Here is a 71,800-nt window from a genome sequence, read left to right as displayed (position 1 = left end):
ACACGCAGCGAAGACAAGCCCCTTTTCTCTCTCAGTCACATATCAAATTAAAAACTGATGTGATTGTTGAAAACTGAGCAGAGAGACCCTGGAGCAGCACATTTTCTGGATCTGCACACAGTATCCATGGCGTTGTAGTGACTTCAATTATCAAAACGACATTGACTTTGAGATTATTCTGCGGATTCGTTGAGCAACATCATCCCCAGATCAGGCTCGGCCTACAGGAACCCCTGCCATCGTGTCGACACGGTGGAGGTGGATTTCGTTTTCCAAGTCGCTCAGGCTGCAACAAAGGGCTATCGTGCATTGTCGTCTCGGGATGTGTTTACACGTTTGAGTAGTTGGGGTAAATGTGAATACTTTAACCCTCATGTTAGCGATATTCCTCTTCTGCCGCCCCCCCATCCACCCACCCATATTAAATTTCTGGGTGACTTTCATGTATGCGTACGTCAACCCTGCTCCATTCACTCTTCACAGAAGCAGAGCAGCTCCTGTCATCTTCCATGTTAATGCTCTCTTTGTGGGGCCCCTACAGGCCCATAACTCCCAGCCTTAATCCGTCCCCTGCCGCTGCGAGATGAGTGTGAGGTGCTACAAGCAGCCTGGATTAGCAGAAAGGGTCGCTGTAACGGCGTCTAATCTACACCACGCCCTGTTGTTCTCCCACAGACTGTGCCCTTCTGTAGAGAACACAAAGCAAGAGAGAGAGACAGAGAGACAGAGATGGAGAGAGAGAGAGAGAGAGAAAGAGGGAGGGAGAGGGACAGAGAGAGAGAGAGAGAGAGAGAGAGAGAGAGAGAGAGAGAGAGAGAGAGAGAGAGAGGGAGAGGGGGAGGGAGGCATCATTGCCAATGCAAGTACACATCAGAGCATTATAAGCCCAGACAATGAACGGCTGATTTCAGGAGAGCATGTGGCTTGTCATGTCATTCCCAATAAGCAGTGTGTGTACTCTGTGTCCGTGCATGCGTGTGTGTGCATATGTGTGTCTGTCAGCACAACATGTGATGCTCTGCTATGTGGTCTAACACTGCTTACTGCCGTAGTCAAATTAGTTTACCTTTGAATCTATTTTACCAAGCAATCCTTCCTTATGGAAGGAACACATACCAAACAGACAGCTGGCAGACATTCAACACATACCAGACTGTTACACACCCACACACATACATATATAAACACACACACACACGCAAACACATTGCATGTAGACTCCACACTCAAACATTGTCAATCTGTAATAACAGCCACATTCAGCCCTCTCCTCGTGTTAACAGCATCAGATACGCCTTAACTAATGACTCCAGATTGTGAAAGCTATGGGTGTGAACTCCTGTTTACCAGCTCGTTCTCACACACACAAAGACAGAGTGGAGGTTAGCATTGTGTCCTTAATATTGGAACTGAATTCTGACCTTGAGTTGTCTACCTGCACTGTGCTGGGATGTCCTCTGATGACCTTGGGTTGAACCTCCACCCTTCATCTCCCTTTAAATTAGTCTCAGAGCTTATGGGTGTGTCTGTCGAGGGCATGGGAAAGAATCAATGAAATTCAAGACAGAAAGAGAGAGCGAGAGAGTGAGAGAGTAAGAGAGAGGGAGAGGGTCCACCACTCTTATCCTTAATCAGGAGCGGGAGAAAGAGAGACAGAGAAAGAGAGAGAGAGAGAGAACTACCAATCTAAACTTCATTCATCTCATCCCTTTGAACTAACTCACAATCTCCCTCAGGGGGAAGAGAGTACATGCAAATGACAAAGAGAGAGAGAGAGAGAGAGAGAGAGAGACATAAATAGAGACAGACACATGGGACAAGACACTTGTTTGGTTGATGTGGGATTGAAGGGCATATGTATGGTCATTCAAACAGTCCAACCAGAACTGAAGTGGATGCAGAACAGTTAAAATACAATATACATACATACAATACAATACAAAGTATTCTTCTGCGCTCCTTCCTCCTCAGTGTCTGTCTCCTTCACTGCGGCTGGCCCTTCATGACAGAGGTCCAGGCATTGAAAGGAGACCGGAGAGGCAGTTGAAAAGGGGCATGCAGGAGTAGAGTAGAAAGCAGAGCAAGAAAAATAGCTTTTCGACACCTCCTGGGCAGCTGGCTTCGCCTGTCAAGCCATCGCTGCGTGGGATGAGATTGTTTGTGAGCGTTACTACACCTGCGCTGAGGAAAAGAACACACACACACACACACACACACACACACACACACACACATAAACACACACAGTCACACACACCCACTCACACACAAACAAAAAAAAAAACACACCCACACGAACACACACATGCACACACACCCACACAAACACACACATGCACACACCCACACACATCTCACCTCTTCATTGTAATCTAGGCACAGATTATACTTAACAACCAACACACAAACTCTGACACTGCATTCCAGCCTAATGGATCAATTTAAAGTGTTGATTGTTACTCACAGGACTCAACAGTCCGTTGAAGTCTGCTCAGACATCTGTTGGCAGCTCTGTTATTGTTGACATTCTTTTCATTGGAGGACAAAACACAAAGAAACACTCAAAGGCCTATTACATGCAACATAATGCAATATGCGGCAAAAAGCACATCAACATAAGATGTAACGCAAAAATTTGAGTGCCACACAGTCAAACACACGAACACTGTTTGCAAGGACATATCATTTTGTTTCACGTTTGCAAAATTTGAGTGCAGGGATGAATGATTTGATCAGAATGCACACTATCGGGACAGAGGATGGATCACAAACCACACAGACATCTCCTCAGAGGCTGTTTCAGAAAAACCAACCACACTCGCAAGGAACTGTGACCATTCCATAAACTGCTGGCATGAAGGATGTCCCTGGTGTCCGTTAACATGTCAAGTATAGGCCATTCGATAAAATAATCCCTGTAATGTAAAAATACCACATTCGATACAGGGTAGTCTCATTCCAGGCATGGTATCACTATTACCTTGGGTTCTATCAAAGTATAGCAGACCTGCGCACCTTAGATACACTGCCTCTCAGTGGAGCCATGTGTATTGTGTTTGGCTCCTCATCCCATTACAGTGGACACTGTTGATGCTATTCTAAAGGGAATGGGATAGCAACACCCAGACGCATTGTGACCTGCCTCTATATAGGTTAGTCATAGTAGTTTACACACCTTTAGCTGAAAGTGGAAACCATTGTTTCGCCATTTGATGTCTTTTGATGGGACCCCTCCCTGCGATACAATGCATTGCTCCAGATCCATGATGTTTTAAAGGAAACCTTTTGGACGAATAAATGTTTGTAATGCTTTGGTTTAAATGGTATTCTGTGAAAAGAGATGTAGGATGTATGGATGATCTGAACCTCTTCTTTGAATAGAAATCCACTTAATCCAACACCATGAAATATACCTGACGTTGTTACCCCCTTTGTTATGGTGTTGCGTGATGTTCTGTTATCTAAGCCAACTATTCCTGAACTATAGTACACATTCCCTCAGGGATATGCAAAGGCAAGTGTGGAGGTGGAAGGGCCTTTTATGTTGTTATTGTGAAAACATTACAGGTACTGCAGGTGTTCCACCATGCATAGTTAAAATAAGTATGGTGGTTCTCTCTTGACTACAGAGTAGAGTTTAGATTCTCTGCCTGTGCCCGAGCCCGCGAAATCTATGCCATAAACAGAAAAATTATAGGCCTATATATATTAAGCAGAGTAGGCCTAAGTAACAAATGTGTACGAAGTTACACAAAGTAAAAAAAATAATTAAAAAAAACACCACATATGTTGCAGCTCACGGTTGAAATCGGCTCATAATTACAGTTAATGTGTCGGGCCGGGCCGGGCTCGGACAGAACGTGCACGGGCTCGGGTCGGGTCGGGCTTGATTTTCTGGGCCCGATCTAAGCTCTGCTACAGACCTATTGGCCATATTGGATAATTGGATGGACAAACCTTGAAGAAACTTTGGAAACAAATCAATGCATTATTGTTTAAGCCTGCATTGCCAATGCCTCACCCAGGTAGAATGGACAGTGCACTTCGATTGAGTTCTGTCAAGATTGCAGAAGGTTTGCCCACCCAAATGACCAATATGGCCGCTAAGGTGATTTAGTGAGACAGTGAAAGACAGGACATGGAGCTTCACTGTGGTTGACACTATCTCACAAGGAGGTTGACAACAATGTGCTTTTGAAGAGTCACTAATCCATAGATATACAGAACTGTAAAATATGTATATGTGGGACACTATCGAGATAGGTCCCTTTGTTCCATAGGTCCCATAGATAGCTTGTGAATACGTTGTCAGAAGAGGGGTCAATGTGGATTGGGTAATACTTAGATCCTTATTCTTAAATCTCATTGGCTATGTCGTTTTTCCCAGGTGTCAATGCCAAACTTCCATAGTCCTGAAACCACATTGAAATCAATACAAAAGAAATCTGAACAACATTATAACCTAATTTATATTCATCCACAGGTCCCCTTTGGCAGTTTGTAGGACAGTTTGGAGGACAACCTTGTCCTTAGAGTCAGAGTTCAGCTCTCCGTTCCTTTAGTCAAATCAGGAGTGAGCAAAGAAATAGCCCACGGCACTTGAGGCGATTATCTCAGGGTGTGTCTGCACTTTCCAATTCCCCTGCATTGTTTAAGTGACACAACCTAAACTCAGTGAGAGCTTTATGGTTATTCAATGAGATAATAACATGTATTGTATATCTGGACTTTTAATTCTGCGTACTTTCCGAAGTAAATTCTCATGCTTATATTTCAATGTACTATTCATTGAATAGTTTACATTTGGCTTTACATTGAGAGAACAATGCTTGATAAGATGTATCAGGAAGGTCTGAACAGCCCTGACTAACACACCTCCCAAGTATTGAAAGGAGATAAAGTCAGTCCATTACAAAGTCAGGCGTGAAACCATTCAAATTCAACTTCTTTACAGCTACAAGTCACCAATTACAGTAACACCTGGACTGATAAGCCATGATAAGTTTTCAAAAGTTTACCTTCTAAAGTCTTGACAGACAAAGACACAGAAATGCAAATAGTCTTATCAATGTGTGGATTTTTTTTCAGTTGACACAATGGCTCTAAGTGTAACCCTTGACGATGACTAACTGTACACTGTTATTATCGCTGAGCAGCACCCTATGCTTTGGCAGTGTGAAACAATTAGCCATCTATTTCCATTTTCTTCTCATACCACCCTTTGTATTTCTCCTGATGTTCCATGATTTTGCATCACTGCGAATAATACAAAACATTTGAATTAACCCTAATTCAAATGTTTTGTATTATTCGCAGAAGTTGCTGTGGAACCTGTATCCACAATACACATATTGGCACTCATTATGTGGGGAGTGTTTGTGAGCAAAGTGAAAAACAAACAAGCAGAATGAAATAAGTTGTTTCAGTATTTCTAGATCTTGGCATCAAGCATTTCTAGCATTGAGTGGCAGAAGAGAGACATATATTTTTAAGGGCACTGCAATTTATTAAAAGTCATTCACAATTGATTTAGAAAACATACTTATCATAGCTTGCTAATCATCCTGAATTTATATTTTGTATCACTTCACAATTCATAGTTTCTTCGGTCAAAGCCATTTTCAGGGACTGGGTGGGGACAACCGATAACGTTGCTCTCTGTGTTCGTTTTGAGTCGATATTTCTGGAAGTTAAATTCTGAAACTATGATTAATCTTTAACCTCAAAACTTAAACAACACACCGAATCTTTAAACTTGTAAATTCTAAATTAAAAGATATGCAGAATCGAGATTTTCCTCTACGGGAGTCACATGTTGTCCTCACTATGGTAACTTGAATTATTTTAAAAATGTTATATCATTGATCCTAATGGGGCAATTGAGTCCTCTTTGATAATCTGCTCATCCATTTGTAAGTCAAATAACTCTCAATATCAACAAATCATTTCCAGCTACCATCTTAGAATGAAGTGACAAAATAATCGCAAACCCCCTGGCTGGTTTGATATTGTTTTGAATGGTAATTGATTTATCTTTTCACTTATCTTGCTTGGCTTCTTGTGCTTTGCTAATCTTGTCTTTGATGAAACACACCGTTACCCCATAAATAAAAGGCCTTTACAACATGTTAATTGTTATCATTATTAGCAATCAACCTAGAAAAAAACGTCCCTGACAACAACAAGTTGAAGAATGTGGAGATAGGGAATGAAGACGGACAGGCCGGGACAATTAAAGGAACAAGATACACCAGGGAAACTCAGCTGCTGCCATGAGTCGAACAGGTTTGTGCGTGCGTGCCCCAGTATGCGTGCGTGCGTTTGTATTATATCGAGAGCTCACTACAGAGGCAAGGAGTGAGACAACGGAAAGTGTGCCTGTGCATGCTCGTATGAGCCACTGTATTGGAATGCTGGCCTGGGGCACTCAGCAGCTCTCAGCTTCAACTTCTGTAAACAAACTAATAGCAGGAGGCTGGGGACCACACAACCTCCTTCAGTTAAATACTAACTGCAGGCTGTGGTGCCAAGCTGCTGTCCTCCAGATGGGAAGGCCGAGCTATATGTAAGGATGCATAGGAGATCAAGAGAAGGAGATGTGAAGCCTAACACGGGGGTGGAGAGATGGGGGGGGGGGGGGGGGGGGGGGGCACACCAGCTCTGAGGGTTGTCTGGGCTCAGTACTCAGTCATAACAAAGCTCACCGTTTCAGGTCGGCCCTCTTTATTATTTTTCAATATACGTGTATTCACGGGTGTTCCCTGGTTTTTGTGTTAACCTTTATTTCACGCCAGGGACTAAGGCAATCCTACAGGCTATCAAACGAGCTATGAGCTGTCAGACTTTCTAAATCATCTCTTTGTTTTCCTCCCCGATAACAATCCAACTGTCATCTTATTGTGCGATAAACAGGTTGGATGACATGTTCAGCATCCAAGGAACCTCCCTGTGTGCTCACATTCACTAGCAGCATTGCACGCGATGGGCATTCTGTGGTAAGAGCATCGATAGTTCTCAGAGTCATAATGCTCGTGTCTGCCAGCCGGCGTGCATGCATGTGTGTATGTTTGTGTGTCTCTGTATTTGTTCACGGTGTGTGTGTGTATGTATGTGTGTGTGTGTGTGTGTGTGCTTCTGTGTGCGTTTGTTTGACAGGGGAAATCACAGTGTTGGTGTGTACATAAAATAAACTGTACATGACAGTGTTTTTGGGACAGTGCAGTGCCTATATGTGGTATGTGTGTGTGTGTGTGTGTGTGTGTGTTTTTGCGGATGTGACATGGGAAATCACAGCATTAGTGTGCAAGGATCTACTGAGCTGGTGTGTAGATCAACTAAACTGTATATGCCAGTGTCGTGTATTCGGGACAGTACAGTGTGTATTTGTGGTTTGCGTGTGTGTGTGGGAGGGGGAGATTGGAGTGTGTGCGTATGTGTTATGACGGATGTGCGTTTAGGAAATCGCTATTCTCTAATGACGTTCTGAAGCCAGTGCTTTTAAGATAAATGAGCTGAAGTTATTCTCTAATATTCTATTTCCTATTCCCTACAGGGGCAAGGGGCTGAATCAATTGTGCTTGTCAATGGTATTGATTTTGAATTATCCTATTTGTTTAGTCACCAGGACAATGCAAACAACATGGTAAGGGTTAAGGTTAGCCCCATGCAATCATGTTGCTCTCTCTTAGTTTAGCAAACCCTGAATGAAGAGAGCTGAGGAAAATAGAGAGTGGGAGAGGAGGAGAGGGGAAGGAAGGAGAGTAGCAGAGAAGAGACGTGGTGAGCAGAGAGGAGAGGAGATTGAAGAGAGAGGAGTTGTGGGGGTAAGAAAGGAATGGAAAGTAGTTCCCTTCTTCTCAGCTCTAAAGTAGTTTTTTTTTTCTAAAGTGTTTTTCCTAGAGAGTATCCATGTAATGAACTGAGCCCTTCAGGTAGGCATTTCTTTTTACAAACTACTGAATAACAACAACAATACAAATAAAACAACAACAATTTGCTAATTCAAAAGGCAACAACAACAGTGGTTATAGCGTTAACATTTGAACAACCGGTTCTGCTGTTTGAGCAATGCTAGGTGTTTCCCAGTGCACCATGTCATAGAGGATTAGCTCAGGATCTCAAAGAGAGATTCCCATTTGTTTGGACTTGTCTCATTACATTATGCAACGTACTTGTGTCTGTAGAACTAATTAACGGAAATATTGCTGCATGCATAGAATTGGCAGTTGATGTTAATTCACGCCTGTAAGAGGGTGATTTAACCCGGTTAAAGCCTATAGCCATGTTGATCCCAGATGTAGTCCTATACTGTACAGTCAATCTTCAGGTTAATCTGGATAATCACGCAATAACTGTGGTGTAGTGTCACCAAGAAAATAAACATTTTACAATGACGAATGGCATCCCATTATTTTGTTCTGAAAAATAACTTTGCTAAAATATATTGTCCGAGAGTTATAGAGCTGTTGAAAAAGGAGACAATCCGTAGGTATTCATTTGATGCGGAAGTCCCATGAATTGTGAATTTTACTGAACGCACTCACACACAAACACACCACACACACATACACAAGTTCAAAAACATACACACACACACAACCACACACACACAAACACAACCACACACACACACACATTCTAGGCTTGTCTGCCTTTTTTAATACTATACATATATGTTCTCTAAATGAATGGGATCGTAGTTAAAGATATAGATGTCTAGGCCTGAATAACAGGAAGGCATCCCACAAACCTACCGCCCTCAGCGTAGGTCCAACCCCACATGTAAAAAAGGCCAACCACTTTGTTCTCGTGCTCTATTGTATTTCAGCTTGTTGTTGCATCCGTCGTCATGTATGCTTCATTGCTGGGCTTCCACTGAAAAGAAGAAAGAAAGAAAAAACACACCAAGCCTAAAAGTGCTTTGAAGTGTCCCACACCGAGAGCATAAGACAGCGGGAGCCAGGAGGACCCAAAAGAAACCGGGAAATACGTGACGAGATAGGGAGAACGTCGTCAGAATAAATAAATAAAGATTTGTGTACCAAATAAGTTGTGAGTTATATTTTTTATCAGATTCGGATTCAGTGCACACATTTAACCATGGATCACACATTGGTAAGCCACAGAGGAAATCCACGAATTATTCTCCTTTGAAGTGTCAACATACATGTGATTCAGCAATCAATGACGGGCTATTATTTAATAATTCCCATTATTGGTCTTCGTTCCATGGTTTATCTTGGCAGGGACACTGGCAAGAGTTCCGGGCATGTCAGTCCTAAGTGTAGACCTTTTTGTGCATGACCGTTCACATGCAAAATATTCACACACACAAAAACATACACATATGCATGCACACACACACACACACACACACACACACACACACACACACACACACACACACACACACACACACACACACACACACACACTTTCTATAGAGGTTGCTCCAGGCCTTGAATCATGATCCCTGGCCAGTCTTGGGAGGATCAAAGTTCAGATTTTGATTGTCAGACACAGGCCCAGGGATGAGCAGATATATATAGAGGGTTGAGATTATCAGGATTTGTATTGAGACTACAAAACATTTAATAACACAGGGAAGAAAAGAATGATCGTGGGAGAATATTCGCATTTGGCTGCCGCTGGACACTTGGGGATGCTGCATCAAATCATCTTCTTCTATCAAGTTGGACCATCAAAGCCAAAGTTTCTCTCTCTCTCTCTCTTTCTCTCTCTCTCTCACTATATATATATATATTTATCCACTATATTTATATATATATCCCTCTCTCTCTCCCACTCTCTCTCCACTTGGCAAAGAGGAAGCAGGATGTCTTTCATCCAGTCCAGTTGAAGGATCAAAGCTCTGAAGGCTCCTTGGCTGAAACTGACCTCTATTTGCACTGCCTCGCACGTCGCGCTCCTCCAATATACACAATTCTATACTGCCCCCCAGTCCTCCAACCTCCCACATATCACCCCCCCCCCCCCCCCCCCCCCCCCCCCCCCCCCCCCCCCCCCCCCCCGCTGTGCCTTAACCACGAAAAAATTGCCTCCCCACTTAAAACACACATTCTCCTTCCTTCCCCCTGTGGGCTGCGCCACCCCATCCACTTAGGAGGGGAGCTCTCTCATCAGACCCCCCATCCCATTAGCGGAGCAATTTATAACATCCATGCAGGGGGGAGCACTTGGAAGTTTGGAAGTATGATGCTATTATGTCTGAAAATGTTGTAGCCACACATCACGGAGGGTACCCCCCCACACACGGATCAGGTTTGATCCTAGATATCACATGCGTTCCACCTCCTCACACTCAAACACGTGCGCACATGCACACACGTGAGCACATGCACACACACACATGGGTGTGCATAAACACGAATACACGCATATGCACACATACACACACAAACATGTACACAAACACACATGCATTAGCACACACAAACACACACAAACGACTCCCTCTCTTGCTCTTGTTTGTCGGCTAACTGGCTCACAATAGCTTCACGGTGCTCCTCACTTCAAAGAGACGTCTGTGTTTAGCTTCCCCTCAGTGTCTTCGGCCCCAGTGTTTTCACTACAAACACCCCCTCTTTACGAACACTTCCCACCCACACACGTGTGTACGCTGTAGACATATTTGTATACACATGTACGGTGTATAAACAGAAAAATATAAATACCTGTGCGCACACATTGACATAAAATAGGAAATTCTCTTAAATCATTGAGTAACATTGATTTCAGACAATGTTGGTATTTTTTACAACTAGACTGACATTTTTGTTTTGATAAATTAGGTAAATAAATAAAATGCTATTCATGGACAGAAAACTCTAGATTGTTTCTTTATGATTTATCAAGAACCAACACTTATAACTTATACAATATTAAGTAAAAATGTAAATACGGAAGTTTCAAGTAATGCAGTTGTAAATTGAGTGTTATTATAGCAGTTACCACTTTATTTTTATACAAAATGCAATGTATTTTTTCAACTATATTGAACAAAGCATGGAATGCTTAATTATATTCGATGGTAGCTATGTTAGTCCTCTATGCTATGGGAATCTTAATATCATACGTCACTTACATTACATTTCTTCTCATTAAAGCCGCTGTCTTCATGCACATTTAACTCAACAAAATCACGGTTCAGAAACCCAAGTGTATCGGGATCGATGTTCTCCGGCGCCCCCTTCTGGTTAGCAACAATAGTTTAGAAATAGTCTAAAATATTTACTGCGGATAAATAGTACCTAGTTTCTCTTAAACTCACTGGCCACCTATTATACTATATTTTCATTGGCATCGTAAATTATATATATATATTATATATATATATATATATATATATATATATATATATATATATATATATATATTTCTAATGAAAATCTTCTGCATTGATACACTTAATAAAAACTGTTTAACCCTAAAGCCTATGTAAGGTCTAACTTTAGTTAGGTCTCTCCGTGAGATGGATGGAATCTGTCAGAATTTCATCTGCATAATTATTCATAATTCATATATTTTTAGTTTTGGGAAAAAGTATAGCAGCATGGAAAGCAAGATATAATGCACTGGAAGAAGAACAATACCTTATTCATTCATACAATCATTTGTATATTTTCAAGAAGACATGTTCTTAACTGCTCTGCAAACATTTTTTTAGATATAGATCTGTATTTTTTATTCACTATTTTAGGTTGTATTTGTATTCATTATGTCTTTAATGTTTCATTGACAATATCATGCAAATTTGACATCACCAATTTGTTTTGCTTTTTAAATTTCATTAAGCAATATATATTTAATATATGTATATATATATATATATTCATAATGATAGCGTTTCTATTTGCAAGGGCTTTTTGAAAATGGCTGAAACACAATGTTGACTTACAAAAATAGAAACCTGCTCATCAGTAAGATTATGGTTACGCTGGCCTGATGGCAAGAACACAGCTGAGCTGACCATTTCATCTGAACACAGTGAGATCATGACTTTGCTCTGGTCTCTTCCTGATTGCGTTTGGCTCTGGCCCATCCAGTACACATACAGCCCCAATCTGTAATTAGCCCCACCTGTTTATAAACACAAACAGTTATCCGCACACGCCGGTCTGTCAGAAGCAATCATAGCAGGGCTGACAGATGAGCACCTACTACGGTCCTGGTGACTAGCTCAACAAGGCCTCAAGGACCCCTTCAGAAACACTGCATTCTGTAGCCCTTCACATTGAGTTGACTCGGGCGGCAAAAGACTTGTTCATTCACCTGATAAAAGAAAAACTGCTACGGGTCAATATACTTTTCTCTTTCTCCAATGTGCAAAGCCGCACTTTGAGCACTAACTCCTTGTACGCCACAATGTCTCATGATAATGTTGTAGGTCAAGAAAGGATACAACGTCCAAAAACAGTTGTTATTCAGATGTTTCACTGTTGTCATAATTACATTATCCACCTCTCCAGCTATAATGCATTTTCTTCTCTCTCCCGCTCTCCATCCCAGCCCATCTGGAGACATGGAGTTTGTTATTCAGCCGCTTTGAACAGAGTGTCAGCAGTCAAACTGAAAGACCCTCTGTTCACCGTGAGGCTCACTCTCTCTCTCTCTTCCATGGTGTCCATCGCGATGCTTTTCCAGACTAAGCCTGGTAGACCTGGATTTCCTTCGGGCCAAACTTTGAGCCTGGCGAACCAGACTCCTCTGGGAAGCATGCAGAGCATAATGGAGCACAACTCCAAAACAAAACAATCCATGATATTAGGGGGTTTAACTGAAATCTCCCTTACAGAAGTGCTACAGGCTTCTGATTAGCCGCACAGGAGTCATGGTTTTTAAATCTCTCTAAATTTCCTTTGCTACCCACCTTGTTTTGAATTGAGAATTATCAGTAAGAGTTTAGGCCGGGGATTTGTGCATTATTGTAAATTAGTTGGTGCTCATCATAATGATGGTGAATATGTACAAAAGATATGTGATGATCTGCATTCTGAATAGAGGCAATTATTATTCATTATGATCATATTTTGCACTAATATATTCTTTGCATTGTATAAAACCTGCTAGTATGTATACTTAATGAGTGTAAACCTCTGTGGGATTATTAATTACTTTTTTAAAATATATATAACTCTCTTTACACACTAATATAGGCTACCAACTGCCTCTATTATATCATTGACAAACAATGCAGTGCCAAACCCCATGCCATTTTAAAGAAAACACGAGCCATGTGATCTCACTGCAGTGATCTTTGACATTGATGGATTCGTGGCTGTTTGATGTCGCCTTTTGATTCCGAGCACTGCGTTTAAATACCTCCCACAGGAAGGAAGTGCTCACCCACCGCCGCCTGTTCCTTCTTCAGGAGCTGTATGGTCGGGGTTGGGGTTCATAGGGGGAGGGAGGGGCAGCGTGTAGTGGTGGGGGCGGGTCTGTGGGGGGGGGGGGGGGGGGGTTAGTGCAATATTTACAGTGACCTTTTCCTCTTGCTGGCTAGAGGCCCATGGGAAAAAATTGGAGAAGACAAACAATGAACAATAGGGTTTAGAGATGAGCCACGATGCCAGCGCAGCATGTGCCATGGAGGGATGTGGATTACAAAGGTATGGGAGGTCACAGAGAGAGAGGAGCTGACCGTTAACTGTCCCTTAGAAGTAAACCTGGGACACCTGCTCGAGAGCGCCCAGTGGCTGTTCAAAGACATGCGCGTTGCCACGCCAGGACATCTCGCTGCATGCTCGTATCCGGCACGTCTGACATAATGTACTGAAAGCATTGACCGCTGTGCTGTTATAGGTTGAGAAGGAGGCATCTAGAAAACACAAGAGGTTACGTGCGGTGGGAAACACAGCAACAAAATGAATAATTGCACTTCAGGGTACTCTGCCATACTGTATATGCAAATGCCTGAAACCCATGGGGGAAGCAAAAGATCTGAGCAGGACCACTTAGTATGCATAATGTGGTGTCTAGTGTTCATTTGAAAAGGCTTCTGCTCCCCTCTCGGGAGCAGATCTAAATCATCCAGGGTCATTGACCTGAATTGATGTTTATGCAGCCAAATAGCCCCTTTGCTGCATCAGTCAGGGAGCTGAGCAGTGACCAACTGCCCAGATCTTTGATTCATCAGATTAAGCCTCTCTAATTGGAAAATAATGCTTCCTCAGAGATTGGGTCTTGGCTTATCATTAAAATTATTTCTGCCCTGCACAATTTGTTGGGATAAATGTAATGGTATCAGTATTATAGAGTGTGCCTGGGTGGTCTGCCACAGTTCTAATGATGCTTTGCCTTTCCCAGAACAAGTGGAAATGCCTTGTTGATGCACCATGAAAATGGAGAGAAGCAAAGGAGAAAAAATCCCACTGGACCTCTGTGGTTTATATCCGAGGACTGAGGTTGTGACATTGTAACCTTACAAGAAGCATCGCAATGACTATCTCTGATTGCAATACTTGATAACGCACAAGTGATAACGAATGACACACAATTTTACTTTGAATATCAATAACTGAATGGAAATATTTTTGTTTTATAGCTCAACCTATATAACCAATGCTTCCAACCTCAATAAATAACACATTTATATCAAACAAAAAAAAAACTAAAACGAAATGAAAATATAAACAATAAATACAAATTTAAATACACATACTATAGTTACAGTTAATGGTGGCTAATAATCATTTGCAATATGTACCTTATACTGATATTGCTTGTACAGCCCACCTTACCTTTAGCTTGTAGTTGGCAAGCAACGCTAGTCCAGACTCATGGGTCGTGGCTAGATGCTGCGCACGAGTCAAGTCTCCATTCCGGAAGTTTATAACGGAAACAGGAACATCTATCTGTCAGCTGAAATTCACTGGTTGTGCACAAAGCTGTAAGTAGTTTTTTCACCTAAATTCAATTGTGTATTGCTCTGCAAAAGCCGTTTGTGTATGCCCTCAAACATATATTGTTTTGAGACCAATGCCATTAGAGTGCTTCTTCTAAAATGTAAGCTTACGATGTTACGTTGACTGCAGGCTAACGTCAAACTAGCCACGCTAGCCTGTCAAAATTGTCAACAAAGTGTCGTCTCTCTTCTTTTTGATTTCTCGTCAAGGCTTTCTTTAAATTTCAGCCTTATATCCATAGTTTTTACATACGTAACCACCGATATAGACCACTAATGAGCGCTGAAATGCTAGTGAAATGCTAAATCCAAACAGCAAGCTAGGTTAGCCAAACCACGGTAGCCTTCAATAGGTTATGTGTTAGCAGACATATCCCTTAGCATTCAGAGGCTTACGTTTGTGACCGTCACATTTATGTAATGTTTTTATTTAAGAAATAACCTATGCCAAAACCCGGACATTGTCGAACATGTTTATTGGTTTGTAAACGTTGTATAGACACATTGAAACGTACGCCCATACGATCAAAAAAAGTAAAGAGCTGTCGACATAGTAAGGTGGGTAACACTTCGTATTGAGGGTAACGTTACCTTAATTATCCATTGATTAACATTAGTTAATACAGTAATGAGAATTTACTTAATATAACCTAGGCTTAGTGTTCATTGCTACCCTAAGATGAGTACACATCTTTCTTATTAAATTGGGTTTATTCTTACATTTGAGTAAATTAGGACAAACAGGGATAAAACCAAGGGAAAAACCGAGGGAAGTCATTCAGCAAGCAGCCTTGTTACAGCTAGATGTTTATTAAATGTTATGTAATGACACATATCTTGTTATTATTGTGGATTCTAAGTTTATGCCGGTAGTCACAGAAATATATTTTCTTACTTAGCGTAACCATATAGGAATTGGGGCTAATGATGTCAAACATCAGACATCAGATTGTTCAACTCTAGTATTTTGAGATTAAAATAAAACAATTGTCTATTTAACGAAGGGGATATAATGGTTATTTTGTTAGATAGTGAGATTTTAATATAAATCCAAACATTATCCTACATTATTCTACAAAAAAAGATAGGCCTATCATATCAAATCACATTGTCACAAACAAATAATCTGAGCTATCTATCAGCTAGAAGTCAGATTTGTTTATATTTAGGAAACGGGAAGCACATATCGCTGTAGGGGGGTCTTTTAAAATGAAGCCCTGGTAAATAGATAGTAATTTACACAATGTAATTGGAGAAAGACATTAAAAATAAATGATGTCAAGTTCAACAACCAATCATTGTCAAGCACATTTTGAAATGCAAAAAGAAAAATACAGCTGTCTTCTAGCAGGGCATACAATATGCTACACAAAATATATCTGTAAGGGGTCAAGGGATCAGAAAGGTCCACTCGTTAAGTAACTAAAGTGTGTTGTGCTGTGTTTGCATATATTCATGAGTCGATATTGTTCTGGATTTGAATTAGACTTTAAACAAAAGTGATTTAGCACTTGGACATATAAGCTTTGTTTTGTTTTTTATGTTGAAATAGGTTAGTATGCCATTGCTTAAAAATATTCAACATAAATGATCTGTCCACATTTGTGTATTTTGAATTACTGTATACGATGTTGCATTTGCCGTAGCTTTGTATTTGCTAAGACAGTTATATGTTGTAATAGGAGCAGTATATGTTTTTCCTTTTAATTCTAAGTAATTAATTGTTATTGTAAGTAACTAACGTTTTTCAGCATTACATGTTTTTGTTCACAATGGTTGAATTGCAACCGTTAACAGTGTCAGACTAAACCAAATTCTGACTGAAAGCCAATGACGTAATGAAAGCTGTGAATAAATATTTTGTTTATATCTATTTAGTTTAGGTAACTAATAGTTTTGAAATAATGACAATTTTATTCAACATTGTGGTTGATGAGCTCCATTGATTGCTAATGACAATTCTTAAACTTAACCATTTTAGAATCACCTTTAACCAATTATTTGTATGAGTACATTATAGAACCATGAACATAATATATTGGCATGTGTGAACAGAATGCAGCATGTATTTCTATGGTCAGAGGAGCATGCTCTCTTACTTGAACTGCTCACCTAGTTTTTTGGGAGTTCATCAGATGGCAAGACTTTGTGCTTTTTTAAAAGCCCAAATTGTCGTCTGTGTTGTCATACTCTAAAACATAATCCATACGCATCTACCAGTGTTTCCTGTTAAGCCTCATTAAGTGTACTGTTTTCAAACAGAATATAGCCTAAGCCTCGTACTCCCACTTCTGTGGGATTTTGTAAAATATTGTTCCAACATATTTTCTTTAATTATACCTTTCCAGGGGGAAAATACCTTTTTTTATATGGTGTGTTTGTCTTACTGATAGCTTGTGTGAGAGGGAGCCATTGATTGACAGGCCATGAGCCGGCTGGCGCCGAGCCTCCAGAACAAGTTGTCATTGAGCTGCTCCATCATTTGGGCCTGTGATTATGCTAGTGAGTCCAAGGTCTTTCAGTGAGAGCCTGAAGAGTTCTCCTCCTCACCCTGTGACACACAGCTCTCGGTACCCCCTACGGTTGGGGATGTAGGGGGCGAGAGGGGCACAAGCTAGGCGATTTCCTGCTCCCCTTGTGGGCCTCTAATTGGAAAATTTGGGTGGCCCTGTTTGTTTGTTTTAGTGGAATGCAGTGGGCTGTGCTTTTCAGGCATTTTCTCAACACTGCTCCGCCATAGAGACAGGGGTGAATTAAACGACAATATGGGTCAAGGGTGGCCCTATGTGCGCGTTGCCCCTACGCCAGTCCGCTCTCTCCGGTCTTCCCTGACAGTTAGCCTACTACCCGCTGGCAACCTTGCTGAACCACTGGTTATCACAGTCGTGTTTTTCCATGACCCAGTCGGGCAACAGACCTAGGTGGACCACACTGGAATCTCAGAGAGAGAGGCGGACGTAATGGCAGGCAGACACAAATATTACAGGATCATGGGTTACAGTGTGTAATGTGTCGTTGATTGATGGTTTGTCATTTAAAATCGAGCCATTTTCTCTCTGAGGGAAAAAGTGTTCAATTAAGTATTCCATTGTTTCCCCCAGCACTGTATGGTTAATGCGCCGCCTTAACAACATTAGGGCCCCGCCTTGACTACCAATGTATAAAAAATAATAGTTTATGAATAATAAAATGAATGACTAATATGAAAAATAAATATTTTTAATTATTATGCATTAACAAAGTAGAAAACTCTCGTAGGGAATGAAAACATACTTCCATCAGGTATAAAAATGAAGATGAATAATGCATTGGTAATACTGTTCACAACAATGGTCTTGCCATTACCCCTCCCCCCCCCACCCCCTTCACCACCTTGACTAAGACATTTTCTGGGGGAAACACTGTATTCACATGTAATCTATTATTGAGGTGGGTTCTTCTGTTTTTATAAAGCTCCCCCGCCCCCCCTGCAAGATAGTGGAATTATAAAAGTTCAGTAAGTCTTAAAGCTGTTTTTCCGCTGCAGTTAGAGGAACTCTGTGTCTCCAGTCACTAAACCGTCTGAAAGCACAATCCTAAACCTCCACGTTTCTGTTTGTTGTTCCAGGCTTTTTAAATGAGATGTTGGTTCCTATTTGCTTTAGTTGGGCCTACATTTAAAATGAAACTTGAAACCAACAAACAGATAAATAAGACAACCCAAGGATAATAAACCCTGGGGGCAGACAGACGAAGAGAGAGAGTAGGCTGGAGAACCAGGCTGACGCCCAGTAAAGTTATCCAGTCCACCATCGGCCACAATGTGGCCTGACTGACTGCATCTCGCTGCTCACAGAACACATGCTGACTAATCTCCGCTGATTGACTGGCCAATCAGAATTTCATTTGAGAATGCATTGCTAAACAAGTCAATGCTACTACTGCTTGACTTTTAGTATATTTGCCTTGCACAATATCTTGTCAGTTCATGTTTGCCCTAGCTTGATGGCTGTTGATTGATCACCCTTCTTTTATTGTCAATTTGATCATTAATTTGTAATGTAACCCACTCCTCTCTGTTGTTTACAGTTTTCTTTCCCCGGTGTTTACTGAAGATCAAATTTAAGGCTTTTGCGGCTGGCCCTGGTGCGAGGAAGAACTGAGGGCGAGCTTTGAGTTGTTACAAAGCTCTGGTCAAGACGTCTGATCAGACCTGTCATTTTGTGCAAGGAGATGTTTGACTTGCTCTGTGCATTCAGCAGCAAGGGGCGTCTTAGGGGGTCAGGGGCAGGGAGTAGCCGGTGGTGATCTTTGATGGAATCTGGTGTTTGTGTAATGTTGGGGAGCACTGAGTGGTATGGTGTTAGTGTCCGGAATGCCGCCACTGTGGTGGACTAGCACTGATGATATCCTGGGCAGCGGGGTGGGGGCTGTGTTGAAGGTAGTTGGGGTGATGAGTTGTCTGAAAGGGTTTCTCTGTGTACACACACACACACACACACACACACAGACACACAGACACACACACACACACACCGCTACCTGCCAATCACTGCCACATGAGTAAGAGAGAGAGGGCCTTTGAGCTCCGACCACCAGTGCATAGTCCAATCCCGAGCCATGAACACCTCTTTCTTGGGGCCGACACGTGTGTTGACATGGATGAATGAAGACAACTTTTGGTCAAAACTGTTGTTCAAATACATGTCGGCCACATCTTGGGGATGCTCTTTGGTCCACTGAGTGCCATGAAGCTTGTTCAGGTCACCATATGATTACCTGCTTTGGGGTTACCCTCATGTCCAGGGGCATCAGACAGAAAACCTCAATGCCCGTTGAAGAAATCCCCTGACATGACATTAGAAAGAAAGCTTTGATGTTAGTACATAGGTCGATGAAATTGGGCATCTCCTCCACACCCCTAGCATATAGTTCCACATGGTTGTAAGGGTAAGGTACGCAACAACGGCAGCTACAACTTCTAATGTGGCTTGTGTGTCGGAGCAGAATAGTCTAGTTTTACATGGCTGAACATCCAGTAAATCTGCAATTTGCCCTACATTACCGTCGAAGTACGTATGAAAGGAAAGCCTTTCCTCATGGTCAAGCAACACAGCATGGAGAGGCAGGGAAAAGTCCTCCAGCGTTGGCAGCATCGCTAGGAGTTCCACAGCTACCACAAGGAGTAGTTAGAGCCCTGCTGTTTATTAGTCGGCCTCCAAGGAAAACAAACCTGCCGTTTCAGCCCAATTACTAGAAGGAGGGAGTGATACGGGGGGTGGGGGATGTGCTTGCCTGGGTGCGTGTGTAGGAAAAGGAATAAACCTGGTTCTGGTTCTGTCATGAATTCAATTAAGCCCACAGTGCATTGACATGACCCGACACCAGTTGGAAGCAAATGAGTTGATTGGGTGTTTACGTGGATCCTCTTGCGCCCCCTAGAGTTTCAGGTGCTGCATTGAAAGTCGTGGTGAATACTCACTGTGGTAAATACAACTTTTTCCAGCCTGACTTATTACAAACAACGTAAAACAATAAAATAATCCATGCAGTGTATTTTAAATGCTGGATTCTAAGTTACTGACAAGGTTTTATTTAGCAGAAAGGTCTTGATGCTGTGTGTGTGTGAGTTAGAGAAAGAATGAGAGAGAGAGAGAGAGAGAGAGAGAGGGGTCTGGGCAGTGTTCCCGTGTCCATGCATGGCCCCCAGAGTAAAGTAAACACAGCGGCTCTTTTCTCATCCCAGCCGTCAGCAGGCTCTCCCCTGGCCTGCGCCAGAGACCACACACCCAGACCACACACACACACACACACACACACACACACACACACACACACACACACACACACACACACACACACACACACACACACACACACACTGCCCAGACCTCGCCGCAGATCCCTCCACACACTCGCATGGGCTACACACAGACCACACAGCGCCAGCTCGGTCTCTCGCACGCAACCTATTCAACCTGTCATTCTGCCCAGCCTCTTGGTGTGTTTGTGTGGGTGCGTGTGTGTCTCGGTAGACAGGCCAGCTAGCTATCTTTGTGCACGTGTATTTCCAATATGGGGTTGTTAGGGTTGGGGTAGGGAGGTAGGGGGGTTTGTGTGTTAAGGATATAACTCCTGGAAACATAGCGATTCCATACCATTTAAAATGTTTTCAAAATAAAAGCCTAACCCTCTGGCCCTCCTTGCTTTCATTCTAAACATGTGTGATTGATGAAGGATACGGTGGGCACTTGTTTTAGGCCTGTTCACCTCTTATCATGAGAGAGAGAGAGAGAGAGAGAGAGAGAGAGAGAGAGAGAGAGAGAGAGAGAGAGAGAGAGAGAGAGAGAGAGAGAGAGAGAGAGAGAGAGAGAGAGAGAGAGAGAGAGGAGAGAGAGAGAGAGAGAGAGAGAGAGAGAGAGAGAGAGAGAGAGAGAGACCTTGTTCTGAGGTATAACATTTCTAGGTCAATACATTCCCCTTTGCACTTGTGTATACAGTCACTCGGAGTCCGACAACAAGGTTTCACCAAAGACAAAAAAGTTTCCATGCTAATTATGCCTATTTAAAGACACACTGCACAATCAGCGATGACTCCCATCCCTATTTGAAGTATGGATCTCACACTGAACGAATGAAAAGGCATCTGCCTGAAGCAAGTTTGTAATTTACAAACTTCTCTTTGTTGGTGCTCTGGTTTTTATATATATATTTTTAGAATTAAAATGAAAGGTTGTAGAACAGTGTAGTGTAGAACAAGTCGAAGAACATCTTCTATTGGTCGATGATACCAAGCGAAAGTTCGTAAGAGAGCCGTTGAGCCGACGTGAACCCGGCCACAGGTCCGATCCGTGTGAACCCTGTGAATTGTTTGTGGCGAACGTGTTTTGGCTCCGTGGCAGAGAGGGATGAAGCTTCACTCATGCTGCTTCAGACACTCTGGATTAATCAACCCTAGCATGACCTGGCAGTCCTTTTATTAACAAACATCTGTGCCGCTGACATACATCCGTTCATTATTTTTCTTACATTTTTTTTCTCTTCGCATTTTGGAAATGTTCCTTTTATTTTTTTTCTTGTGTCTTCCAAAAGTGCTCCAGCAGATCTCCGTAAATGCTTCCCTCTCAGGTACCACAAGCACTCAGCCAGCCCTCGATTGTGTTGTAGAGGTGGAGGGAAAGAGGGTGGAGGGAAGGGGGGGGCTTCCATGAAATGATCCGGGAGACTAGGTTTATTTATCCTTCACCGTGAGGTTTACATTCCTCCTTCCCTCCCCGCTTGCTCCGTCCGCTCCTCCATACTTTGCGCCCTACTCCATTTCTCCCCTATTATCTGAGATAACTTTTCCAGTGCTGTGCAAATGGGCCTTCGTTATTGCAAGAACTGCTCTGGCCCTTACTTTTTGTTTTGGCGGTAAACAATATGTATCGCTTGGCGTACAGAAAAATACAATGTCTCTTTGTGTTTGTGCTTGATTTTTGGCAATCGCTCGACACATGAGATACAATGTCCAGTAATGTCTGTGAGATAAATTTAGCCAAGAACCTTTTTGTATTCTCTAAAAAATGATATAAAGGTTTACCATCCCTCTTTAGTTTATCATGTTTGTGCAATTGATTGTACCTTTCAACATTTTGCAGCTTTCTTAAATTGAAATGGTTTTCCATGCGTGCCTCATGTTGCTTTTCTTCTTCCTTTTTGTTCCAGCTCCCAGGGATAAATCTCCCTGTATGAATATATAAATATATATATATATATTTCTGCCTGCCTGACTCCACCATGTCCCGTGCCCGCCCGCCCCCTCTGGTCACGGGTATCTCGCCCAACGAGGGCACCGCCTGGACCAAAGTCACCATCCGGGGGGAGAACCTCGGCACGGGCGCTGCTGACTTAATCGGTAAAGACTTTGTACAGGATTAAACGCCCAAACACAGAAGCACTTTTTACATATCTTTTTATTTGTGTTTTTGACCTATTTATTGGATCAAATTCATAAACATAATCCATTTAATTACCCAGTGTGATTTGAAAAAAATACTAACATAAATGAAGACCAAATATTAAATTAGTAAGCTAATAAATATGTATTTTGTAAATACGTTTTTTGGACTTTGAATTTTCTATTTTAGCTCAATTATTATTTTGTAGGGCATGAAGGCCAATATTAATTAATGAAAGAGATTAGATAAATATATTGTTTGTTTGCTCGCTTTGTTTTGCTACACAGAAATATACACCATTTCAAGCAGTGTATTGTGATACGCTGCTTGAATATTTGAATTTCAAATTTTTGTTTGACTAACTTGTGTTAAAGTAAAAATTATTTGACAGCACAAACTTCACACATCATCCCAAGCAATTGATGTGTTGTTTACATTTTCTCTGAATATTTTTAAAAGAAGAATCTAAGATTTATGTTATTTTCAACTTTTAAATGAATTTATGAATTAGCGTTACATTTTCAGATTTGTGAAGACACACTTTGAGTTTACGCTATATATATATTTCCAAAAATTGGGTAATAAATCATTATAATAAAGAATTTCTCCACTAATAAAATAAAAAAATATATATATAATTCTGGACTACTGCTATAAATAGAAAAATAAATCTGTATTTGTTTTGAATAGTAAAGACCTTTTTCTTTGATCGTCTGCTGAACATTATGCCTCTAGCTACTCGTCATTCCCCTACCACACACATACAATGTGGAAATAACCTTCCCACAAATATTTACGCTGCCCCACATAGATTGAGAAATTCAAGAGCTAATCACCTCACACATATAACATATGTTGAACCTGAAAAACTATAATATCCACAGAGATTTATCATCACCCAATTTGTGAGTACGCTAGGGTTGTGCGTTCTCATTTCTGTGGTAGGCTGCCCTTTTTTCCCTTATAGATACTTTCCCTGTTCACTAATTCCCCCATGCTCCATTTCTCTGGCATGTTGGCGGGATGGAGACCAGCCCAGCATGTGGTCACACACACATACACACACACACATACACACACACACACACACACACACACACACACACACACACACACACACACACACACACACACACACACACACACACACACACACACACACACACACACACACACACACAGAGAGAGACCCATGCTTGGCAAGTGGTCTACCCGGCCAATGATACATCTCTATATCTGACCATGAAACTTCCCCGGGGACTGGATTCAGCCAATTAGATGCAAAGAAATATGTGCTCTGCGAGTGCATATGTATTCAAACAAAGTGGCCGAAGGAGGAGAAAGGAGATCGGAAGCAGGAAGTAAGCTCTAATGGCCATGCTATTTAAGGTTTTATGAGCCATTTGTACAATTATTCATGCAAGCCATTTGATTAAGCATGACCCCCCCCCCCCCCACCCTCCCTGGAAGCCCTCTCTTAGTTTGAAATGTTGAAGCAATCTCCCTCTACCTTAACTCCAATCCACCAATTCTCCTGCCTGACACTTTTCAAGAGGGTCCAGAAAACAAAGAAGTGCGATGCAAAGGGGTGATCGTGGAAAGCCGATAACAAGCCACTTAACTCTGAAGTGTCGTGAAGTTGTGGATGTCTTGAGTGAGAGAGCGGGGGGATGGGTGGCGAGAGAGTCATGCCCATACACTTCAGCCCCTGCCCAGCCAAACTTTGACCCCCCCCCCCCCCCCCCCCCCCCTCCCCCAGGACTGTCGATCTGCGGCCATAGCTGTCTGCTGACGGCCGAGTGGATGTCCGCCAGTAAGATAGTGTGCCGTGTGGGTCCAGCCAAGGACGACAAGGGGGAGATCATCGTCACAACCAAGTCCGGAGGCAACGGCACCTCCACGGTCTCCTTCAAACTCCTCAAGCCCGACAAAATTGGTGAGACACCACAAGCACACGTGTCTCGAGTCGCAACATCTGGGCCGAGTTACAGGGATTACTGAGCGGATTTGTTTGCCTTCTACTTTGATGGTGCAGGTATCCTGGACCAGTCCGCCGTGTGGGTGGACGAGATGAACTACTACGACATGCGCACGGACCGCAACAAAGGCATCTCGCCGCTCTCCCTGCGACCCAGCAACCCCCTGGGCATCGACATCGACAAGTACGGCACAGGAACACGTGCACGCGTGTGGCACGCACATGCACGCGGATTCAGAAACATGCCATTTCAGAAACAGGCGCATGCTGAAGTCATTCAAAATCCAAAAATTATTTACCGATAATGTCAATACTCAACAATGTACCCTGAAAACAACATTGAGGGGAAGAAAAGCTACAACAACTAGGGCTAAACTCAATGAACCAGTAAGCCATTAAAACAAATATTAAACTTTGAAACGTTAGCAAAGTCATGGCTTCTTCATAAGATTAAGGTTTGGAATATGCTCTGCAACCCACTCCTGTGGACCCACCAGTTGAGAATGGCTGCTCTAAATCACTCAACACGGCCTCGCACAGCCATAAACACGGGCACACGATTCATGTGAGACATGGTTTTCATCCCGAGAACAGAAACAAACTCTTTCCTCTCCTAGTGCCCGGCAGTTAGAGGCTCAGCCGCCTCTTAACGGCTGGGCATAGAGTGGAAACTTGACGATTTATTCACAAAGCGCAGTGAAAGATGGCAGAAAGGGATCTTGGAAACAATAAATTGAGCAACCCAAACCCACCTCTGCCACCTCCCCCCTGTCAGACGGCACGTGGGAGGGCAGTAATGTATGGTTTGTGTAGTCAGGTTCTGGCCTGTCTCGCTTTAATGTTTGTTTGGATTAGAAGGGCCAGAGGGCAAGTGACCACTCGTGGCCGAAACTAGACCTCCATTAAACATAAACGCTGCCCTGGGCATATTCCCTGCTGCTGCCAGGACCTAACCCCTCCCAACATGTTCAATGTGTACAGTTTAATTTGACAGGCATTTATGAGCCCTCTTCGTGCTCAGTGGAATCTGGTTTTGAAGGGAAAGGCTTTTCGGATAAATGAAATCCTCCATTGGCACAGTGTTAGCGAGGGAGTTTTAGTAGGTATTCAACATTAACCCAGCATGATTTGAATGAATATTTCACCTCCCTTTTAACTGGTGTTATCCCAGGAAAATAATTCAGATCAGAGGCCGTTAAGAGGAAGCCTTATCCAGTGATGTCAACAACCTGTTTTCATTCCTTTCGGCCCACAAGCCGGAACTACTAACTAAAACACTAATGTGTAACCAGAGCCACTTGACTTATTTGAACTTTCTTCAATTTTCGACATACAATCATAATGTCTGACTGTCTCTGAAGTGTGAACATGGGACAGGAAGGCTTTAAATATGTGCCAACTTTTGCATTGAATTTGGGTTATGGTTGGAGATGAATTGCTCCTGTTGCTCTAATTATTACATGAGGACATTATCTGTATCCAATTCAGTTGTTGTAATGCAATAAATAGAGCAGGGGAATTATAGTCCAAAAATGCCAAAATGTTATCATTTGCAGAAGGTAGTGCTTATTACATTATGACATTTGTTTTATCCCATATAGTTGTCTTTCAAAACCCCATATTGTAAGCGCTATAAATTCCCTGTTCTTTTGACGTCCTTGGACATCATCCATTTAGCATTAGAAGAACATAGTATAATATACTTTGAAAGAGTCTCCGTTTGTGTGCAATCTTTCACTTAAAAAAGTACCAGGTACGGCCCCTGGTACTTACACAGCGATGGAAACGCAAAGAAAGATGGGTAGAGGCGAGTTGAGATGGTACTGTCGGTGGAAAAGGGGCATTGGTGTCTGCATAGGCTGCTACAGCATCTACGCTGCAATATAATTTAAATGTTATTCATCAATCACCCAAAATAGATGGTAAAAATGTAACAGGAAAGGTTAACTTGGCATACGTCATTTTTCAAAAGTTGCCTGAACCGTTAAGCTGAAACTTCCACCATTGTTGTTTCTAACTTTGGTTAAGTATTGCCTTGAGAGCATTCCTTGTAAAAACTTCTAACGGTTGTAATGAAGAGCAGAACAAATTTCTCTTAATAATAGAATAACAGATTTGAATCATAAGTGTGTGTGTGTGTGTGTGTGTGTGTGTGTGTGTGTGTGTGTGTGTGTGTGTGTGTGTGTGTGTGTGTGTGGGGGGGGGGTGTTGGTTGAGGGTTTGTTTGTGTAGGCCATGGGTCATTAGGAGAGATCAAACTTCTTTAATGAGTACTGGGTCCTCCAGGGGCACAGTGGGCGCTTCCCACGCCGGGGCTTAATAGCTTGGCTTCCACTTGGCTATAGACTGCCTCCTGCTGGAAGTCATGATTCAAATACATTCCAAATCAAAAACGTAGGATCTCAAGATCGCATTCAAAACTCAAAACTACATTTTGTATAAAAGTTGGACTGATTTACATTTGTAGAAAAGAAAAAACAATTCTTCTTGATTTAAAAGTTAATAATAATAATGATAATGAATCAGTTAACATAAAATAATGCTGTTATTTAGCTTTTTTTTATTAATAATAATATCATATATTATAAATCCATATATATATAAAAATAATGAAAAAATCTTGTTCACGTGTCAGTCATGCATTAACTTGTGAACTTGGTTCATTCATACATTGTTGTTCTTTATCAATCTCATGCACACATTTTATGGTTTGTGTTCATGCATTGAGTTATTATTATATTCTTATTACCTTTCCTCTTCTCTGCTCCCAAGGGGTAAACTCCTTCAGACGGACATGGAGCAGACGTTTCCGGGGATGAGTGGGGACTTCACCAGTGAGAACTTCTCTGCCACCTGGTACCTCATAGAGAACCACTCGGGCACTGGGTATGTCCTACCACAATAATAATTGTGCAACATGTTGCATGTACTGTAATCTTTAATAGAAAAAACATATGAAGGCAATGGCTTTTATTTGAATAAGGCTTTAGTGTATGCAGTGTAGGTCTACACGCAATGTGTTGGCTCATTTAACGGATTGTAAAAATAAATAAGAAGCAAACACACATTTAACAAACTTTTTTAATGTTCATTGTTAGTATGTATAAACAATTAAACAAACGTCTATTTATATCTATATTCTGAAATGAACTGAAGGATCTGTTGGTCAACGGTACAGAAACAGAAAACAAAAGAAGCAGTGTGCTGTATCATGTATCGAGACAACAGCCGGCCAATAACAAAGACTAACAATAAACAATGAAATCGCTGTTAATGTTAGCGCAAGCTCCTTTTTTTTTATCAACCTCCTACATAATTTTGAAAGACAACAAGTCCCTAAGAGTATTGCGTTTAGGCATTACGTTTATTGTGTGTTTGTGTAACTGTACTCTTTCCAAGGGTCAACCTTCTAATGAACTCTGCCTACACCTCTGACCATGAAGGCAGTTGCTCTAAATAGAAGCTATTGTCACAATATATTTTCTTATTTTTCTATTCCTGTTTACAAATCATACCTTCTACTTGACTTCAATTCATTTCACACTTTTATCCAAAGGCTTGTTTTTTGTTTGCTTTACCAAAGATCCATTTTGAAAAACAAAATTTTATAAAATAGTACCTAAATAACAAAATATACACCCATTTGGACCTTATCGTCTATTAATGCTGCATAAAGACAGAGCCTTTAAATAGATAAATAGAAATTGAACTGTTTAAGTCCCCCTTGGGCCTGTTCAATTTAAACCAGCCTAACGGTTAATAATTATCAAAACACCTGAACCTAACATCAGTTCTTTGCAAAAAAGAAATAAAGGGCCTACTGTGGTTCATTGATTCTTCCAGAACCTAGGGTTGACCCCTTAACCCCAGCGCTCTGTAGCGCGTGCTCTCTGCCATGTCAGCTCGGTGCCGAGCTATTTTGGCCTGTCTTGGCTTCCTCCGTCCTCCTCGGCGCCCTCCCCCTCCTCACGTACCCTCTCGGTAACCCAGACCCCAGGATCCAGCCTGGACAGGGGGGCCCTCTGTTTGGACCTGGCTGGGTGGCTGTTTCTTCCTGCCAAGGACGCCTCACTCAGGACACTGACACAAAGACAAACCTGCGTGTCATTGTTTTTCTCTTTTGCCTGTTGAGCCCATCAAACAAACCCTCACACTCACACACACACTCACACACACACACACACACACACACACACACACGCACACACAGGATCCTCTACGTCACACTTTGCGAAGATCACATGCGATCCTAAGAGGTCTTTTAATGTGTTCTTCGTTAAAGAACTTCTTTTTTTTTATTTTTCAGATTCGACCAGTTGCGCTTGGCAGCTAACAACCTGAAGAAGCAGGCCACGAAGAAGAACGAAGGCAGTCTAGCTTATGTCAAGGGAGGCCTCAGCACCTTCTTTGAAGCCCAGGACGCTCTGGCAGGTGAGATTTTTATTCCTTCGCGCGTCTGTTAAAAACTGTTATTCTTTAGCCCATTTATTTTTTGTTGGTCTTGTTTGGAAAGAGTGCCATGTGTTAGGTAAGACCCCCTTTACTACACACACACCAGTACGCGCTTGTGCACGATCTAAGATACACATACACACAGATTCATAGTTACCCCCGTTCTCCCATACACACTAGCATACGTGAGTTAAACATCAGTTGATTAAAGAGCCCCATTTGGATAACATGCGAGAACCCTGCCACAACGGGGGCAAGGTTTGCCAACTTCAACAGGCTTTATTTCTCGTCCATTAAATGGAGATCAGCAATACATAGTCACCTGCCATTCAGTGCAGTGCAGCTCATCTCTACAGCTGCTCCCAGTCTCTAGACCTACCCCTAGTCTCTCCAGTGGCTGTTCCGTCAGGTAGCTCCAATCATTGTTCCACTTTATCATTCATATGCTTTGTCTGTTTACTTTCCGCTCCCATATTGCCATCCTGTCACTTCCCTCACACTATTTATAAGAAAATATGCTGCCTCTTGTCATTATTATTATTATTTCTTTCTCTGTTTGTGGCCCGTTTGGGGAAAGTAGCAATGTTTTCATTGTTGGTAGCTGAATGTAAATAAACTGAGCAGCCAAACACAATGCAGCGCCCAAGCATTAGGACTGATAGGGCTGATAACGGGCGAGATACGAGCAACGGGAACAATACGCAGCCGTTCTCACGACGTCCCCTGTCCTGAGCGTGCCCAATCTGTGCCCATCGCCTCTTGGGAAGCGACAAGGTCAGTCAATGTACCACTGATGGACTCGGATGACCCGTTACCAAGGGAGTGGATTCATGAAGGTGGTTCAGTGAATTGATTGAGATAATGTTAATGCCTGACCCAAGAGATTTGGAAGAGTGGTAGCGTGCTACCTTGTAGACAGCAGTGTATTCACTCCTAGCCAGGCCCAGTTAGTGTAGAACATGGTTGAATCCTTTCTTTCTCGGTCAAGTGTCTGGCAGTTCTCTCTGCGGTTTTTGAGTCTTCCCAATTAAACCTCAACTCCGGCGCAACTTCAAAAAACTTGGGGAAACCATACGTCCTCAGCCCAGTGGTTTGGGGTTATGCTCAGTCAGTTTTAAAAGTGGTGCGGGCTACTAATTGATGTTTAGCCTGTAGTGCTTCCAGCCCTCTCAATCACCCCATAAATTCCTGTATTTCTGCTCTCGTCCCATGTTTGTTTTCTCTTCTGCCTGCATGTGAGAATTTTATTGATGGCTCTCAGGAAAGTCTGGGTTTTTTATTAATAGTGCAGTGCAGTGCCGATGGCTGGCTGGAAACGTACAGTGGCTGGCCAGGTCTGGAAAGCATAACAAGCTACACGGAAGAGAAAAGTCACAGAAGGACGCAAATAGTTGTGTTACGTCTTACGCATTGCACAGTTTCTCTCGTACTCTCCCTGGCTGTCTTCCCTTTTCATTGATAGTTTCAGTCAGAGGGCTGATGTGGGTCTCTCTTCCAATTACATTAATGTGAAATATTTCCACTCACTTTTAGAAACAGACAACTGGCTGTTCTATAGCTACCCTCGCCATTCGTTTTAATGTTTGCTACTTCCTGTACACATTGCTGTCCATCGTCAGCCAGGTCTAAATAATGCTACATAACAAACACAATCATGACTTTTTCTTAATAGTTTATAAAGATACATTGGGCCTTCCCGACGGCAATTCACAAGGTGAATTGCCTCTTCGCAAGAATACGAGTTGGAAAAGTGAATAGGGCACTCAGGTAAACTTATTATTGGGGCATGGGAATAGGGGGGACTTGGAGTCTGCTCGGATTTACAGGGGATCAGAGGTCAGATAGTGAGAGGGGGGTTACACAGGAAACAACTTGTTCTATAAACTCTCCATATGAGCCCCAGCAGAAAGTGCTGAAGGAGATGGGGGGGGGGGGGGGGGGGGGGTAGGCAGTGGGGTAGGTTGGAAGAGGGGGGGACTGTTTTGTCAGCAAGCTTTGGGGAACAAATTGAACTATGCTCCTCAGTGTCTCCTGGGACAGATCCGCCTGGGCCGATTGACTGACTGACAGACTGTCACGAGGGGGAGGGGGGGGGGGGGGGGGGGGGGGGGGGGGGGGGGTCACAAAAGGAAAAAAAGAAATGTTGAAACTGGCCGTTTTTTTTCTCATTGTTGTGTGAAGAGGAAGTCTCCCGACAATACAGGAAACGACAAGCTACCGTGTTCAAGAAAAACGCCAGATTCCCAGGACCCGCTCCCTCAGTCAAAACATCTCCAGCTTTAGAATCCAGGGACGCTGTATTTTTATTCTTATTCAATCTTTTTTCCTCGGGAGTCTCGACAGTACCAGGAAATGGAAGCAGAAGCGCCAGCTCTTCCTCGGGGTCCGGGCTGCGCGTGTCATCCGGAGCCTGACCCGCCGCTTAGGTTGTTTAGGTTAGCTGTGACGTTGACGCCCACCCACCACCATCCCCCCCCTCTCCTTGATGCGTGTGTGACCGCTTGCAGAGGACACACAGCTGGCAGCGGAGTGGGGGGATGCTGGTAAGGGGGGGATGGAGGGGGGGCGCAGACAAGAAGCAGACCTACTAAGAGGGACTGAGACCGAGATAGTCTGTGTGTGTGTGTCTCTTCTTTTTTTATTTGATGCATATGTATACAGTGCCTTGGATCCCTTTTTTCCCCCTGCATAAACGGACCCTTCCTTACACGTCGTCTATGACTGCTCCACAGAGACTAGACAGGACTTAGAAGGGTGGGGGCTCCAGTGTCTCTGCCGATCCCTTCCTTTCGTAGCTCTCGTCGAGGCTCCAACCTGTAAGATGTGGCACTGCATATGTACATACAGAATGCTTCTGTCCCCTTGTTGATTTCCCCAACATCAATGCTGAATGCGCAATATTCGATTCTCCCTGTTTAGCTTCTTGACTGTTTGTTATAAAGGTGTACTGTTACATGTATTTGTGTAGGATCGTACAGTGTAGGGCTAACGATTCGGTGTGCTGCTGAACCGTAGGGATTAATTAATAATGAATGATAACAATATATATTGTTAAAATAATAACGAAAGATGTATTAAAACGTGATTTAAATCTTGCGTATGCAGTCGATTTCCTTTTGTTATTTGCACATTGCTGCTACTTTGACCCAACACTTAAGGCTGCCACACACTGTCAGCCATCTGAAACGTTTGTGGATACTCTGACTAGTTCGGGAACAAATCTTTTCCGTGTGTTCAGCTGTGCTGGAAACTTTTGGAACCGCGCGGACAGTGTCTGGTCCGTTCAACATGCAAAGTCTGAGAGCGTTGGCATGTGAGGTTTCTGGCCTTTGATTGGTTGTGTGCTACTAGTGTGCTACTAGCACACAACCAATGATTCGCTAGCACACAACCAGCGAATCAGCGGGTGTGTGGGAGGTGCGGACTAGCGTCACGAAACTAGCGCCTGCATCTCGCGCAAGCGCAAAACGTAAACGCTGCTGTGTAGTTGGCAGTATTCTGCGTAGTATGTTTCAATGCAACCTTACTGCCGAACGGTTCAAACGAGAGGCAACAGAGTGGTCGGATAAAGGTAGTTGGCTGTTGGTTTGAGTCTGCGGTGTGTAGGCCCCTTTAGTAGGTAGCCAATCACAAAAACTTCTTGGAATGTCAACAAAAGCAAGTTAGCACATCGCTAATGTCAAGCCTGTAAAATGCCAGAAGCTAAGCCAGAGCCTAAAGACCCCTGTTCTGTCTCGGGTCTGGGAACACTTTTCCCTGTAAACAGTGACAGCATCGGCCAAAGAGTTGTCGATACAAGTGTCACGATATGTAGGCTCTGCTCGGACAACCCACACTGACTCATCTGCGTGCCGACCTCAACCCCGGTGTGTCGGGGGAAATAGGAGCAGCCAACGCAAAACGGGTAGCATATGTGTAATTTGCTATATAAAAAATATGAATAAAGTCGGCGATAGGTATGTTTTTTCGTTTCCGATTTCCCTGCCTAGTTTGTAATGGCATTACTGAAATGAGAAGATTGTCATCACGTGGGTTTTTTCTTGGATCGTCAGGTATGTGTTTAGTGCATAGTTGAGCAGGCCTCCCAAACCTCCTCCAGTCCTCCTTCACTCTGTCAATAAACCCACCACTGCCCCTCTCCCCCACTACTGCACATGGTTTATTTATTCATATGGACAGCCAGGGTCTCTTTCTTCACTCTCGCTCTCCATCAGTCTCGCTCCCCTGCCCTCCCTGCCAGTAAAGTCACATGTCCCCTCTTAGCATTATTTTTGGTTCCTATCTCTCCTCTGTATGTAGGGGGCCATGTTGAAAACCTGGTGTTCTGACCGTGGATGGTCAGGTGAACCCAGGAGGCCGTGTGGTTACGGTTGGAGAGAGAGACATGCTTTGGGCCAGAGTCGCGTGGGAAACTGGCGCGGAACAGTGGGGGGAGGGAGAGGGCTGACGGAAGTGTCTCCAGGCGTCTTGAGATCTTTGGGTTTGGGGGTGGAGGGGGTGGAGGTTATCTACCATCAACCACCGGGGTAGGAGCTGTTTATTGTTTTACCTTCACTTGCCGAAATTAAAATTGTTCCGGAATAGCTGGATGCAAAGCGGAATTCAGCATGACAGTGCGGGGAGTTGCTTCAGAACACAAAGAGAGCCATCAAAATAATTGTTGTAATATTTGTTTTTAATATGGCGTACCCTCTCTGCTTCCCACACACAACGTTTATGAACGCCTACAGTTATGCTCATGTTTATTCCCAATTGATTATTGAATAATAGGGACTTGTGTTTCAGCGATCCACCAGAAGCTGGAGTCAGACGGCACGGAGAAGGTGGAGGGATCCATGACCCAGCGTCTCGAAAACGTCCTCAACAGTAAGAAATCCGTCTCTCCAAGAGCCTAACCTTGAGGATAATTAGAAAGTCTCTTTAGTCTCAGGACAAATAGGCATTCATGATGCCAGCAGATGGCGTGTGGATCTGTTCCAAATAAGTTATTGTACAAAAGAACAGAGTTATTTTGTCCTAAAAAGTAGATTCATACATAGACATCCATGTCTATGTATGAATCTACTTTGTTTTCCGGCTGCAAAGCCCAGATTTCCTTTCTTGAAGTTATCTATTTGGTGGATTGCTGCAACTTCAAACATTTTCTGAAGTTTTCAAATGTACACATTTTTATTCTCTTGCCACATGATAGATCCCTCCTTTCCATTGTATTTCTTTGCTTCCCATTTGCATACAAGTAAGCAATTGCTTCCACTGCCTATGGAAATCTTTATATAGGCGTCAGCATACCAGAAGGATAATACCATACTCTGTAAAAATACATTGGCTATTATGGAATAAAAGGCCGGCAAGAAAAATAGATGGTATTTTCTAATATGATAATCTTAATGAATTAACACTTGAAAGTATAGGAAGTTTAGGTTTATTCTAGCAGCATAACTTCAGCCTCATCCATTCAACACATTTGGATCTCACACCACACACACACACACACACACACACACATTATTAAAGTCCTTTGGCTGCACACAGAGCTTCATGTCAGCAGATCCATGGCCCTGTATGTGACTGCCATAACGGAGGGTCAATAAAGCTGGTTCTTTCTCCTCCCTGGGTCTAGGGTAAATAAACCACCCCAGCAGGACAAGGCTTTTCATCCCACCCACCACAGTCATGTGGGTCCTCACCGCCCACCTCAAGCCACACACACACACACACACACACACACACACACACACACACACACACACACACACACACACACACACACACACACACACACACACACACTACACCAATCAGCCAATCACACAGTGTGCCCCGGCCGAATGGCAACCTCATGACAGCTCGTCAGTAATGCCATGCACGAGAAATGTGAACTAGTCGTCTATCCCCTCAGCCCCGTCGGTTTCTCACTGTATAGCTTCACCTTATAGGGGACAGGGTGGTTTGATTGAAACAATTTGTTCTTTGGGGGTTTCCCCCCCTCTAGCCCGCCACAGGCCACCCACAAAGCGGAGGCGTAGCGTGCATAATGTGGTCCGGTCGAGGTGGTGGTTGTCAGAGATAGCCGTCATATCGGTGCTCTGTGGCTCGGCCTGTCTCCTGGGTCAGACAGTCTGGACCATCAGGAGGAAAACCAGAGAGACCCTATTTCAGAAGGGGAAATATGGTGTCCATGTTTATTTCTGCAGTACACTCCCTCCCCTCCTCTCCTCCTCCTCTGCCGTCACCCAACACATACAATTACCAGCCCCTTGTTTACTCTGTGGCTCCTCCGTCACTCACTCACTTTTGTCGCTCGCTCTCTCTTGGTCTCTCTGTCCCTCTCTCTCTCTGTCCGTCTGTCTGTGTCTCTGTCTCTCTCTCCGTCTGTGTCTGTCTCTCTGTCCGTGTCTCTCTGTCTGTGTCTCTCTCTGTCTCTCTGTCTTTCTCTCTCTCTGTCTGTCTGTGTCTCTCTGTCTGTCTCTCTGTGTGTGTCTCTCTGTCTTTCTCTGTGTGAGTGTCTCTCTCTCTCTCTCTCTCTCTCTCTCTCTCTCTCTCTCTCTCTCTCTCTCTCTCTCTCTCTCTCTCTCTCTCTCTCTCTCTCTCTCTCTGTCTGTGTGTGTCTCTCTCTATGTGTCTGCTGCTCTGCCTGGTAGGGGCGAGCGACACTGCAGACACTCTGTTCCAGGAGGTGCTGGGACGGAAGGACAAAGCGGACTCCACCCGCAACGCCCTCAACGTCCTGCAGAGGTTCAAGTTCCTTTTCAACCTGCCACTCAACATAGAGCGCAATATCCAGAAGGTAAACACACACACAAACACAACTAAGCACATAAGGGTCAGAATTTAATGGGGCTTGGGGCGTTGTGGAAGACAATATAACTGCCACCAAAATTGGGATGACAAAGGCTTTAAAAGGCCCGTGTGAATCAAGAACTTGGTATTTGACTCTCACTGTGGGTCATGATTTTCGTTTCAAAGTTATCCAAATATTTGTTAAATGCCCTGGAAATAATCTACAATGCTACCTGAAATGTATTGCACTGAGGCAAAGAAATGTACAAATATTTGTCATCCATTAGGTGGGGCTAAAGGGGCTAAAATGAAAAGTGATCACAGTTGCTTGGCAGTACAAAAATCAAAATAAAAAAATGTACTTTACTGGGGCTGAACGATTCAGGGAAATAATCAAATTCCGATGAATTCGACCAATATTGCGATTGCGATTTTTTTCTTTTGAAAGTTCCTTATGTTCTGTTATATTCACTAAACAACAAACTAAACAATATTCACAAAAAAAAAAAAATACCGCAGCCTTTGCGATTTGTATATTGCGTTCTATTACATTGAAATGTCGGTTTCCATTCGATTAATCGTTCCGCCCTAGTCTTTAACAGCCAAAGCTTATATCCAGTCACAATTCTGTCCTTTCCTAGGGCGATTACGATGTGGTGATCAACGACTATGAGAAAGCCAAATCTCTGTTTGGAAACACTGAGGTGCCCGTTTTCAAAAAAGGTGAACCCGTTTTACCAAAGTTATTATCTATTTTCAGTATTATAATTTGTCCTGTTTTCTTCCCGAATGATCCCCGCCGACAAAAGACCTACAAAAGGATCACATCCACCTGCCTTTCATTAAGCTCTGTTTTGGCTTCCTGTGTCCTTCCGTAGTGTACGCTGAAGTGGAGATGAGGATCGGGGCTCTGAGGAGCCTGCTCTTGGAGAAGCTGTTGGAGACCCCGTCCACCCTCCACGACCAGAAGAGATACATCAGGTCTCTGCACGCATGCGCTCTCTCCGTCAATGTAACAAGGAAACAATATTCACACATCCCTACTCATTTGGTCTTTTCTGAGGCCCTGCAATACATGTTGGTGCCAGGGCCAGGTCAACATATTTTTAACCCAGTTGGCCATGACTAGTGTATCCTTACAACTCCTAGAACCACTCCATTGAAGGCCCTCTTGTTTCCTGAACCCCGCCTTTCCATTGTCCCTGGGTCTTCACTGATCCCGTCAACCTTCTGTTCTTTCAGTCCCTCTTGTCTTTCTCTTCCTTCTTGCTGCATGTTTCTTTGTCTTTTCATGTTTTCTTTGCGTGCATTTCAATTTGTCCTTTCTTTCTCTCATGTTCTGTCTTTTCTGTTCCTACTTCCCTCTCACGTTCTAGTTTTTCTCGATCCCACCTATCTGTCCATAGTTGCGGTCTCTGGGCTGGTTTATTATTGTTGAGAGCGATCCATCGGGAACAGAGAGAGAGAGCGGCTATCGACCACACGGCCCATCTTTCATGCCGGCGCATTTAGAGCGTCTCTGAACTCCCACGGGGCTCCTGTTTACTCTCCTTGTGGCGTGAGTGGGTTGGCGGGTTGGGTGGGTTGGTGGGAGTGATGGACGTGCACGCATCCCAGGCACATGTCAGCGCACAACAGGCCTGTAAGGCCTGCCTCTGCAAGGATTTTGAAGGACGGCTCCTAACGAGGAACAAACGAGTGAGCGAGCAGAGGCTGCGGCGGCAGGCGACCGGAGCCAAGCCGCAGCCCTGGGAGTGACTCAGCCCTGCGCCCCACGGATCACTGGGGGGATGCCCAGGACGTAAACATCAGCTGAGGGGATGATTAGGGCTGGGAAGCGATGAGATGGGATGTTTGATGTGTTTTTCCCTGAGGTCTTGCCATAAGGAAAGAGATTCTGTTGGGAGAAACCCATAGCATCGTTTTCGATGCGTTTTTTTATCATTTTTTGATTGGTTGTGATATTCTGTGTGTTTTTTTTTTTCGTGCAGGTACCTGTCTGACCTCCATGCTCCAGGCGACCCCGCCTGGCAATGCATCTACGCTCAGCACAAGTGGATCCTGCAGCTCCTGCAGAACTGCAGGGATGAGTTCATTACTGGCCAGAGAGGTAACCTACTATAAACACACACGAGTACACACTGGAATTGACTCACCCTCAGAATGTAAAGTCCCTATTTAGCATTTCTCATCAGTGTTGAGTATCATGTGAATCTTGTTCTGGCTCAGAGTGCCGCGACCCAGCTGCTATTCTGCTGCAGTGGTTCTCTTCTGACCTCCCTTTCCCCACTCTGTCATCCCCCCTTTCTCTCTCGCTCGCTTGCTCTTTTTCCCCTCGCCATGCCTGTGCTGCTAGAGGCCGCTGCCTGTTTATTTTCTTACATCCGAATGGATAAGATGAAAGTGTGTGTGTGTGTGTGTGTGTGTGTGTGTGTGTGTGTGTATGTGTGTGCTGATGTGGTTGGGGAGGGGGTTAACTTGGATTTAGGTTACATGGCCTGGCATATTAGCGCAAACAAACACATATGCGCACGCACATGTACATTAAATGCGGCCGTACAGATGAATTGGAACAATTAACCCCAATTAAGATTTTTCTCTGTTTGAATCATCAGACCAGGGGGGGAAATGTGGATGTAAAACTGTCTGTTCAGGAGAGAACCACGAGATACTCCAGCAATATACACACACACACACACACACACACACACACACACACACACACACACACACACACACACACACACACACACACACACACACACACACACACACACACACACACACACACACACACACCGTAGTTTGACACACAGACTCATACGTACGTGCAGATTGCGTGCTCTGTGGGTGGCTGGCTCACATAGTGGAGGTGGAATATAAACATGTCAGATGCTAAGGCTAACAGTAGTTTCCGGGGCTCAGGTTGATTGATCAGCAGTGGTGATGCGCTCACTCACTGCTGTTGCTGCTGCCTCAGTTCAAACAATCCCTCCTTATCATGTCCGGGGAAAGGCCCCCTTGGTGGGGGCACGATAAACAGTCAAATGAATCTTCAGATTACATACTTACTTAAATACTGTACATATATTTGGGCTCTGTGGGCCACTTGTACATATCTAGCACTCATGTGCACGCAAACACACGCATGCACACGCACACACATGAATGCCACTGTCTTGTCATTTCTTAAAAAAAAATTGATGCTTCATGCTTTGAATGCCCCCGTTGCGTAAGTTATATATGATTTGCAAAGCATTTCTGGTTTTATATATTTTTTAATCGGAGTGCTTAAATAATTTTCTGTCATAAATCCCCAACATTCTATCAAATTGCCCTGGAAATAATAAAAAATGCCCAAAATGAATTACAAAGGGGCAAAAAAGCCCATTAAAAACAAAAGTGAATCTCCTACCCTGGTGCACACACATGTTAACATGCATACGAACGTGCGCACAGACACAAGCAGAGGCACACTTGTCTTTGTTCATCAGTCTTCTTGGTAGCCCCCTCCCACCAGGTTTTTTTTCTGCAGCAGCTGTCTCCTGTCGCCTCTCTTGTCACGCTCTTCAGACGAGGGCCCTCTTTCCTCTAACACATACACACCTGGTAGCTGTTTACCACACTGTCCCTCCTCGCCCATCCTTTTCCCCTGCCCTTCCACCACCAGCCCTCTCCCCCCCGATCCGTCTCCCGCTCTCTGCGTACCCTACCCTGGGTACAGAAAAACGCTCTCAGGAACGTCCCTCAACCTGAGCAGCCCACAGATACCCACCATTAGAAACCACATCCACCCACCTCTCAAACCACACTCACACGCAAACACACACACACACACACACACACACACACACACACACACACTTGCCACGTTTACCACCCTGGCATGCCTGCTCTAACAGAGGGTGTTAATTTGTCCCCCCCAGCCTTCTCTCCCTCTTGCTCTTCATTCTTGTTCCACAACCGTCTACAAAACCTCTGCCCAAGCCTGCATTTAAAAGCAGATAAAGGGATTTACAAATTAATATATTTTGTCTTTCATCCTTTGGGGACAATGTCCTTACTTAATCTGTAATTGTTGTGAGAGAAAACGGCCAGATAAATGTAGCCAGATGTTATCATGATGACAAAAGCCCAGAATGTATTCGTTCTATAATTGAGCAGTATGCACTACATTCAATCCAGTGCAGGTGTAGCTAGAGGATAAGGTGGTGTTGTCCAGATCCTGTTCTGCAGCCATGTTAGCTGCCCTGACTCCTGGGTCCATCTGTCTCTGTTTCAATGTAAATCCTGAATTTGGGATGTGAGGAAAGTGGAGCGGGCCTGGAGTTGCTTCCGAAGTGTCTCTAAATGCTTCCATCGTGCACACTCTTGTTATGGCAATCTGGCTGTGCCCGATCAAATTATACACTGTGGTGATCTGATTTCCTGTACAACGCCGTGCCTGCCAAGGTCAATACAATTAGCGGCAAATTGTGTCTATAGGAAAATAACTTTGTCAATGCACACTGATCCCGGTGTTGATACGCTGTGTCGGAGCAACATGTGGTCACAGTTAAAGGCTCAGCACGTCCTACTCTGGGGTGAATCTGTTAATTATTACCAATCAATTAGCAAATTATTAAGGTGTGTGTGAGGGAGAGAGGTTGAGTAATTCTGTGTGTGTGTGTGTGTGTGTGTGTGTGGTAGAATATAATTGTGGTTATCTATTCGCTGTGATATATAGTGTATACAAATGACATTGGGGGATGTGTGTGTGCCTATCTTTGTGTGTGTGTGTATATAAGCAGAAAGTAGGCATGCGTGTGTGTGGTAGAATAGAATTGTGGTTATCTATTCGCTGTGATATATAGTGTATACAAATGACATTGGGGGATGTGTGTGTGCCTATCTGCATGTCTGTGTGTGCATAAGCAGAAAGTAGGCGTGCGTGTGTGTGTGTGTGTGTGTGTGTGTTAGGGGTTGACGACCTTACGGGGAACAGGAAGCCCATCACCCTGCAGTGGAGCATCAGCCCCAGGAAGTCTGCAAATAGAGAGGCTCATTTTTTACACAAATACAAAGAGAAAAGAGATATGTAAATATGTAATTTGATCAATTAGTTCAACCAACAATTCAGAATACTCCATTGCAATAGAACACGCGCGCACACACACCCAGCCACACCCACCTACACCCACAACCACGCACACCCACAGAACATTGTGCTCGTTGTAGGTTCACCCCCACGATAAATCTATGCACATGCTAGTACGGAGGACGCCATGTTCAGCCCTCCAACACCTGGATCAACAGCAGTTCGCAGGCATGTAAAAAGAGCAGAGGAGCTGCTCCTGGAATGAGAGGACTGTATTGTCCCCCAAGTGGGATCGCGTGTGCCTGAGCTTATGTCGTGATGTGTGTCTGCACTCTCTTAAGCGTGCCTGTGTTGCACCTCAATGAAGAGAATGTCTCATGGTATTTAGCCTGACTAATTTGGGGGTTTCTTCAGAAACCAAATCTGCATGCGTGTGACTGTAGCACCAAAGAAACAACATCATTGCAAACCTATTCGGCTTGGGTGTTTTGCAACACCATGTGTGCATTTATAAGTGTAGGTGACTCACCGGCTCGCTGTGCATGACTGCGAGTAACTCTTGTGTAGGAGAGCTGGAAGCCTCCTGGTGCTGGGGTTGCAATAAGGATACATAGGCGGTGCGTACTGTAGCGCGTCTCCTTTAGTTTTTTTCTTTTGCTGGGTAGTAAGACGTAAGAGTTTCACTTTTGCACCACCATTAATGCATTTCCTCTAGATGCTCTTTTCTTGGGAATCATTCCAACGGAACGGGATAGTGGGAGTGGGAATTGCTGTTGGGATAAGTCCATGCAGTTTTGTTGCACCGTGTGATCTTATATCGCCATCTAGTGGCGCCTTGCTGCACCTTACTCGTGAACCGGATAGGGTCAGATGTTTCCTGGAGCCCAGCGAAGGCGATCAAAAACCAGGCTGACACCCCGGTGTGCACAAACAGCCCAGTTCCCCCCTAGCCTACCCTCCTAGCCTCAGGGTCGAAACAGCGGGACATTCTCTCAGCGGCTTGCCAGAGGAGAGGCCGAACCAGAAGACAAATAAAGAGAGGTGGGGAGTGCCTGGGGAGGTCTGTTTGGTGTGAAAGCCTGCCGAGGCTCAACCAGGAATGTGGAGTTATGAAATTGAGATATTTGATTATTTGATATCCAAAGTATGTTATCTTATTAATGCGAGTTCACTTCTCAAATTAAGTCTCTCTCTCTCTCTCTCTCTCTCTCTCTCTCTCTCTCTCTCTCTCTCTCTCTCTCTCTCTCTCTCTCTCTCTCTCTCTCTCTCTCTCTCTCTCTCTCTCTCTCTCAGTGGGTGTCGGGGCTTTGGACCTCGACGGGGATACCCGACCCTCGGCTCTGAGGATGAGCCACACGGCCTCTTTGAAGAGGGGGGGCAGCCTGCGTACGCCACGTCCCAGCAGTGAGTCCCTGTTTCAGAACTTGGGTATAAAAATGCCCTGTGCTGCACAGCAGGCATACACAGTATACTGTATAGAATGTATTTTTGTTAAAAAGTGGTCTGTCTGTGTGTGCCTGTTTGCGTGCCACAGCCTGGCGTTTTGAGACCCCCCAACAGGTGCAGTTTGTGGAGAAGCTGTCGGATGTGGTCATCAGTCAGCTGCCTAACTTCTGGAAGCTCTGGATCTCCTACGTCAACGGGAGCCTCTTCAGCGAGGTCAGGCGCAAGCGTCTTAATTCATGTGAAGAAATCCATGCCAGACTCAACCAATGGGAAAGCAATGAATGAATGAGTGAATTAAATATTTAGTATATGTCAGTGTATGATGAATGGACGATCAGTATGTTCAATGAGACTCTATACAACGCACAAGCCAAGTGTGAGGATTGAAGACGATACCTTGCAAGCTACAAGGCACTACCAGACTCCTTAACCCAACACATTCTGTCATGTGATTAGGGACCAAAGGATCATGCAGCTTATGGAAGTTAATCATGGAACCGTCCCATGTAGTTATTCCGTTAACATCATCACACGCTGATAATGTGGCAAACCTGTAATGAATCAATGGTAGTTGTTTCCATCCTGCTATGACTTATACTTTTCATATTGGGATCCTATTCACACCCTTGAAACTGCAGACAGGAGAGAAGTCTGGCCAAGTGGAGAGGTCCAAGAAGAATGCCCGGCAGAGACAGAATGATTTTAAGGTGTGTTGCACTTTGCATATATTCATTCCCAAAGCATGTTCAGATTCTCTCTGCATCACCTGTTTCTCTAACAAACACAACCTAATGTACGTGTGTGTGTGTGTGTGTGTGTGTGTGTGTGTGTGTGTGTGTGTGTGTGTGTGTGTGTGTGTGTGTGTGTGTGTGTGTGTGTGTGTGTGTGTGTGTGTGTGTGTGTAGAAAATGATAGAGGAGCTTACCCACCGGCTGGTGAAGCTAGTGCGGGGGGCCCTCCTGCCGGCCACGCTTCCCCTGGGGGAGCTGGGTCTCTACGGGGGCTGGGAGAACAAGACGGAGCTCACGGGCCTCTGGGTGACGCAGGTCATCCACACCGTCAGGTACGGAACCACCACCACTGCGTGGAAACTGACATGTAGTTGCTTTTCTGTTTCCACTTTACCTCATCCATCCCGGCAATGTTTTGATATATATGTCTATATATTTTTCCAAATGAACCGTTTTTTGCGATTATTCGTAATTGTCACTAAAGGGTAGGTAAGTATTTTTTAAGCTGGAGAACTTCTGCCTATGAGAAAATAAGTTACTTACAAAGCAGTCGTTTATGACTGTCCTTACAGTCATAAAGGTTGTAGATAAACTGAAACATTGGGTGCCATAAGACCAGATGAGCTTGAGCTTCTTGAATTCAAACGGGATTTCCCCCCATTATCAAAACATTACTCTAGATTTTATCAAAATAACACTCAAAGGTTCACAGACACCCACTATTTCAGTTTTCTGCTGAATTAAGTGATTATGGGGCTTTACTTACCATTTAAGAGATTTAGCCATTTCCCTGACTATGGCTCAATGAACCATCTCTCTCTCCCTCACTCCCTCACCAACGTCTTCTCCCTCCAGGTGTTGCCATGATGCTCTAGCCACTTTGGAGATCCCCAATGATCTGTTGCAGGTGATCCAAGACCTTCTGCTGGACCTGAGGGTGCACTGCCTGCTGGTCAGCCTGCAGCACACCACCGAGGGTGAGGGCCGCCTCACCTACATAGGATACTTGATCATTTGTACAAGGCCTCGCAGCTGGTTGCTTACATAACTATTGGTTGATTAAAAAGTTAATAATAAAAATGAATGGTTAATATAATATTACAGAAAGTGAGTTAACCCCATGTCGTAAAGGCTATTGTTTTTTTGCATCACAGTGATATAGGGTTGTCCATGCGTTACGCATGTATGTGCCACTGTGCGTATAAAAATTAAAAATCGAACCACGTTTTATTGTTGGAAAACTTTATCCATGACTTCAAGGGAAGTTGATCGGATGTTGTTGTTTTTTCCCTCTTCAGATGTGAAGAAGCTTGCTGAGAAAGAGGACTGGGTGGTTGATAATGAGGGACTCACCAGCCTGGTAAGGTCACTCCACCACAACAGACAACCTGTTGATGTAGAGGAAACCCTGATAACCAGAGACCACATTAGAATAAGGCCTGTTGTTCTTGACTAACTCAATGAGTTAATACCGCCTTTGTCATCACATCACGATAAGTTGTATTCATTTTTTTGATTATTTAAATAATTGAGATAATCTCGATTTATTCAGATGTTAGTTTTGTGCTGCATTTCTTTGAAATTAGTACTTAATTGTGTAGCATCTGCAGTAGCTGCTATCATTGCTGTACACGGGGAATGGGTTAGCCTAGCGATTGTTAGTACTTGCACTTGGTTCTATGAACATCTTTACTGTACTGACAGCGATATATTGTTTCACTTCTTATGACAAATGTACTTATTGTAAATCGCTTTGGATAAAAGCGTCTGCTAAATGCCCTAAATGTAAATTCATAATTCATACATTTTATTGTAAAGTAACTACTAATAATGAAATCTTACTAACTCATTTAAGCTTAACCACTGTGGCTGCTTTATAGGTCATACCCTTTTTTTTTATCTATTTATGAAAATGACTATTGAGTTTTCTCAAAACTAAAAAAACAGGCAAAGCAAAAGCATTTTTGCATGTGCATAGCCTTCCAATATAATGTCACAGAGCAAACACAACCACTGAGAGCCAAGACATCTCTTTATATTAAACAGTTTGTTTAGTGTGGAAACAGGAAGAGTAACGTTTGTTCTTAATTGTGACTCCGAGACCCTACACAGATAAATGCTTTGCTGTTTCTGTTCACCTGTGGTATATTGATAGCAAGACGTTATTAATGTCCTCCCTGTTGATGTTCTTTGTGCCTGATGTACTGTGCAGCCCGGCCAGTTTGAGCAGTGCATGGTCCAGATGCTACAGTCACTCAAAGAGCCCATGGAAACCAAACCTGGGGAGATCAATGTAAGATTACCACAGATGTTTTCGGAGTGTCTTCTCAACTAATCATCCTGTCTTCATCATGTTCATCCTCACACCGCCATAAGCAACCGTCTCTCTATTTAATGATATTCAAGAGAGATTCAAAATCTTTGAAGCAAGTGGAAAATACCCAATAGCTGGGTGGAGCCCAAGTCACTTTTTAAACTGAAGCATCCATCCGACTCTTATCTCATGCCTTAGGTCAGGAACAGACCCGTTCTTAACTCACAGAGTGTCTGTTCCATGTGTAACTGTGTTTGTGTCTCCTGTAGGTTCTCCAGCTGGATCTGGCCCAGGACCGTGCATCAGAGCTGTGCGTGGTCATCATGAAGGTAGGCCGTACGCCCCCCCTCCTCCTAGCCATGCATACAGGGCATGCCATCCCGTTCATGCATCACATGTTAAACGAGCTGCCTGCCACCCGCGGCCCACGTAGGCAACTCTCCCAAGGCTGCCCTATTACGATTGGAACACAGCCGATTAAAGACTAAAAATTGGTCTCATTAATTCATGAGACTGGTTGAAAACTAAAGATGCGCTCTTTTATGAGGATGTCTGTCCATTCAAATGAGTAATGCGTCCCATTTGTGAAATTCAGGCCTTCATCAGCTGCATGGAGCAGCTGAGTATGAAGACGGACAGCGACAGTTCCCAGTGAGTGCCCCCTGTGTATATCCCTGTCTGTATTCACATGTACATTTGAATGCAGTAGAATCACAAACATGACAATCAAAATAAATCTGCACTCATTTGTGTGTGTGTGTGCACGTGTGTACTATCAGCACGTCGGTGGACCTCGCCTCTCCGAACACCTTCAGCAGCGCTCGGGAGGAATTCAGTCCCACTCCGGTGAGTTTCTGGGGGTTCCTCATCAGTTTGCTTTGGTTTGTGTTTCCTAGTCGTTGCATTTCGTGTAATCGGCGTTCGACGCAGAGACTGAGCGAAGGGCAACGGAGGAAGGTGGGGGAGGGGTGGAGGGAACATCGGGGCACATGGTGTTTCTGGTAAGGGGAAGTCGATGGAGGTGGGGGTTTCCCGTGGTCTGATATTCGAGCAAGGGGGTGACAGCATGTTGTGAAGGTCTGAGACTCAGGCAGCACACCATGATTCCTCACCTCACTGCCTTCCCTTTTTATATTCAACCTTTGTATTAGGGCTGTCTCTGACAAGCAATTTCGTTTGTCAACTGAAAGCAATTCACCCACACTATGAAGTCGACCATTAGTCATACGATCATTTTTTCACAAGTCGTGGTGTTTATTATGAAACATTTAGGTTTATTTTGTTTCTATGTATTTTTATATATAACGTTTGGATGTGAGGAAAAACCCCTAAACTTTAATCTAATAAACTGCCCAATCCTCTACAAGTAGGCCCAGGGTTATGGCCTACAGCAGCGGTTTATTTGGTGCTGAAAAAGAAAATCTGCCAGAACACAGATTTTCGCAGATCTTAAGTCAGTTTTAATATACTTTATACTGTCTAAGGGCGTTACACCCACTGTTGGGGCAATTTTGAAACAAGAGACCTATGGTTGAACTGCGTTTTTAGTTTGGCTTTTGTTAGGCGCAGGGTACTTTGTAATCGGCCTATTGTTTATGTGTAGCAGTATGGAACAAGCAATGGCTTTATAGAGAGGGGGGCTGCTGCATGATCCCTGGACACACAGGACACATACCAGTGATTATGTCTTTCGTTCCCCGCATCACATCGCTGTAATTCAAAGCGTGAATATGTGTTGAATATCTCTGATTAACTCTTTTTATCAAAAAGATTATTAGATACGCTGCTATACATTTCACTTTCAGTTTTGATATCTGGCATACCTCCTGGCGTGCATCCATTATTGAGACTAATTAGCAGACTATGAGGGGTCAGGCCGCCATTATTGGGACTAATCAGTAAACTAGGGGTCAGCCCTAGTTTGTTGAGTAAGCATGTCAATGTCACTGTAGACTCAGCTCTCTGGCCCATCTGTTGGTTTTTCTCTCTCTCTCTCTGTCTGTCTGTCTGTCTATATAAAACCTATTTATCAAAATAGATTTTGTGTATATATATATGTATATATATATTAGTGCTGTCAGTTTAACGCGTTATTAACTGCGTTAACGCAAACCCATTTTAACAGCGTTAATTTTTTTATCGCGCGATTACCGCTCTTTTGGTTGGCAAACGTTGTCGTTTTTCACCTGCTGTCCTGCAATAACTAGTCACATTAGAAAAACTACAACACCATACCAGATCTAGCTACACCGGAAACAAAACAACAAGCATGCCGCAAGGATACGGAGCGGGTGAAAAACTCCTTAAAAGTGTGTGTTTGTGTGTCACTCTGTTCGAGTCTGCACGAGAGTTCAATGTTGTCATTAGCTGTTACGTCTTTCTGACCAATCGCAGTTCAAGGCCCACCTGGGCTGTACCACTTCGGGAGGGGCCGCTCAGTTACTCCCCTCTAGACAAAATTGACTTGGTTGCGACGTTGACAGTTTGAGTGTTGCGTCTGTTGAGTGAGTGAGAGGTTGCAAGCGCACAGCTCAGGCTGCCGGAGGGCGCTGCAAGGAACTTTTATAAACGCAATATTGTTATCCCGCAGTAATCAGCCCGACAGCCCCGAAACGTTAACGGTCCACCTGGAATTCTCCCGACTCTCCCGATTACCACTCCGCCACCGTGTGACAGCACTAATATACATATATAAAACCTATTTATCAAAATAGATTTTGTATGATGTATATTGAATCATCTTCCCTTCCTGTCTATGTGTGTGTAGGAACAGCGTCTGCTGATCATCCTCAGCAACTGCCAGTACCTGGAGAAACACACCTTTATCAACCTTGCCGAGCACTTTGAGAAGCATGGATTCACAGGCACAGAGAAGATCACACGGGTAAGTGAGGGATCAATTGGGTTGAATTGGCCGCAAATTACCTTGAGTCTTTCGTCTTGTATAGCGAAAGAAATGGATCAAAAATGCATTTGTGGTGATGACTGTAGGTTTGACCCGCCGTTTGCATTTGGAGCTTGTGGTGCGACCGGTGCTTTGTGGAAATCACTTTGGTTTAGATTGGTGGGAAATGCTCTGTGTGATGCTGCATGTATGTTGCCAATGAGATGGCATCGCTCTGCTCAGCAAGGGCATAAATATTAGTCATGTAAGTCACATTGAGCTAAAGGTCAGTTGAAACTCATTTCCGCTCATCTTCAACTCCCATTTCTCTTCTCTCAAAACACACTCGTTGACACTGCACGTATACAAACACACACATTCAAACATTATGACTAATGGGTGATGAATTGCACAGCAAAAGTGTTTCTGTTTCTGTTTTGCCTTCTGGTAAAAGCTCATTTGAAAGTAGTTATTTCATTTTATACCCTAGCATTGATTGATAACAATAACAAAGGGTGTGAATAACTTTTCAACAACGGGACACCTCTGCCTTTTAACAGTGTGTGAATCAATGCACTACAAACCCAACATTAAAAGTGAAATATATCCACCAGTTATTTCCTTGACAACAAATAAACAATGTGGTCAAAGCATCAGGGAATTCGTCAGTAGGCCACGACCACAGCTCCGCATCGGGCCTGACCACGCCCTGGAGCTTTTCTAGAATCACTGTGAATCACGGCCCCAAATGGGTTATTGACAAAAATGGATACTTAAACGGTAACTATAGACATTTATTGAAAACTAGTCATCATTCTTCCTCCAAGAAATATAGTTCCTCAAGACAGCAAGGTGTTGCCGAGTAATTCAGATAGCATACCGTATTTCCCGCACTATAACGCGCACCGGATTATAAGGCGCACCTTCAATGAATGACCTATTTTAGAACTTTTTTCATAAATAGGGCGCACCGGATTATAAGGCGCATAGCATAGAAGATACTGTGAGTGTGATACTGTGAGATACTGGGACTGTGAGTAAGTGCAGTAAAATGCTGTGTGCACTGACTACGATAGCCGTAATGCTGCAAGCGGTGTGGCTTTATCGTAGTCGTAGTGAAACATTTTATTATTATTATTAAATTGTTTTTATTGGTTTTTCATACTGAAACATTTTGACAGAGCGCCGTTTACAACCAGTATGGATCAACCAATTAACCAATTGATCCATATATAACGCGCTCCGGATTATAAGGCGCACTGTCGTTTTTTGAGAAAATTACCGGCTTTTAAGTGCGCCTTATAGTGTGGAAAATACGGTACTTAGAAATTGGAGTTGCAATAATACTAAAACTTAATGTTAGGCGCTTACAGGTGTGTGTTTATTTTACATTGGCTTCAAGCCAATAATATTATAGATAACATAATACATATAAAATAACAAATGGTAATTAGTGATGCACCGATTGATCTGTCAATATACAGTATACGCCATAAACGCATGATCGGTGATCGGCCGATCAACTTGAACTTTGAACGTGACTCAAAAACGATCATTAGGTTTAGTCACTGAGACAGTAATGTTATCCTGCTTTAACATAATTCATCTCTATTCACAATAAAAGGGAGGCTTCACTTATCCATAGAACTAGCATTTTATTGATCTCAGTAATTGGATGCAATAACCAGCCTGCATCTCACCAGGCTTCATTGTCCTTTGTTTTTTTTTGTTTTTTTTAAATGTAGGTTTGCGCTTAAAATAGTAAACCTAGACCCGTCTTTAGTCCAACAACCCAATGTTGGTTGAATCTACTGAAGTACAGTATACCTTTTCTTTGCATTGTGATTTATGTTGTTTAATATTTTAATTGTGGTTTTTCAATGATACAGTTCCAACTTGTTTTCATGTATGCAAAACTCTCTCTAAATAAATCCCAATAAATAATGAAAGTAACCAAAGGCTATCGCTGACTTGGTTTACTTCTTAAAATCTTAACACACAAGACCTGCAGCATTTAAAGTGACAACCCAAAAAAGTAGGCTATAAATGTAAGCATCTCCAGTGTAACGTTGCCGATCGCACCATTTACACACGAAAGTTGCCGATCGCACCATCCAGATTTATTTCGATCTGACACGATCCAGTAAACAGTAACCCCAATGATTCCTGGTCCTTTTTTTCTGATAAATTTATTCTACGTTCCTTTACGTCTAAACTTATGGAAACTGTCAGAAAACCGTCCTAATTAGTCCAAACTTAACTCCATAGTACACATAAAGTTGAGTCTTTTTTTAAAGAAACACACCGCATTTCCATCAGTTCAACAAATGAACAATAATTCTCGTACAAAGATATCTAAAAACCCTTATTATTGACACACACAGAGTTTCTTATGAAACAGTGATCGGAATCAGATCGGCTGATCACACAATAAAAAGATTGGGATTAGCTTTCATCCCTAATCGTAACTAATATCTAGTCATTGATGGTAGTTGGTCTTGAATATATTTGATGGTCAAGTGAATAATGCATCTGGATGCAGTTTTATTGAATTCCTTATTTTTTTATTATTTAACAATTTGTTTTATCACTATCACAGCCTTCCTAAGGCCACAGTTTCAGTCCTGCAACTATGGATGTATCCTTTTAATTGCATTCCCTTACTCTGCTTCAACATTCACAATGCAGATGAGTTCATTCATGATGGTTTAGGGTTCCTCCCACACTTCTAGCAGGCAGCCGTATGAATAAAAAGGTCTTTGCCTCAAGCACGTCCTCTATGCTGCATTGAAGAGCCAGCGTTCAGTGAATGTTAACACACAGGGAGTCGGTGGGCAAACGGCATGCTGATGCTCACTAACCCCCTGTCTGTTGCCGCGGGAGCAGGCCAGCAGGGAGGCGGTGCGTGACCTGGACCAGACCTTGTTTGACGCCTACATCCAGAGGAAGTCTGACCCCATCGTGGGCTCCCTGGAGCCCGGCATCTACGCCGGATACTTTGACTGGAGGGACTGCCAGCCACCTACAGGTACGCCAGGGCAGGGCTTCCCAAACTGCCTGTGAAGAGACTCACGGCCCAGGACAAGTCAGGTTTTTTTTTTGCAGTAAAATAAGTACTTCATTCTGATTGCCATCACAGATTACAATGACTGAAAAAAACAAAACCATTTAGAAATCTCACTTTATGTCATGATGGAGATGGAATGTGAGATTAGGGCTGAAACCAACGCCTTAAAGGGGTAGTTCGGAATTTTGGACATAGGGCCTGATTCCCAAGTTAGCCTTGGTGTTCTTTATCATTGGAGACAGTTTTCAACGCATTTCATTCAGTCCTTCTAGTTGCAGAGTTTGCTCATGCTAGGCTAGCGCACAGCAACGGGCAATACTAGCCTGCTAATAAAACAGTCTTATCCACTCCACAGTACACCCGAGGCAAATCAACTATAACGCCAGACGGTCGATGTAAATGTCTGTGTTGATAGAATAATGTTAGAAATAAAACCAACCTTGCATTGCATTGCATTTTGAGGGACTTGCTGTGTCTCAGCAGCAGTGTTATATTCCTGGTAGTAACCTAGGTATCAGCAGCGGACTGATACCTAATTTAAATTCCGCTGCTGCTGAGAAAGTAGTCCCTCAAAATGCGATGATTCATGCGATGCAAGGTTAGTTTTATTTCTAACATTATTCTATCAACACAGACATTTTCATCTATAGTCTGGCGTTATAATTGATTTACCTCGGGTGTACTGTGGAGTGGGTAAGACTGTTTTATTAGCAGGCTAGCATTGCCCGTTGCCGTGCGCTAGCCTAGCACGAGCAAACTCTGCAACTAGAAGGACTGAATGAAATGTGTTGAAAACTGTCTCCAATGATAAAGAACACCAAGGCTAACTTGGGAATCAGGCCCTATGTCCAAAATTCCGAACTACCCCTTTAAACATTGGACTAGGTTTGCATAGTAAATTAATTAATAAAAGTTTTCTTTTCATAGACTATTTATTTTACCATTATTTTTCAGATTAATAGATTAATCATTTTGTTATCATTAGTTCACAAGAGATAAATAATTTAGTCTAATTTCAGTCTTCAGTCATTGCTCAAAGCGTGACCAACAGTTTGAATCCCAATCATCCCAAAATAACATTAAAAAAAATTCAGAAGGGATCCTGTAAAAGTATAAGCAGCGGGGTATCTCTGATCCAGCAGTCCTACTGAACAGAAGATGGCACAGCCTGTGCTGTAAACAAGAACTTGAAGGGGCGGAGTCATTCCTTTCCTGTTTAATTGCGTATTTGAAACTCATTTGCACGAGTTAAAGAATCTTGCAGGAAGGCTTTGGTTGAGGGTGTTTCTAGAGTGGAAGGTCTGACATGAAGTTTATTTGAAACCATTACGAAATGCTCCCATGCAGTTTACTACCATTGGCTTACTTTTTGTTCCACGATCACACGCTTACAGGCCCTCGCCTACAGAGCCCCGCGATAGGAAATGACGTCCTGTTCCCCTAGATCTGAACTCCTCTGAGTGTAGACATTCATCTAAAGTGTGGTCCGTGACTCTAGTAGGTGGGGAACTTCTGGGCCCTGGGCTCTGTTGTGGTTCCTACCTGTTGTCATATCTCAAGAAGGACTTCTTTTATGTGTTGCTGTAAGCCAAGCGAGTCACCACCTCCCCACGTACACCATACCGTAGGACACTCCTGACCTTCCTCTGCTTTGTTTTGAACCTGTATTGTGGAGAATTAGAGATGCACGTCTCTGTTTTGTGTGTGTTCCACCAATTCAGCCTTTGTTTGTGCATTTTTTATTATTGCATTTAACAAAAGAGGAACAGTACAGATGGATAAACCACAATTTTAGGATGTGATACTTTCAATTGAGTTGAGTTACTCAGTTGAATAGCTACAATTCCACACCGTTTACCTTAAATACATTTACAATGGCCAAAGAAAACAAACCTATATATGTGTGTTTCTATCCGTCTTAAGTATTACACTGGAGACCAGTATTTGGCTCCAAAGAGTCCGCCAGTAGTGTCCACAAACCAACGGGCTCCAGGGACATTATCTCTGTCTCTCTCCAGCTCTGGGACTCAGCATGCGTGTTTCTTCTGTCTTAGGTGTGAGAAACTACCTGAAGGAAGCGCTGGTCAGCATCATCACCGTGCACGCTGAGGTACCAGCCCCGCCTACCACATAATGACCAGATCTGTAACACTGTGGTACTTGGGCTGCTGATTACAGCCAGACTTAATCATAACATAATTTGTGTTTTTTTTAGACAGACGATTGTGTCGTCATAGTGAAGGGTTATCAATAGTGTGTTTCATTACAATGCGTCAGTTTACTTTGCATATTATGTTCACACATGGGTGGCTTTTTGTTTTTTTGAAACCTCATTCACCTTTGATCCCTCACTCTCTGTTACTGCCTCTTAATAGCCTCTGTCTTTCACTCTCTCCCTCAAACACATTCGCACAGGTCTTCACTATTTCCAAGGAGCTGGTGCCAAGAATCCTATCCAAAATAGTTGAAGCGGTCGCAGAAGAGATGTGTCGTCTCATGCACTGTGTGCCCTCTTTCAGCAAAAACGGAGCCATGCAGGTATGAATGTCACACACACACACACACCTCTCTCTCACTCTCTCTCTGTTTCTGTCCCTCAAAAACTACGCAATACTGAGCGATAGCATATAACCTCTGAGTAAACCTACAACACTTGCAGGGGCTTTACCTATAGCTTCTGGTAGTACCACTGAATCTATATTTATCAGGCCTTTCCCCTCCGTCTCTATCAGGCCCGTCTGGAGCTGTGGGCACTGAGAGACGCGGTGGCCTGCTACCTGACCGCCGACAGCAAGTGAGCACATGTTCACACCTGCACACGCACACGTCAAACATAAATACGACTAGCCCTGTCACAAGCACACACAGTCACACACACAAGCAAACACCACGGTTTAGGAGTGTAGGACATGAACCGTTTTCACAGGTCCTAGCCGACACACAACACACACACACACACACACACACACAGACTCTGAACCAGATTGCTTTCACTTCCTGTTCGTAAGCCACCACCAAGTAATGTAAATGTGACTCGTTGGTGTGCGCGGGCGAGCATGCATGTGTGGCTTCTGCGTGTATGCCTGCATGCTCTCTGTGTTATGCGGGAGCATGTGTATGTCATGGACCCTAGGTTTTCGGCTCAAACAAGTTCTTCCCCATTTGTCTGTTTGGTGGACAGTCTGCATAAAATGCCCCATTCACGGATGTCGGATGGCATTTTTCCAAGCGACTTTAGTGAGAACAGAAAATGGGGTTGAGGCGGGACATGGCTTTTCTAAAAGGGGGAGGGTTTGTCGTGTTGGTTAGCATAGAGATTAGCCGCAGCAGCGCTTAGCAGTCAGTGTAAACACACATGGAGGACTGCAGCATAGTTGACAATAGAGTTATGTCATTGGGCAAACAAAAATGTGTCAGAACCACGTAATACAGCCGTAAAACGTAAGCACTTGCACAATTTTGCCGGCAAATATTTCCTACTGAAAAATACGTACATTGAAAATTTATTTATTGTTGTTGGTCTAAATAATGATATGGAAGTGATTCAACTCGATGTACGCCGATTCCGGCCAAGAGAGCAAACTTTTCATTTTGTGGGAGCTTTAACAGCATTACTCTTTGTGTGGCTTTGTAGTGCAAACTTCAGGCAGGCGTTGGAGCCTCTTCCTCAGCTACACAGCGGAGCCGACAAGAAGTGAGTTGTGCTTACCCATCCACTACATCACGCACGCAAGCGCAAACACATTTAAAAAAAAAAAAAGGTTTTTTAAAGTACCTTCGCCTTCTGTTAAACATAACGCCTCCTTATGGTTAAACGAAACATGATTCTGATTGACTGATTAAAAGTGTATTTGCGTTGCTAGTCAAACTGTTGACAAAAGGCCGCTATAGACAATTGAGATGTCATATTCAAGATTCTCTCTCTCTCTCTCTCTCTCTCTCTCTCTCTCTCTCTCTCTCTCTCTCTCTCTCTCTCTCTCTCTCTCTCTCTCTCTGTCTCTGTCTCTGTCTCTCTAGGTCACAGGAGGAGCTCCTCAACACGTTCAAGAGTGGCATGCAGCTACAGCTCACTTGCTTCCAGCCCTCTTCTGTTCAGCCCGTCAAGAGATAGAACCACCTGAACATGTCTCAACTTGCTCTGCTCCACTGATGTGCTCACGGGCAACGATGCTCACTATAATCTCTGCAATGTATCGATTTACTCAGAATAAATCGAAATCAAGTCACTTTAACCAATCTGCCTCTTGTTATTCCGAGAGATGAAGCCATTAATGCAAATTATTTGGAAGACCACTCATTTTACTAACTTTCATTTTACAAGGAAACGCAAACAAAATTAACGTCGACCCTAGAATATTTTGGCCATTTTCACGTTAGGCGATTCCTCAGCACTCTTTTAGGTTGGATCTCGGCATTATCTGGTTACAAGGGTCCAACCTGTTTTTCATTCTCATTTCTCTTTTCCATCTTAAATGGCCACCATGTTCTGCTCGTCCATCCACATGAACAATTCAAAGCAAAATGAGACGTCTCTTCTGAACGCCTTAGTAGTTGCAGTTATTTAGCCACGGGTGTGGTTAGGTGACATACGTACAAGCACACTATTCATCTATGGAAAATCTGAGCGTTTGTCTCGCAGTTATATTCTCTGGCCGGAGAACGTTTGTGGGCGTGCGAGTGTACGGGAAAGCCTGAAGCCCGTTAGAGAGACGGTTAGACACCATCAGCCACATAAACTGTACACGCATTGTAACCCAGAAAGAATAAGGTAGTTGGTGTCAAAGCAAATCTAGCAGCACAATTGTGGTCACTACACTCAGACACCAAAGGGCAGAAAGTGCCACACCTTTAGGTCCCACGAGAGAGAAAAAACGAACGCACAAATGTATGTACATCTTAAGATTGTTGCAGAAGGTCTCTATGGTAACAGTATTCTGTCTCTTTAAACTCAAATCTCTTCAATCGTAAACGCACCTTGTGTATCTTTGTGGGTTTTTTCTCAGGAGGGGAGGATCAAGTTGTTTTGATTCTCTGTATCTAAAGTTAACTTCCTGTCCACCCACTGATTAATTCAACAAAGGATGTTCAAAGCAACCACCTTGTGTCATTTTTTCTCCACTGTTTCTCTGTTTACAGTAACACTATTGAGCAGGGGACTTTTGCGTCAAAGTATTATTATGATTTTTTAAAGTGTTCCAATTCTGGAAAAAATTACAAGTCTAGTTATTTGCCCAGACTCAGTTGATTTTAAGTGTGGAATAAGATTTCCCTGCATGGAAAAATGTGGAAAAATATTACATTTAATAGATTTAATGGAAGAGATCATCGCAAGCCAAACTTAACAGTGATTGATACATTTTCTTACTGTACAAAACACTTGTTTTTGCCACTTGCTACCAGATACATATAAAATATATAAATATATCTCCCAATACCAACTAGACATCTCCCCCTTTAATAAAATAGAATTCAATTACACTTCAAGATGGTCTTAGGTGCAGAGGTGTGTACCTATACAAATGTGGGCTGGCAGATCTGCTGTGAAGATAGCGGGTAGTCATTTAGTGGAACTTAATCTAGTTCCACCCTTCTTGTTTATCCTTTCAGACAAATTGTACAGCGGCAAAGTCTTTAGTTTTTAAAACTTTTTTTTCTTCTTTTTCCGTGGAAGTGGAAATATTATCTACAGCGTTAGAAGAAGGCACTCTTCGGCATACAACGGAAAGAGAGGCCAACCTCTTCCTCTTCCTCCCGTGTTGATGTCATCAAGTTGGTTATAATATCTGTTTGACTAACCAGCCGAACCACACTTCCTGAATGCCTACCTATGTATGTATGAGTGTTTTTTATGCATGTTCATATGTTTTCTTTCATCCCAAAGCATCCCAATATCGGCAGACCAAGTTTCAAAGAAACTTTGAATTTTAGTCTAAATTAGTCTAAGTGTTTTCCATATGTATACAATCTTCTTAAATACATCATTATTTATACTGTTAATAATTCAACCTTAAAGAAGGTACCTGTGGTCACACTGATAGTGAAGTGGTTGTACAAAGTCTGCCTCAGACAGTTCCTCAGATTCTGTTTTGTTCTGGCGGAGCCTATTTTCATTCATAACTCCCAGTCAGTGCAGCCCAGATAACATCTGTCTCTATACAACCCTAAAATCACATCTCAAACACATTTGAGAAAAAAAACAATAGTACATTATACATATTTAACATAACTGTTTTTAGTCCAAGATGTTTGGTCCATGTTTGTTGATTTCGCTGTTACCAACAGTTTCACAGATTTTGCAAACATCAGCTCAACTTTGACCTAGTCAATCTGGATTTCATGTTTGTGACATCCAAACGTGTCTGCCCCTTTTTCCATCCAAGTATCCAACATCAGTCGTGGTCACTCCTGCATCGTACTGCCGTGGTGGTGATGGTGGTGTGAGATTGCCCGCTGATAGTCCTCAGAGGGGCTTATGTGTTCTGGGACACCGTGGTGCTCATAGCCACGGTAATAGTGTCCGCCGGTTTGCTGGGCATAGTAAAACAGCTGCCTTGCAAACAAGGGTTCCACCTGCATGATGAAAGGAAGCAGGAGTGAATGTGTTGGCATCAGACTGCTGATCATTCAGTGCGTCTATAAGGTCAATCCTGTACATCCCATGTGCATGCCCAGAAATCTTACCTGCACGGCGAGGCTCCTTCTTGGTCTCTCCGTGTCGACACACTCGTCCCCGAAACACAGCAAGGCCTGGAAAAGAGGTATGGGCCGGGCATGGAGGCCATAACCCTGGATTTCTGAAAAACAGGTAGTGGCATTTTGTCAATGAGTGTTAATCTGAACACGATCTCACAACCACATCTGGCTAAATGAGCTGAAGTAGTAAGGCTTTCGGGTGAAACAAAAGATAGAAATTCCAATGAAGTGGCGTTGACATTTTGGGTTACTATGACTGGAAACTCCAAGTCACATTGCGCATGCAAAAGGCTGTCAAAATGCAAAACTGTAGTGCTGTTGGGTGTGGGCTTGAGAAGTGCCTGATGCAAAGGTCACATGACTAGTCGGCCCTCCTTCATCTTTTCCCTGTTCACACTATTTAGAAACGGTTCAATCATCACGCGCACGCTGTTGCTTTGACCCTCATCCTGACCTGTGAGGAAGTCCTGGGTGTCAAGCACTTTGCAGTTGACCTCTCTCTCCATCTCGTTGAGTTTTTCCTTGTAAGGGGATACCCCCCCCTGCCAGTACACACTCTCCTGGCACTGCCGCCGAGCGTAGACCCCTTCTGGGGTCATCCACAGCCTCACGCCCTCCATGGCCAGAGAGTTGAGGGGACCCTCCTCCCCCGACCTCCTCTGGAGCGTCAGGCTCTCTGGGGGCAAGGGAACCAGGTCCGGGGCCCCCGGGGAAATGTAGGCCTTTTCCTCCAGGGTCCAGGGGATCAGATGACAGCCCTTTGGGTTGGAGATGGTCACCTCCCTCACAAGAGCGTCCCGGGAGAACACGGACACATGCAGGCGAAGGTCTGGGCGTAGGGAGAAACAAATAAATAGCTTAGAGCTCTAAATAAACCGGGTCATGAAGTTAGAATGTGTGTGTCTGCGTGCGTGCCCGCATGGGCTGCTGTTACCAGAAAGAGGGTCTGCTGGTCTCATGCCGGGGTCCAGCGTGAATGCGGAGGGCTGTACGTCAGCATGCGTGTATGAGTAAAAGGAGCCCTTGATCTGGTATGCTGCTGGGAAACAAGCAGGGTTCACTAGGTAGCATATAGTATATACTAGGGTGCACCAGGCCTGTGGTCAGATGAGCCAGCGCTCAGAAGCTCAAGGTGCCGATGCTCAGCCAGAAAAGCAAAGTTTCAAGAGCATGTGCTCACACATTATCTAACAATGAAAAATACACCACTCTCATTGCAAATGACGCACACCCTTATGCACTCACTCAGTGAGAAACACACTCAGTAGCTCACTCACTCAATCACTCACCCTGTAACACACACACACCCAGCATAGTGCTGGGACTGCACCTAATGACTGAAACGACTGCAGGAGTGGTGGTTTCACAATTAGGTTGCACTGTACCGTTCTCTATGGGGGGGCCCTGCCATGGGTGAGGGGGGTAGGAACATTGTGGGATGTGGAGCTCTGGAAGGAAGGCCTGCTCCTGGTAGTATTCCCTCCAGCCACTCTCTGAAGTAGGCATGTAGTGGGGTATCTGAAGAGCGAGCCAGAGAGGGAAAGATGTTAGGCAAATGTAAAGTGGGATGTATGAGCATGAGACATATTTTTAGTCACATAGTGTGGCCGTTCAGCCCGTTCAGCACATTCAATATTTCTCTGTCTCTCCCTCTCTCTCTAACTCTCACTCTCACTCACTCACACACTGCCAAGTGTAAGTCTACATATGAGCAGTACCTGGCTGGGAAGGGCAGGGTAGGATGGATAGCTCAATGGACTCAAAGGACTGTCCTCCTGTCTGGGTCCTAAAAATAAATCATTGATTAGTTTTTGTATAACTGAATAATAAGAAAAACGTACACAAACGTACAGAAGTTCATCTCATGTTTTATTCTGTTAACAATCGGTCTCTTGGTTGGGTGTTCTTCTAATGAGATTGAGTGTGTTCTCGAAGTCATAAGTAAAAATATAAATAAACGACTGCGGTTTTAAAGGGAACATCGCACACCCAGTATGTGCATTGAAAACAATAGAACCAAACTAGTGTTCATAGTTAGTCTGTCTACTTGGCAAGAAATAAATGCCACATAATTAATACATGAATATGTATATGCCCCCTTAACTGTGCTTGTATGCTGACATCCATATTTCCCGATTTGCGAATGTGCATTCTGTCTGCAACGTACTTCTCTTGTCGCCCTCTGGGATGATACGGTACACTTTGTAAGGGTCCGAGATGTCCAGTTGGCTTCGGTCCACCAGCTCTTCGAAATCATTACTTTTGTTCAGCGCGCAACGTAAGCGCGTCTTCCAGGTCGGCGGGTCCGCTTTGTCGATACCCTCCCGAAACTTGCCCTTAAACAGTGCCCAAGCCTGCAGACACACACCAAGAAAGGGCCGGTCAACTATACGTGCCAAACATTGCCGATCGATTATTTGGCTGCATTGCCGGTGCCCCTCGCTTGCTTACCTTGAATAGCGCGGCGTCCTCATCTCTGTTATAGTCCTGCTTCCCCGCGTGTTTCCATGGTATCCTGAAGATGCTCTTCTCGTCGTTCTCCCAAATCAGACCGGGATACGTCCCACTGTCCACCTGATCTATGAGCCATTGACGTAGTTTTCCGTTCCCGCTGCTCCCCGTCGCTGCGTAATCCGCTTCGAGGTTCATCTGTCCGTCAGTAAAGTTCCCAGAAGAACCTTTCTGTTGTGATACTTATTTTGTTTATTTCTTAATCGAGCAATCAATTCCAATGTTAAAGCTATACACTGTCAACCACAATAAATGATTTTACTTACAACAAAAATAAGTTACCAAAACCCGTCCGAAATTCGACACCAGGTCAGATCATTTTGAAACCGATTAGTCTTATAAAGCCGTCGATTTGGCGAACCCTCTTAAATGAACTCTTGAGCTACAAGGGGCGGGGGCAGTGGGGTTGCAACGATGCTGCTCAGGCACCTGCCCTTCGGTTTAATCTTATCTCCTGTGAGCTGCGCTCCTTCAGTAACGCTGCTGGGGAAAACCCTGTGTCAGGGTTGGTAGACTATCATTGATCGTATTCTGCATAACACCCGCACACTTGGAAAACCTTTTCAACGAAGATTGAGGCAAATGCATTTCTTTGAAATGAAGTAGGCCTATGTAAAGTAAAATGTGTGGGCACTTGTATTATACAGTATTTACATTACACGTGAATTGAGAACCTATCGATCACTCGGTTAAATTGCATAGTGTCATAACATAATAGCCGACCATACACGGCAGGCCGATTGGACAGGCGTCCAATTTAATAAATGACTCATGTTTTACGATTAATTGATTATTCTACAAATGATATAACCGTGTATAACATCTTGCTTTCCAACCTACAAAGCAAAACAATTCTTGATGTTAACCTTGACTGCTCTAGCATGTTGTTTCGATGTTAGGAGCTGTCTAACCACAGTCTCTTTTCTGGCCTATTCTCAAAATATCAAAATAAATGAAAGATTAATAACACGCCATTACTCAATGAAGACCGGTTTTGTCACAGAATTATTGTTTTTCAAGCAAATATTTGAATACCGTTTTGTATGTATCTATACACATACATACATACATATACATATACATACACACACACACACACACACACACACACACACACACACACACACTGGCAAGGTCAGGCCCCTCCTACATCCATGCATGACTGCATTGGATGATAGTTGATGAACACTTAGGTTCTACTGGTTGCCATAGGCGCCACTATACTGGTTGCCATGGTGTCACTGTTGTCCTGGGATTTCCGGGCCAAAAGAGCATTGATTTCCTCATGGTCGTTGAACGGGTTCTTCCCAAACTGCTCCGTCCACCATGTCCTATACTGTAGTGGAAAAATAGATACAATGCATTGAGCTGAGAGGAGAGACCAACACTCAAATCAACCCGAGTATCAGACGGTTGATAGGTACTTCATGCATTTAAAAGTTCTGGGTTCTAGCTCCAATGTTTACAATCGACCTGGAGGCATCCCTGGGACGATGCCTAACCCCTTTACCTGCTCGTTTAAGGTGCTCAGAGTTGCTATGGTAAGATTTGAGAGTTGTAAAGAGAGAGAGAGAGCGGAAAAGAGCAGAAGAGTTCCATTCTGAAAATGAACAACCTCAAATAACGCACCCTCCTTCTCTGCTCCTTCCCTCTCCAAGTTTTCCCCCCATTGACGTGATAATGCAAATCTGATTGATAGGAAAGATGGATTCCCCGAACAAATCAGGGAAGAAATGCCCTGAATGGTCAGAAAATAACCACCAGCTGTATAAAAGTTGAAACGGAGCTTGGCACGCTTAAAATCAGCAAAGATATTCTCAAGCATTTCAATAGCTAACGGATGGCTCGGCAGAGTTCGCAGTAGAATCTTAATGACATCACCTGGTGGACGGGACTCACCTGGGCCAGGTCTAGGTTTTCATACTCCTCCAGCTGCCGCAGGAAGCCCAGGTTTGGTCTGGCGCAGGGCCTGGCAGCCCTGACTGCAGCCAGGCAGTCCACCCAGCCCAGGCCCGTCACCGTCATGAGGTACGCCACCACCAGGGTGACGCTGCGGGACACCCCCGCCACACTGGAGGAGCGGAGGACATAGTCACCACAAAGTGTTCCTTCCCTTCTCGAGTTTCTTTAGTGGATCAATGAAGGCTACTATCCATGGTGGTGTTCTACTGTGAAAGGGGTACGCCGAGGTATTTGTAAATTGGCGTTTGCCTGTCTTACCCGGATTCAGGCGACTTGTTTGATTCCCAAATGATCATTGTTTTGTTTATAGGAAATATAAAGAAACAAACATCTCAATGTGAGTCACTGTTTGACCAAAAAAATACATGTTGGAGCTGTGTCTAATAGAAACAGCCTTAGGGTCTTCATGGTCCCTGCTTCTGACTGACCAGTGGACTAGACAGCCTCCTCCCTGCAGTCGAGACTCGTGGATGAAGACGATGCTGTCCTTGAAATATGGCGTCCTCAAAGACAAACAACACCCATAGTAAACAATAGCATCAGGTTATCTTTTGAATATGATTGTGGGAAAAATAACATGAAATCATTGAAAACCTTTCGGGTTACTATGTTTGACCAATCGACAATTGAGCTACTCACAAGTTTTGCTTGGAGTGATCTGCAGCAGATATACAACGGTATTTCATATCCTGCCAGGGGAATACAACGTTTGGTAAGAACATTATATAAGTCTAATGTGTTTCTCAAAGCCCCTGTATGCCGGAGTGACATCAGAAAAAAAGTTTGTGAAAGTCGGACAATGTCTTGTGACAGCCAACAGTTTGCTACAACAAATTCCCCATGGTGGACTATCCCCACTACCTGGGGGACAGCACCTAGCGCCCTGTCCCCCCCCATCCCCCCCCCAGGGGGTCGTGACCCAGGCTTCATCCTGCACCTGCCAGCAGATGCAGCTAACCCGGCCCTAACAGACAGAAACCACCAGGTCACGCAATGACTGCACCCGTAATCCCTAGGGAAATGTGGGTGCTGCTGGTGGGGGGGTTACATATGCCTGTACACGTAGCGGCCTCCTACTCAGATGTAGGGCTATTTTTCTGTCATGTCCTTAAAAGAAAGCCAGTTTGTGTTGTGCTCATTGAAAATTGATAATACAGGTTGATAGTCATTGATAATACAGGTTTCCAGTTATGTGTGTGTGTGTCTTGTGTATTCTGTGATCAAATAAGTCACATGAGCCTTTCTGTGAAAACCAACCCAAACGGCAGCATGTGTGGACATTTTGAAAGTTGTTATGAGAATGATATTAAAAGTAACAGCCGAATGGATTTCGCAATCGATGAATCAACTTTACAGAAGGGAGAAGACCTATTGAACTTTAAGTAAAGCTGTATCATTCGTAGTAACACATTGAGGGACCCAGGTGACGAATCACTGTGAAACCTTCCAAGAAACGGGGATGTTGGCTATGCAAATCATCCATCTGCTCATTAGTCGACAGTTAGTCGACCTGAGTCATCAATATGAAAATGTTGACTATTTATTTTCATTTTTTACAGAATAGTGGCTTGGAGTTGGAATAAAGGTTATTGCTTCGATCTGCGAGAAGAGAGACGTGGCAGCATGATGTCCTGAACCTCCATCTTAGATCTAGGATGTCTCCTCTGGACGCACCGAGTAGGGTTTGAATGAATGGACAAAATGGTTTAGCGGTCTGGGTAGTGATACTGGAGGAAAGATACTAGGAGGACTAGGGTTTCTCATGAGTGTTCTTCTGTGTTGTGAGAATAACAATGAATGGTTTGAGGGAGAAAGTGGGTCGGAGTATCGGCCGGGTTTATTGAGGGCCTGGAGACTTTCAAAAGTTATAGTCGAAAGTTTTGAAAGTGGTCATTGTATCACTTGGCCATCTATTTGTGATTCCCGAAACAACGATTGAAACTTACTTATATGGTGCAGAAGTTGAACAGCACCGTCTTATTAAAATGTATGTGAGTGCGTGAGTGGTATTGACAACTCCCATCCAGGAAGGAGAGATGAAAATTAGCTTGCATTTATCTCTGGTGCAGTATATGTGTTTGGTATTGTTCTGTGAAATAAACGTATAAATAAATGACATTTTTATTGACCCGAGAGTTTCCTTAACCAGATGAAGTTATGTTATATTCACAATGATGACATTAGACTATATTAGGTTGGGAAAATACTGTTATGTAGTGAGAGAGATCTTTTCGACTATTATTCTTTGAAAATATTATTCTCACAAATAAGGACCGCAAATCAACACCCGACTGACTTTTCTCTTCCAGGACCTCTCTAACTTACTCACGCAATGAGATTAATTTGTACCTTTCTAATCAGCCACAAAATGGCCACCTACTATATCACAACATCTAATAGTAGTTGGACATGACCAGATGAACCAAAATTTACAATATCCTCTGCTTAACCCATTAAGCCACCCACTAAGAGATAAGCCATTTAGCCACTGATGTATGGCTTATATCCATTAACAATTGTATTATATTAGATAATCAAATATCCAATAAAATGTGTATCTACATAGATAGGGAAATTATTTAGAATCAAAATCTTTATTTAATTCATTCTTTAGGTAATTATATATAATTTTACATATAAAACCACTGTATATTATCAATTAGACAATTATTAACACTGAAGGTAAATTCTAAGTCTTTTTGATATTGCAATTCACAATTACGAACATGGCAAAGAAAATATGAAGATTTGCCACTAGCCACTCTTCTGCTCAGGATACGATTATTATTACCAATTTGTGTATTTTGTTAAGATTATGCGACATTCACTTGTTTGTTTTGTGGAATCAAAAAGTGAACAAACACTATGATATGATGTTTTTATCTAATACCTTTAGGAGTGTATATTTTCATTTGATTGAAGACTGAATTAGACTTTGTATGTTGATTCTGTTTCTGAATGAGACCAGACATCGGTCATTTGGTTGTTCCTCAACAACAACCAAACAGTGTAGATCTATGTCAGGGGAGTACTTTACAATACAATACATTCAATCACATTGCAGTTGACATACCTAGAGTCTAATTTTTCCTTAAATCAGGCAAAAAACTAAACATACAGTTTTTTCTTACAATATATAACTAAATGAATACCAGCCTATGGCCTATAGGGGGTGTAGTATGCTAACCATTGTCCAGTAGTTATAGACATGGGCAGGATGGACAGACAGAACTGAGACAGACACATATGGACATAGCGGCTCACCTCCAGGACGGGTTTGGCTGTATCGTGGATGGAGAGGATGTGTGTGATGTTGAACTTGGCTAACAGATCCTTGTCTTGAGAATCTGCACAGTTCAAATGACTGTTTATGTTAAAAATGCGTCTTTTTTTATTCAACTCATCACAAATGAACTCATGTAAACCTTGTCCTCGTTTAGTCCTTACCCAATGACACCTGTTGCTACTGAACTGCTTTCCCAGGCAAATATAGATGTATAGATAGATTTGCTCTCAATTTTGAACCGAAAGAAAAGAACGGAAAACCAGGGTTTCTAGAAGGGACTAACACCTTGGCCCCAAAAGCAATAAATAGTACATTTTCTAATCAAATTTGGTTCCTTAAAGGAAGCTAAATGTATTCTACCAAGGACAGGTGTGGTCAAGGCTTCTCTTTGCATTGCAAGTTGGCAGGAGGCTGTGGCTTGTATGCACTGTTTATTTTACTTGTGGTGAATAAATATCTATAAAGTGAAATAAATGCATTAAATGAATAATGATATTATGATCAAATAGGTAATATGTAACAGAAATAGATTTGATTGCAATAACATATGTGCATTATGTTAAACAATAACATAATGCATTAAAATACCTATAATAATAAAATATTGTTTCATCTAATATATAAATTTAACCTAAACGTGCAGTCTTATAGGACAAATAAGCTTGCAACCATCCTTGTATGTAGGACTTAACATAGCATAGTGTTTAGTCAAACTTGAGGGGCTGGGTTTGTGCAGCAGCTGGAGATAGGGTGCTGCCATGCAATAAGATACAGCCATTGAATGGCCTGGCCTGTGGTCTGTATTTCTGCATGTCACCAATACAGAGGCCTCACTGCCTTCTGACAGCGCATACACAAAAGGCTTAGAGTAATGTTTTCTACAGTATTTGAATAGTCTCAGGGGTACACAGAATAACCCAATCACTTGGTAGTTTGTTCTTCTTTAAAAAGACAGGGAATTCATGACCCCTAAAGTAAGGGGGGGGGGGACTTCCCGTTTACACAAAAACTCCATGTAATCAATCCTTGTCACCCTGGCACTCTGTCCCCCTACACACAATGTTCACAAATATACAAGTTCATATGGCCAGATATTCAGCGGACATGCAAAGGACAAACAGGCAATCCGAACCTAATGAGATTAAAATATGAGTTCTACTCATGTTTCTCACGGTCGTAACCTCTCTGACGACGCTCTATAGAAACCCTGCCTAGCGTAGCATCCCACCACATGCCCCTGCAGCAGAGGAACTGAAACAAATGCTATTGCACTGGCCTGATGACAAATCACTTCTATTCAGAAATCCCACCAGGTGGGTGAGTGTGTTTACCTTTCAGGTTTCCCAGATAAAGGCCTGGCAGGATCTGGAGTTGAGTAGTGGAAGATGTAAATAAGTCAGATCAATATAGAAAAGCAAACACAATATGCAATTGTTAACACACAGAATCAATTTTAGGAAAAACATGAAAATCTCAGGGTCAGTTGTGTCATATCAGCCATATCCTGTCCAATTGGCCTACCTTGTTTATTCCGTTACCCATGTCCTTCAGAAATATTGATGAGCAGAGCAAATCGAGGAAGAAGCACTATCTGTTTAACGTGCATTGGACGATTGTCCTAAAGGTAGTCAAGGGAGCAACAGCATTATATCCGTAGAGAGGCGAGGTGGTACGCCAGTATTGTTTTGGTGAGATCAGGCACCCTCACAAGTTGCTGCAGACAGTTGTATCTATTCTGGGCCCTAGAAATGGGTCTCAGGGACACATTGTTTCCAAGTTTTCCTGTCACCCAAGAAGCAACAAAGCTCAGTTATGGTGCCAGGCTCCCGTCTGCCTGCTGAGTGAGAGTTGATGGAGAGTTGTTTCATGGAAGTTGACGTAATGGGACATATGGGTTAAACCATCCTCTGGGTTTTATTTTTAGACTCAGCATAGGTCACGGGACCATAGACAGCCACATACCAACCAACCAGACAACCATATCACCTGCCATCCTGGCAGCTCTGAGCAGGGCCACGGGACAGGCCGGGTTCCAATCGATTACTGCTCGCAAGTCATTGGTTAAGATGTGCTCACCATATTAGGTGCGCTGCTTTCGAGAACGTTAGGGTGATAATAGTTATCGTGGCAGATGATGCTTTTGCTATCCTGCTGGATAATTTGATCATCTATCTCATCTATGATTCATCTTAATTGATGTATAAAGCACTAGATTTAGACTAATATAACCTATTCCCAAATAAAGTCGACAAATATAATATTATATATAAAATGTTAATTTTATATAATTTTAATCATTATTTAGATCATGAATAAATCGAATATATAAGCCTATAGGCTTATACGCCTATATGCAGTGAGTAACGAGGTGGCTTTTTCTAACGAGGGGGCGTCAATAAGAAACTTTGAGTGGGTCATAAAAAAAAATATATATCAGCGTGAAGCGTGTTTGGAGGTAGTAAGGACGAGGAAGAGACCTGAATTATTTACTATTTGATCCATCGATGTATTTTATTATTATTCCTACAAATGGTAGAATCGTAACGACAGCATATTTACATTTAGTGTTCGAACTTTCGTCGTTTTGTATGCCACATAATCGATGGTCGAATGCTCCACGATCCACTGGATCGACTGAATCCTCTGGACCCAGACCTACTTTCTAAAGTGTTTCAGACGGGGTCGCTTTTGCTAAATTACTTACTAAATGCACTGTAGTTGACCACAAGTAAATGATTGCTTGTGTTTCTTTTGACAAATGGCGTTTATACTAACAAGGCGTCTTGGCGCATTGCGAAATGTATCACTAAAGAAGACGATTCAGCCCTACTGGTAAATGTTTTTCTTGTGCAAGTTAGTTATTGAATATCGTTCCATCAAACAGCTGAACAATTCGAGAATCACATTTCTCTGAAGTTATATTTGGAATATGTCTACAGTATGATTACTGTGCATGGTAGGCCTATGAACTTTCTTTTCCTGCTATGTATTTTCTTCTTTCTTTTGGCTAGTTTTTTCCATGGTGTACACTAGATGGCGTCGATATACCAAACATGTACAACAACATGTTTTCGTTTTCTTTCTTTTTTTTTTTTTTTTTTTACCACATTCGATATTAAATCGTTGTCTTATATTGTTTGGTTGAATGCTGTATGGAATACATACATTGGATTGGGGGTATTTTCGTGTACCTGCTATGGATGGTTTTCCTGTTTAGCTCTTCAGTAACAGCAGGCAGACAACACATAAATGGAGTCCAACTGTACTATGAGAAGACTGGCATAGGAAAGCATGCTGTGCTTCTCATCCCTGGAGCTCTGGGTAAAATGCACCTGCAAATATGTTTTAATATATTCATGCAATCATTTTTTATTTAATTTTTACAAAATAGCCAGGTCCCAGTCTCAAATAATGTGTTTGTTTGCTCAGGAAGCACTGTGACCGACTTTGGACCTCAGCTGAAGTCTCTGAACAAGGAGATGTTTACCATTGTTGGCTTCGACCCCCGTGGTTACGGGCGTTCTCGTCCTCCTGAAAGAGACTTCCCTCTGAACTTCTTTGAGAGGGACGCAAAGGATGCAGTAGACCTGATGAAGGTCTGACCATTCCACTCACCAGATTGGTCTTAATAAACCAAATTTATGTGTCTGACCTGTATAATTTAAGTATGCATCTATATGATTAAAACTCCTTTATTTAATTAAATCTGTAAAACGGGTGGTGTGTTGAATCTCATAATTAATGAATCCATTGATATTAACGTACTTTGAGTGTTCCCTTTTCTGTTCAGATGGGGCACTCATGAGAATTAAATTTCAATTAGTTTCTGTACTGTTGTATGTACAGAAGTAGATATTTGTGAATATGTTGGCATAGACTGTTTTGTTTCTCAGTGTTGCTCAGTACTTTTAATCCATCGACGTGCCAGGCATTGGGCCTCAGCAGGTTCTCTCTGCTGGGGTGGAGCGACGGAGGGATCACAGGTCTGGTGTTGGCAGCCAGGAACCCAGAGCTCATCCACAAGATGGTTGTCTGGGGATCCAACGCCTACGTCTCCCAACAAGACCTCAGCATTTACCATGGTTACAGCCCTGCTGCCACTAACAAGTGTTTTAATATAACATAACTGAGATTGTAGTTCTGTGCGTGACTTACTCCTGGCCGCGTGGATTCTTCATGTGCCTAGCGATCAGCGATGTGTCCCAGTGGAGTGCCAGGATGAGGAAGCCCATGGAGGACATGTATGGAGCAGAGGTGTTCCCTAAGATCTGGAAGGCCTGGGTGGACGGGATCTCACAATTCATCCACAGACCAGAAGGTAACCCATAGAAGTTGAAGATTCTGTGCTATTATTTAACCAGCTGTTCATATGGGCGGTAGACCCAGAGAATTATTTTATATTAGATTATATTGTTTGTTTGAGAGTTGTGGAAATTAGCCACATTTAAGGGTTTCCCTTAAAACCATAAAGATCAAACAATTCCTTGTCTTTGGGCATACTAGGAATGTGAAGTAGAAAACGATTGTTTTACCAAATACACCATAGATGGGAACCAAATCTATGCATAATTTGGCATCCTGTTACAGGGAGCATCTGCATGGAGCTTTTGCCCCATATCTGCTGTCCTTCCCTCATCATCCATGGAGAGAAAGACCCCATGGTGCCCAGCTTCCATCCACAATACCTTCACAAACACATCAAGGGATCACGGTGAGTTGGCCAAAAATGTTAATGTATTATGTTTATTAATGTAAAATAATATTTATTATAACATTTAATATGTTAGGTTGATTTTATTCACTGCTTGACGTTTCTTTTTTCTTTTTTATTGTAGTTTACATGTGAATCCAGAGGGAAAACACAATCTTCACCTGAGATTCGCTACCGAATTCAACAAAATGGTGGAAGACTTTTTGGATGAATGACAACCTTATTTTCTATGATGAATTTGACATGGATGACATGAATTATGAAATGTGAATTAGGGTTGACTGTCTGACAACGCTAATTGTAATGGTAATTAAAATGATTGGTATGATGATTCATACCATTTGGTTATTACGTTCATTTGTGTCAGAAGTTTAGATACCTGAATAAACACCTGTATTCCTATTTATTCTGATACCTATAAACATTTTTGATGATGATCATTACTATGTATCTTGTATGCAGATGTAATGTTTATTGTTTTATTTATATGTTGCAAAATAACAATTTGGTTTATTGTCTTTTACTTCCTGCAAAAATGATCAACCTAGAAAAGGGGTCTTCAATTAAAATTGAACAAGGTCCAGTTAGTAAAAATTCCTTCCAAGAAAGGTCCGAACCTCTAACCTACCACGTCCTAAAAGCCTACTTTTGTCAAATACAATCAACACGGCATATTTTCTTATAATTTCAGATGTATTTATTTTCAATTTCCAAATAGCTTACTTTTAACCATGAAAAACAAGTAAGACGAAGTAACGCATATTAACATTTCAAATAAACAAAACAGGTACATTAGGCCTGCATTTCAAGTAAACATAAAAAGTGCATAAGGCCTACATGTCAAGTAAGCAGAACAGGAACACTAGGCCTACATTTCAAGTAAGCAAATCAGCTACACTAGGCCTACATTTCAAGTAAGCAAAACAGGTACCCCATCTGTAGTGACTGAGACAACCTTAGTTAGATCAATCCCCCTCTTTGACAGCATCTCCTTAATAGTCTCATATATATCTTCTCGTCTTGTGTGTGTCTTAAGTGGTGTTAGACTCAACAGGTCCTCACAGAT

General features: G+C 43.0%; 4 protein-coding genes across 5 annotated transcripts; 2 read left to right on the top strand and 2 right to left on the bottom strand.

Annotated features, from left to right (window-relative positions):
- Positions 1–14,848: 14,848 nt before the first annotated feature.
- exoc2 (exocyst complex component 2) lies at positions 14,849–55,797 on the top strand. The gene is made up of 28 exons (XM_079739742.1): positions 14,849–14,908; positions 22,610–22,799; positions 24,602–24,778; positions 24,878–25,004; positions 27,593–27,706; positions 29,127–29,251; positions 34,058–34,138; positions 35,914–36,059; positions 36,694–36,775; positions 36,931–37,033; positions 38,044–38,162; positions 42,423–42,533; positions 42,664–42,788; positions 43,214–43,282; positions 43,481–43,638; positions 44,162–44,283; positions 44,605–44,666; positions 45,519–45,599; positions 45,890–45,949; positions 46,216–46,271; positions 46,400–46,466; positions 48,388–48,504; positions 51,391–51,532; positions 53,626–53,681; positions 53,987–54,109; positions 54,304–54,365; positions 55,206–55,265; positions 55,589–55,797. The coding sequence occupies exons 2-28, from the start codon at positions 22,682–22,684 to the stop codon at positions 55,680–55,682; spliced, it is 2,757 nt and encodes a 918-aa protein (XP_079595868.1). The 5' UTR covers positions 14,849–14,908; positions 22,610–22,681; the 3' UTR covers positions 55,683–55,797.
- A 1,167-nt stretch (positions 55,798–56,964) lies between these two features.
- LOC307078117 (interferon regulatory factor 4-like) lies at positions 56,965–61,094 on the bottom strand. Of its 2 annotated transcripts, none has more exons than XM_079739743.1 (8): positions 60,716–61,094; positions 60,432–60,618; positions 59,983–60,050; positions 59,650–59,782; positions 59,199–59,303; positions 58,719–59,093; positions 58,253–58,365; positions 56,965–58,141 (listed from the first exon to the last, which is right to left on the bottom strand). In XM_079739743.1, exons 1-8 carry the CDS (start codon positions 60,911–60,913, stop codon positions 57,971–57,973), a joined length of 1,350 nt encoding a protein of 449 aa, XP_079595869.1. In that variant the 5' UTR covers positions 60,914–61,094; the 3' UTR covers positions 56,965–57,970. The 2 variants fall into 2 exon arrangements, with proteins under 2 accessions (XP_079595869.1, XP_079595870.1); XM_079739744.1 differs by having other exon boundaries at positions 59,199–59,300.
- Positions 61,095–61,964: 870 nt separating this feature from the next.
- Positions 61,965–67,621, bottom strand: LOC307078119 (dual specificity protein phosphatase 22-B-like; the record flags this gene model as incomplete). Its single annotated transcript, XM_079739746.1, has 7 exons — positions 67,545–67,621; positions 67,355–67,388; positions 66,002–66,084; positions 63,377–63,426; positions 63,166–63,240; positions 62,675–62,846; positions 61,965–62,111 (listed from the first exon to the last, which is right to left on the bottom strand). The coding sequence occupies exons 1-7, from the start codon at positions 67,563–67,565 to the stop codon at positions 61,965–61,967; spliced, it is 582 nt and encodes a 193-aa protein (XP_079595872.1). The 5' UTR covers positions 67,566–67,621.
- Positions 67,622–68,475: 854 nt separating this feature from the next.
- bphl (biphenyl hydrolase like) lies at positions 68,476–71,182 on the top strand. The gene is made up of 7 exons (XM_079739745.1): positions 68,476–68,855; positions 69,241–69,344; positions 69,453–69,619; positions 69,952–70,105; positions 70,210–70,341; positions 70,611–70,734; positions 70,859–71,182. Exons 1-7 carry the CDS (start codon positions 68,782–68,784, stop codon positions 70,947–70,949), a joined length of 846 nt encoding a protein of 281 aa, XP_079595871.1. The 5' UTR covers positions 68,476–68,781; the 3' UTR covers positions 70,950–71,182.
- The last annotated feature ends 618 nt before the right edge of the window (positions 71,183–71,800 follow it).

The sequence above is a fragment of the Pollachius pollachius genome (assembly GCF_949987615.1).
Source record: "Pollachius pollachius genome assembly, chromosome: 7".
Classification (NCBI taxonomy): Eukaryota; Metazoa; Chordata; class Actinopteri; order Gadiformes; family Gadidae; genus Pollachius; species Pollachius pollachius.
The sequence above is the reverse complement of the archived record's forward strand: the minus strand, read 5'-3'. Positions and strand labels throughout refer to the sequence as shown.

Bases quoted from the DNA above. Each gene is read 5' to 3' on its own strand.
- LOC307078117 (XM_079739743.1), bottom strand. From the start codon at position 60,913: ATGAACCTCGAAGCGGATTACGCAGCGACGGGGAGCAGCGGGAACGGA. The intron at 58,366-58,718 runs GTCAGGATGAGG...CCTGTTTTTCAG, and splicing joins CACCCAGGACTTCCTCACAG to AAATCCAGGGTTATGGCCTC. The intron at 58,142-58,252 runs GTAAGATTTCTG...TTCATCATGCAG, and splicing joins GAAGGAGCCTCGCCGTGCAG to GTGGAACCCTTGTTTGCAAG.
- exoc2 (XM_079739742.1), top strand. From the start codon at position 22,682: ATGTCCCGTGCCCGCCCGCCCCCTCTGGTCACGGGTATCTCGCCCAAC. The intron at 24,779-24,877 runs GTGAGACACCAC...TTGATGGTGCAG, and splicing joins CCTCAAGCCCGACAAAATTG to GTATCCTGGACCAGTCCGCC. The intron at 27,707-29,126 runs GTATGTCCTACC...TTTATTTTTCAG, and splicing joins GAGAACCACTCGGGCACTGG to ATTCGACCAGTTGCGCTTGG.
- bphl (XM_079739745.1), top strand. From the start codon at position 68,782: ATGGCGTTTATACTAACAAGGCGTCTTGGCGCATTGCGAAATGTATCA. The intron at 68,856-69,240 runs GTAAATGTTTTT...TTTCCTGTTTAG, and splicing joins AAGACGATTCAGCCCTACTG to CTCTTCAGTAACAGCAGGCA. The intron at 70,106-70,209 runs GTTACAGCCCTG...TCATGTGCCTAG, and splicing joins AGACCTCAGCATTTACCATG to CGATCAGCGATGTGTCCCAG.